This window comes from Echiichthys vipera, assembly GCF_963691815.1.
Source record: "Echiichthys vipera genome assembly, chromosome: 23".
Lineage (NCBI taxonomy): Eukaryota > Metazoa > Chordata > Actinopteri > Perciformes > Trachinidae > Echiichthys > Echiichthys vipera.
In genome coordinates, this window is record NC_139848.1 from 10,043,194 (window position 1) to 10,115,282 (window position 72,089).

At 41.5% G+C, this 72,089-nt stretch overlaps 6 protein-coding genes across 6 annotated transcripts; 3 read left to right on the plus strand and 3 right to left on the minus strand.

The window, feature by feature from the left end:
* Positions 1-2,278: 2,278 nt before the first annotated feature.
* Positions 2,279-19,822, minus strand: cfap221 (cilia and flagella associated protein 221; the record flags this gene model as incomplete). Its single annotated transcript, XM_083938015.1, has 24 exons — positions 2,279-2,405; positions 3,762-3,869; positions 3,971-4,066; positions 7,382-7,458; positions 7,839-7,857; positions 8,812-8,897; positions 9,012-9,137; positions 9,255-9,362; positions 10,037-10,117; positions 10,546-10,637; positions 10,889-10,976; positions 11,390-11,485; positions 11,911-12,000; positions 13,560-13,647; positions 14,120-14,231; positions 14,368-14,479; positions 15,005-15,128; positions 16,760-16,919; positions 17,696-17,799; positions 18,179-18,279; positions 18,570-18,665; positions 18,792-18,878; positions 19,389-19,489; positions 19,693-19,822. 24 exons carry the CDS (start codon positions 19,820-19,822, stop codon positions 2,279-2,281), a joined length of 2,409 nt encoding a protein of 802 aa, XP_083794141.1.
* A 2,197-nt stretch (positions 19,823-22,019) lies between these two features.
* Positions 22,020-28,166, plus strand: sctr (secretin receptor; the record flags this gene model as incomplete). Its single annotated transcript, XM_083937788.1, has 13 exons — positions 22,020-22,061; positions 22,148-22,244; positions 22,679-22,792; positions 23,234-23,340; positions 24,675-24,784; positions 24,895-25,027; positions 25,584-25,737; positions 25,851-25,911; positions 26,019-26,088; positions 27,042-27,133; positions 27,397-27,535; positions 27,850-27,891; positions 27,981-28,166. The coding sequence occupies 13 exons, from the start codon at positions 22,020-22,022 to the stop codon at positions 28,164-28,166; spliced, it is 1,347 nt and encodes a 448-aa protein (XP_083793914.1).
* Positions 28,167-28,839: 673 nt separating this feature from the next.
* LOC310964555 (acyl-CoA-binding protein-like) lies at positions 28,840-31,374 on the minus strand. Its single transcript, XM_083937732.1, has 4 exons — positions 31,323-31,374; positions 30,919-31,036; positions 29,099-29,161; positions 28,840-28,987 (listed from the first exon to the last, which is right to left on the minus strand). Exons 1-4 carry the CDS (start codon positions 31,326-31,328, stop codon positions 28,914-28,916), a joined length of 261 nt encoding a protein of 86 aa, XP_083793858.1. The 5' UTR covers positions 31,329-31,374; the 3' UTR covers positions 28,840-28,913.
* A 2,233-nt stretch (positions 31,375-33,607) lies between these two features.
* Positions 33,608-41,499, minus strand: steap3 (STEAP family member 3, metalloreductase). Its single transcript, XM_083938044.1, has 6 exons — positions 41,446-41,499; positions 39,696-39,938; positions 37,963-38,229; positions 37,360-37,884; positions 37,006-37,173; positions 33,608-34,192 (listed from the first exon to the last, which is right to left on the minus strand). Exons 2-6 carry the CDS (start codon positions 39,921-39,923, stop codon positions 33,905-33,907), a joined length of 1,476 nt encoding a protein of 491 aa, XP_083794170.1. The 5' UTR covers positions 39,924-39,938; positions 41,446-41,499; the 3' UTR covers positions 33,608-33,904.
* A 7,465-nt stretch (positions 41,500-48,964) lies between these two features.
* Positions 48,965-50,294, plus strand: LOC310964862 (complement C1q-like protein 2; the record flags this gene model as incomplete). The annotated part of the gene is made up of 2 exons (XM_083938157.1): positions 48,965-49,561; positions 50,115-50,294. 2 exons carry the CDS (start codon positions 48,965-48,967, stop codon positions 50,292-50,294), a joined length of 777 nt encoding a protein of 258 aa, XP_083794283.1.
* Positions 50,295-64,652: 14,358 nt separating this feature from the next.
* Positions 64,653-68,946, plus strand: LOC310964919 (homeobox protein engrailed-1-B-like). The gene is made up of 2 exons (XM_083938239.1): positions 64,653-65,386; positions 68,352-68,946. The coding sequence occupies exons 1-2, from the start codon at positions 64,861-64,863 to the stop codon at positions 68,672-68,674; spliced, it is 849 nt and encodes a 282-aa protein (XP_083794365.1). The 5' UTR covers positions 64,653-64,860; the 3' UTR covers positions 68,675-68,946.
* The last annotated feature ends 3,143 nt before the right edge of the window (positions 68,947-72,089 follow it).

The following is a 72,089-nucleotide window of genomic DNA, read 5'->3' on the forward strand; positions in this document are numbered from 1 at the left end:
TCTCAGCATTCTGATACACAGTGACCTGACCATCCTCCACATTTTAATAAACACTCACGCCTTCCTTCTCTTTTTCCTTCTTTGGTTGAACACAAATTTTGTAAAAAATTAAGAAATGGGGCTTCATATTCAAGGCTAAACAAATTATGTATTAAAGCCATTCAAAGCTCTACTTGAAGCCATTCCAAACATGGACTACGCCAAAGACTTTGTTCAAAGTCAAACCAAATGTATTTCAGCTTTTGACAGAAGTTGCTGGGTTGCAAGTCAAAGAATTTGAGGGAGAATGTAGTATCTCTGAGGAACCATTACTCAGGCAAAACCTACCAAAACTGCGACACAATTTTCTCTCCCAGGAAGTTTTAGGGAGTAATTGAGTGAAATGTGTGAAGCGAAACGCTGTTGTGAGGAAGAGGGAGGACTGCAAGTGTGAGCCAGGGATGGAGTGTTTTTTCCATTGAGAGAGGGGGAGAGAAAAAAGGATGCTGTTAAAAGTTGCAATCACATCTGTTGCTGTAGGTTATTGTTGGGTCGAGCTGTAAATAGTGGCCGAAGGGGTTCAGAGACGGGAATAGAGGCAGATTCTGTCTCAAAAATGACCTCTTGTTTTCGTTCAGTCCAATTTGTAAGGTTGATGATCAGGTCACTGTTGTGCAACGTGTCATCTGGGCGAGGCTGTTTTCTTGCCCTGGGGTAAACAATAAATGAGCTGGGTGAAGCAAAACGGTTCCTGTTTTAACTGTTGTTGTGACTGTTACTGTTTTGCCTTATTTTCCAATCAGAATGGAGAAAAAAGTACAGTCATGGGGTGAGAGCTTAAAAGTAGAATTAACTGTGAAAGGAACCACAGTAGGTTTTTTTTTTTACTGGAAATGAAGCTGACTACTGGGTGGATGAATTATACAAACATACAGTATAGGCTGATGTACAATATCCCCTTATTCTCTCTCTGTCACTTGACACACATTAAACATACACTTTCTCACACATTACTGTTACTATTACTAAATCAATGCATACCATTGGTCTGGCTTTAATTAAATATGCAGTACTGATTCCCTTGAAGCATATATATCAGGTCATATTCAGGTCTAAACGTGTATTAATCCACAAAAATATGACTTGATCATGAATAAAACAATTAGTTTCTTAATAGAATTGTTTTTAAGCTGAAGTGAAAGCAAGAGGTCCGTCCTTTACAACCCATCCTATGTAGTTTATAGGTTTTACCCTATGATTAAAAATTCTCAAAATATGTGCCATGTGAGTGTTCTGTCTGTACATGGGTGTTCAAACAAGTACTCCTTTAACTGTATGTGCAGTAAGAACACTGCCATTAAGTGAGTACACACACCCATTGAAGGAAAAATAAATGTAGAAATGGAGAAAGTGTAAACCTCAGAGCTGGAGCTCCCTCTAGGGGTGAGAGTAGACACAATGTACTGGACTCCATCCCAGTGAGTTCACAGGATATCGGCTCTTTTGATAATTCAATTCTGACCTAAGCAGCTTTCTTTTTTACAACCACATAAATATCAACTACTAAATGTTGAACCGATGTCTTAAATAAATGTAGAAATAATACACAGTCCTTGGCTGGCTACAGTTAAGAAACTCAATATTAGGACCTCATGTCACATTTTTTTTTTACCTGGACGACACTACTTACAATTAAAACCCCATGAAAAAGCACAATCACCGCATCATGTCAAAGTGATGGAAAGCATGGGAGTGACTTTTTAATGCATTTGATTCAAAAAAGGCCATATTTAACTATCACTAAAGATTCATTATGACCCTGTTGTTTGCAATATAATACAGTTTACAGTAATAAGCAGACATCTCAGTATCACTTTTCTTCTCTGACACTAAATACACTATAAAAATGCAGATTTTTTTATCTGAGTGTTGTTGTCAGTAAGGTAATGTAGCTGGTTAGAATATACTGTAGCTATTTTATATATGGGTCTATGTGGGTGGAGGGATAACGAATTTTCAGGCTTTGTAAAAACACAGGAGGAAAGCTTACTGGTAATTTTGAGTAGGTGTGTGTGTGTGTGTGTGTGTGTGTGGGGGGGGGGGGGGTTAATACGTGGGCGAGGAAGTAACCAGGTTTTATTTTACAGAAGTGGCAGAGCAAACAATGTAGAGTCTCATAAAGGTATAAAGGTGAGGAGGACGGGCATGTTATTTGTAGTCCTGCGATCGTTGTTATTCATGTGTGAGTATATGTGTGCACAGAGCCTGTTTGGAGGTGTTTCTGGAAGTGTGTGTTTGTCTATTCACAGTCTCCTGGCAAAGTTCTGTCAGTGACTCCAAGTTGCTTCAGCCTGGTCATCACACTTTTTCCCATCTGGTTGAACTCAGAGCTGTAGGTTGCCTCCATCTCAAGCTCCCTCGGGTGCCTGGGACAGAGCAATTTAACATTACAGGAAGGAGGAACTGAGGACGATTAAAACTGGTTAAAAGGATTGAATGGTAAAACTGCAGCCTGATTCAGCATTAACCACGATGCATAAATTAAAACAAAATCACTTGTAGTTTCAACTCTAATAGGCAGTATTGATGATTTTGGTATTAACTAAAATGCAGCATTAAAATTTAAGAAAATCTAAATTTTCGACATTTCAGTTCAGATTTAAAGTCATCTTTGCCACATCATGCAATACTCGGACATTAGACAAAAAAATACAACCGTAGTAAATTCCTCGAAAATTGTACGAAAACAAATTATAGGTCCCATATTATGCATTTATAAACAAAAAAAAAAACAACCATCCATTACACATATCGTGCCCTAGATTACAAAAGTTGTTAGGTTGTGTGCATATGGGATTCTCCAGTCCTTTTCCCCTAACAGAGGCTTTTAACACTTTCGCTTTCAAAATAATATTTGTTGATTTCAGATCTCTGGATGGGAGAAAATGTTCTTCTCACGAACGCTAAAATACAGAGAACATTGTAAATCTCCCCCTTTCTTCTCCCCAACGTGCAAAAACAAACTGAACCCAGAACTGAATGGAAACTGTGGGCTTGTTGAACTTGTATTCACCCTCTATCTAAAATGCTCCATATCAGCATCTGTCTCTTTAAGACCCCATCCAGCAGAAGCCCAGTCTTCGCTGCACTCAAGTGAAATCTCCATTTTATAATGTAGGACCTTTAACAACAAAGGATGTCATAAAAAAGTGTCATTAAATATTTACCACTTTTCAGGGACTTTTTCTTCCCATATTGAGTAGCTGTTAAGAGTATCCAGCAGTTACATCGAACCAATAAAACAGCAACATATATTAGTATGAAAACAGAATGACATACATGATTAACTTTATGTGATAAGGATGCATGCGAGCTTACTTTAAAGTTGAGTTAACTGAGTTCATACACAGCTCATCCTCAATTATGAGTCTTTTCTAGAATTATGCAGGCGTGAACCCCAACCAACATCACAAGCCTGATCCTGATTAATGTTCAAATATAAATGATAAAATCAAGTTTAAAAAAAAATCTACTTCATTGCTATGATAAAGTAGCATTCTGCAGAGTGTTCCTGCTCCCAGGAAGCTTTTGTTGAAAAGAACTTCAGGTACAGGAATACAAATTCATCTAAAAGTACAACATGTTCTGGAAGAAATGGGTCTGTAAGTTGATATGCTTGAACATTTATTTTATTTAGGACGTGCTTCCTTCCTTAAACTGTAATCGTGAATGCATGAGTTATCTCTGTCTTAGTAACATACACATCATGCCAGTCGACTAACCTGACTGCCATTCCTCTGGTGAGGTTGCTATTGGAGACCAGCGCTTCCCCAGACAGAAACTCTGCTCTGGTGATCTCTGGTGTAAGTTGGACTCCTGAGTCTTCACACCTGAACACAAACACAGAATTTGAGCATGAAAGCAGCCATCTTAGTAGAAAAAACAGCTTTCAACAAGAAGATCAATAGATGTCGATGTTGCATGTAGTTACGGTTTGTCCATTAGTGGTGGCAGATCATCAGGAGGGCCGCTGAGAGGAGGCGGATTGGCTGTGAGTAGAAGTATATCTTCGCTGTAGTCGACAGACCTAAAGAGGACAAACACACATGTAAGGCTTTTTCCCCTGAAGAGCCAGACCACACATTACGGAACCGAGATAATGGTCACATATCTACTCCATCTTACTCAGATGAAAGGACTGCTTTGGGTTGTTTGAAATCGCAGTTTGAACAGGAATGATAAAAAGATCTCCTGAGTGAAAGTTGATACCACTTACGGGCACAAAACAGAATCAAAAGACTGACAAGCCGCAGGTTTGCTTTAGGAGGTACCCCTGGGCTCTCGACAGAAACTTTAGGATGGCCAGGGGATTGGAGCACAGTTTGTAATTTGAGGTATACAGAGTCATTTTGAGACATCATTATTATTCAAATTATGTAGCAAGGCGTGCAGTTTCTGGATTTACTCAACCACCTCAAAATGCAGTGCAGCTCTTCAGACTGTCCAATAGCAGATGGATTCAATAATAAAGCACTTGTGTAAAATTATTCCAAATAGCATACTATATTGTTAATTCAGTAGTAAGTATGCAGTCCAAACTGAGAGTGCAGTAGTTAATATGGGATATGGATTTCACCTTTTGAGTTGACATGGCAAACTTGAAGGGCAAATGTTGCTTGCTCGATCCAACAGTTACCTAGCAACAATAACATCCATTTAGAGTCATGTTTGTGTTCAGCTGATGAATGTGGCCAATATTCACCGCCTTTTAGCTCTGTCTGTAGTCTCTACCAACTCCTGAGGGAAATAACTCTTTAGCCGCTAAATGCTCTACTTTGTTCACCAGCTAGTTGCTAACTGTGTCTGTCTGCCACTTAGTACTGAGCAGGAAGAATACAGAGACTTCATCAGAGGTATTGTAAACAACCACCTGCTGTGGCTGATTATGACAATATGAGAGCAGTGAACCAAAAGAGTAAAGTTGTGCACTGGGCAGCTAAACGATGAACTGAAATGCACTGCAATGCTCTGTGAAACTGAGAGGAGCTGCAGATTCAGGAGCGACCTCTTTCACACTGTCACATTGTTTTCACCTGTGAAAATATTCAGGGGACCTCAAATAGTCTGTTCTATAAAAGGGTGCAGTCTCCTGTGATAACCAACATAATACTAAGTCACACAATCAAAAATAAGCATTTTGGGGTATCGGTTGCAGTATGGCTGTTCTATAAGTAGACTCTGTACCCAGAGAGATACTGTTTTAAAGTTAGTTGGCAGCTGAGATACAACAGAATACTTTTAAGCATTCACACATACTGTATAAGGGAAACACAGACTTCTCCCCTTCTCCTGCTGTCAAGCTGCTGTCAAGTTCATTTTCATCTTTTATTACAGCCACCTGACATCAATCGTATTGTTTGTGTTTGTAAGATAACCGAAGAGGCTGTGAATGTAACCGCCGAGGCAGAGATAGAAAATTAATAAGACAGAGCAGGGAGGCTGGGGGGGGAGAGTCATCTCCTGAATGATAAAAGAATATATCTACAGTTATCCTGCAGATCACTGCTGACAGGCATAAAGAGAATACTTTGCCTTGCCAGGCATCTGATTATGTAACACAGGGAAGGTGAGGAGAAATGGGAAGTGGAGGAAAGAGTCATATTTAAACCCACGCATTCACAAGTACTGTACATCATGTGAACAGTTGCTGCTCAAATTACTCGGGCATCTTGTCAAATGAAGACTTGAAATAGTTTCAGGTCTCACTGGGAACATCGCTTCATTAACTCTGCAACTTTGAACTGCCATTGTGCAAGACAAATTACAATGTACATGACAGTATTTTCTTGAAAAAGGTCAAAGATGAAGTGTTTTGCAAACCTGAGTGGTATGCGTTGTGACAGGGTGCTCAGAGAACTGCACCGCATGGGACAGCCCCATGCTGTGTTCACTAATACATGACATCAAAATATCATAATTTATTCACTGTCCATTTAGGCAAAAGAGTGAATAAATCATTATTGCACTGTGTGCGGGGCTCTCCCGCCATGTGACCTAGATTCTGCATACACAGAAATTTCAAGGAGGTATACAATAGAACTACAGGCACAAATTGTTTTATGAGAATACATTTTCATCCAAATTATATATTTAGTACTTTAAAACTAGATTTAAAACTCGTATTTGAAACTAAGTGAAACTAAGGTAGATCAGAACCTCAACCCAAAACTACTGAAACGAAGAGCTTTGATTCTCCGCCGAAACCGGAGTGGGATTATAATTTCTCATAATTGAATCAGCAGATATTATAGTCTGTGTAATGTCAATCATGTATGGTATGTGTGTAACTGAAAATTATGGATATTATCTACTACAAGTATGTTAATGTTTTTTTAATCTCAGGCCAAACTGCTGCCGTGTTTTAAGCCTTGACAGAAACTACGCTGGTTCATGTAGGGTCACTAAGGAAAAGTGAAAATGTGTGTGCGTTTTGATATCAGAGGCTCTAGACACACATGAGGGAGAAAACTAATCCCAACACTCAAGATTGATTTAGAAAGATATGAAACTTCAGGGGCTAGTTTAAAATTAGAACTGATGAATACGGGATGAAAAAAAACCTACTATACAGTATTAATTCCTAATAGGATATAAATTAAAACACAAAAACCTAAAATCTAAAACGATAACGACTGTTGGAGCAAAATACTAGAAGACTGCAAGAAGTCGTGTTTCTGTAATACTGCATGTGAGATGACGAATGGAGTGCCAAGATTTTAAATATTCAAGCTTTGACTTGGCAATCTGACAGGATAAATATTTACACCAAAAAGATAAATGTCTGCTCCAAGTGGTCACTTTAAAGCAGCAATAGGAGCCTGCGTCTTACAAATCTGTCAGCATTCAACTGACATGATCTCAGTATGGATCAACAGCTTCCGATCAAGAGGCACAAGGTCAATCATTGAATGACTGGATGTGTTTGGAAAAGAAATTACTACTAACACAATGTCTTGGTACACATCAGTGAGATGCACCCTACCCACTTGTCATTATAGACTGTTATGAAAATACTACTAGTGACAAGCTGGAGTAGCTGTAATGAAGTGATTGTGGCCGCTCGGTCAAATTCCTCCACAAGCTGGAAAGGATATGGAGAGTGGAAGTGAACAGCCACTTTCCACTCTGTAAACAAACAGTGTAAACATGTACTAGTACTTTTTCATCCCATAATAGTCCAGTTGGAGCTTCTCTGTGGTTTTACGTGGGAACGTCTTGGTGAACATTACCCTGTCTTTCAACTTCTGGGGGGCTGCTGTTAGTACCGTACAGAGGCACTCGTATTGCCAGGTTCAGTAAATAAGAGGAGAAACAGGAACAGCTGAGTTCTGACCTACAGTACCTGCGCACGGCACAGTCACTGGTGAGAGCCGGTTGTTTGGACGGACACTTTGAGATAGTCAAATCCGGGATCACTTCCTGTTGTTGGTAAAGATAAAAGAGGCCACAGCCCATTAGATATAGCAGATGGTTTCACATTAACTTTCAACAAGGTACAACAAAATGCCTCCATGTATAAACCCAAAATGATCCAAGTATGTAATGATGTACTGGTCCAGATTGCACCAAACATCCTTAAGTCTTCTCTTTTAAGGCTTCTTTAAATTTGTAGCTTAAGTATTGAAGGTATTCTCCTTATCTTGGTCTTATACTCAAGGATCCCCTTGAACCCTTTTACAAAAGACCTCAGCAACCAAAGTAAGAAAAGAGAAAGTTCAAGGTGTTTTGTGCAACATGGCCAGGATACTTTTAGTTGCTTCAGGCACACCAAAGAAACTCACAAAGTGCAGAGAAATTACCTTGCAGTCCAGAAGCGACCTGTAGACAGAAAGCACTTTCTTTCTTAGTATCTTGGTTAGGTGAAGGAATATCAGCGCAGAGAATACTTTTGTTACTTTTATTTTCTAACACAAATATTTACAGTATATTAGCGTGCAATACATTCAAAGCCTTAAATGAGCTTTGAATGTTTCTCGTCATATTTTATGCAAACAAACCAAACAAACTCCTCAATAAGAAAAGAGTCATTCATCAAATTAAATGTTTTTTTTTTAAGATCAACCTTCTTTAATTCCTAAAACATGTTGGTTTCGTCAACATAAGTACGTGTAGGCAGCAGGCTAATCCACAAAGGGCATAAAATAACAATGAAATCATAATTACAACCATAGGCTTATAGCAACATTATGATGACAGAAACGCCAATAAAGTCAATCAGAGCATCTCAAATTAAAGTCTTTGCATTTGTTTTAATTCACAATCTGTACAGTCCAGTGCAGAAGTTCATTGACCGACACCATGTCACAACCCTTTTCTAACATACACAATAACACATTTACACATTATATATTTAAACCAGCATCTAGACACAGATTGATAATGGTCTTGCATCTGTCTACAGTATACAAAAATAATACACCGGAAAAATAGAAGTCTGTCTGCAAAGGATGATGCTTCTCACAAGCTAGGATCAATAGAAAATACATTTCTAATGAGTTCATCTGTTTGTTTGGGGGGGGGGGGGGGGGGGGGGGGGGGGGGTTCGATATTTTTATACTTTTGGACTTTACAACGCTCTGAAGTTATTGGAAATGTTTGTTCCAGGTGATCACACGCGTCGGAAACAATCCTACAGTCGAAGCCTAATTCTACAAATAGTGCAGCACTAATAGTATTAGTATAGTCTAATCTTTACGTGAACCTGCAGAAATATTGCATTTAAAACATAAAAAAGAGAACATGTTACTACTACTACAAACATGTTGTTGTTACCTGGGCAGAGGGGAGAGGTGGAACTCCGGGTCACTCTCCAGGTATTTAGGGGTTGGTTTGTATGTCTGTAGGCCTAGATCTGGGTTCTAAAACACATGATGAGATAAACACAGTAGTTTAAATATACATGCATCATGTACAGGAACTCACATAATGCTCTAGTTCAGTCGTTGGATTAATAATGATAAATGCAACCATACAAAGATTCTTAGTGGGTTTGCTGGAAAAGGTCTGAGCAGAGCCTCAGGGGCGCTGAAAGAGAGACAGGTTTCGGGCTCCACCAATGTTTCAGATCGAGCTCCGACCTCAATGGGCACCAGCTCTTCCTAAAAAGTGACAACACAGACATTTTAAAGGTATTGGATAGGAGGAGTGAAAAATAAATGAATGAATGTATTTTTATTGTTATATTGGCAATATCTGAATGTTTTAGTCCAGGTTACCAGAGCTCCAGTGCGAAGTGGTCTGGCCAAAGTAGAGGGAATATAAGAGTTGAAAGCCTCCCAGGCTGACACAGGCCGGTAGCCCATAAGCTTATAGTGCTGGGGAACCTAGAGTTACAAAACAACACCGACAAATGATCACATTCTGGACTGTGTTTCTGTGTTTTCCTGATAAATCAAGATTTGGAGACCAGACAGTTCTCTTTAAACATTCATGATTCTGTCTGACGTTCCTTCCTGTAATAGAAAAGGTTTTCGTTGCCACCGTACTCTACGGGGGAATTGTCGGGTCTATGTAAATCATAAATAAGTCATAGATACCTACTCTGTAAAGTGTCCTGAGATAACTTTTGTTATGATTTGGCATCATAAATATAATTGAATTGAATTCAATTCCTCCTGGTGAAGGACCCTGTAGTGTTGGTCAGTCATGCCGATTGAAAACAACAGTGACTTCAAGAAAGCAAGTTGTGTGAATGTGAATAGTACAGCTTGTAGTGTCATATACAGTATTATCATATGTGACATTATTCCGTTGTTAATACTGATGCAGCTATGTTTAAGTAGCATTTCACTGCTGATCAAGATTAAGCCACCTATAACTACTTTAAGTAGTGCATTTCATTAGTTTTGTGGTCTGTAATAATTTCCCTCTCAAGTGTAGTGGACTGGAGGTGTACGGTGGCATGAAAAGGATGCACTTGTAGAATAAAAGTGCCTTGAAAATTGAACTAAGTGGAGTACTTGAGTAAATGTACTCAATTGCTGCAGTAAATACCTACTTGAAGCTTGAAGAAAGGAATACGTGTTGTCACCGTCACATTAACAGGATCCACAGGCACTGTGACCAAATCACTGTGAGCCTAGAAATATCAAGAAGACAAATGGCATTATTTGTTCGATTGAATCCAGAGGCCTTTTCTCTGTGCTGCATCGGGAAAATGAGAGATATAATCAAAAGTGCAGGAAAACTGAGCTGCTTCTTTGAATCCGCGGCTCGATCAAAGACATCTTTCAAAGGAAATAATGATAGAAAATTGTTTCATGTGCGGAACAATAGTCAGCACTCACTTTGCAGTGGTTTCCCCTCTTCCATGGGTCAGAACACATTTAGGTACTTTAGGAGTTCATTTCAATAGGCTTTAACAAGACAAACCAATTTGTAAAGAAGTGGTTAAGCTGTTTTGTTGACAGGCTGCTTGACGTTGATGGGTATGCATATTTCAAACAGTAATAGTGACTTGTAATCTGCAGTAAAGCTGTCCTTTTGTCAGTTATGTAATGTACTCACCAGAGGGTCATCTTCATCAGAGAAAACGGGGAAAGCAAATGGAAAGACTTTGTCTGGCGAGATCTCCAGGTCACAAGTGGTGTCCTCTTCAACTAATAATGTAAAAAAAGTGAATTTCTACAGATCCTTATTAGTAAGGGTCAGTGACAAATGTTACAATAGTCAATGCAAGCAGCTCCATGAATAGCCCTGTCCCTGAGGCATCCATGTATGTTCGAAGAAGCTCATAATAACCAGAGGGGAGTCCAATTTTACCTCTCGGAATATATTCAATTAAGCATGCTCTAATGACATGGCGTAATGAGATTAGTTCTGAATGAGGAGATTATGAGATCATCGAAACCTTTCTTTGCCAAGGGCAGGTCCTTCATACTGTCTGCCACTTTCTTCAAACAGGTCAGTCTTCGGTTCATGCGACATCGGATCACCATCTGGATGGGAGAGAAGAATACACAATGTTAGCGCTTAACCAAACATACTTGTCATTTACATCCACCTCTTTCAATCTCAGTAGGAGGCATATGGACATAGTTACACATGGAGAACCAATACCTTCATTTTACTTGCCAGTGGAAAAAGACAAGCATGATCTCCCTGTGGCTTTAAGTGGCCATGTCAGATTATTCTGGAATGCACTCGGGGTAACCCAGGAATTAGAGAATATTATACATTTAGTGTGAGGACTTCACACATGGCTGAACTAAAGGGACAAGACCGCAGGGACACCAGCCCCTTCCTGAGGGAAGAGGAAAGTGTGTGCATGTGTGTGATGTATCTGTGCATCAAAGCAAATGTGTGTATGCATTCGCACCTCGGTGACTGTACAGTACATGGATGTGTGTACCTTGCGTGCTGCCTGCTGGAACAGTCTGAGGGCTCTTTGTCTCAGCTCCCACTGAAAACTAGGGTAAAACTGGAAGGATGGGGCTCCCTCGCGGGCCTGGAAGAGGTTAGAAAGACTTTTACGGCTGACTTTCATATGCTCATGTGGCATCATTACATTGAGTGCATATGAAAAGGACCATAAAGTGAAATTTCACAAGGTCTCAGCTCAGAGTATTTCAAGGAATAAAAGACAGTACAACGGTTAAAGTGATTGGTAAATTAAATGAAATTGCAGGAGGGGCTTTAAGCAACACCTAATTCAGGACCATTGAGAGGCAGGTGTTTTATACAGATATGATTCATCTTGATTGAGATTTAGCGATACATTTACCAAGACAAAATATGGATGCACATTAATTGAACATTGTGCGTACTGTAGATTTGGTACATGAGCTTCAGATTTTGATAAGGAGAGATATTGAGTAGGACACATAATGAAAGATGGGTTGGATTAGTAAACACACCACAGCAGAGGTTTACCTGTCCCGCTTCACAAAGCACTCTCCCCGAGGACAGTGTAGGTTGTCCGGCTGCAAACGCTTCCTCGTGCCTTAAATCTCCCCTTTTGACCTACAGTATATCAAAGCAGTTAGCACGATGAAGGCCTGTAAAGGAATTGTCAGGGAATCTGCTAAAAATGCGTTACAGCACAAAGGAAGATTGGTAAGGCAAAAAAAAGCAGATGCTGTTCTTTCTATTTTTGCTAAACCCTTAAGAGTTCTGGCAGAGACAGACGGTGTTAGACCAACGGAAAAAAATATTCCAACATGTTTATCATCTATAGTAAAGACGCTTTGAAATCCTTTGGCTGAAGAGGCAACAGTCTTTTTGCAACAGGAAGAAATAAGCTTGATGGGGTATGTCTTAATTCTATAACAATAGCAACCATGACAACTAATCCTGGAGCAAGGTCTCATTTGTTTATAGGAATGATACATAAAGGGGGCACAAAATAATTTGACAATGACAAAAAAGACTAACCTAACGTCACTGTCTCCATTCTTGTATGAGCAACTACATCACACTTAAGCAACATACAGTAGGGTGATGAAATGACAGTGTCACACAGCTGTAAACCATCACTGCGATACAAACAGAGGACGACGGCTTCTCTGTTGTGTTATTTAACTTCTGGCGTGCAGTCAAGATTCCAAAGAGGACATAAAGAAGAAGATACTAGCTCTTCCTATCATAAGAACTGTCCCATAAAATACCAAAGTGAGGTGATACGAGGCTGTAAACGAAGAGTGTATGGTATTTGTGTGCTATAAACAGTGCAGGTGGAGAGGAGATGGGGGAGGAAGTGCTGTTTAGTGTCCGTGAGAGTTCTGTCAACTGCCCGAAACTCTTTTCTCAGGGAACACACACACACACACACACACACACACACACACACACACACACACACACACACACACACACACACACACACACGCACACACACACGCACGCACGCACGCACGCACGCACGCACGCACGCACGCACGCACGCACGCACGCACGCACGCACGCACGCACGCACGCACGCACGCACGCACGCACGCGCACACGATTGCAGACAGTCTGCACATCCTCTGTGACTCACTATAAAATCAGTCACAGTGTGAAAGGTGGATGTAATGACGCTGCAGCTGAATCAGGTTAGGACATTGGTATGGATATGGTGTCTGCCAAAAGTGATTATCTAGTACCAACACATCCAGTAAATGTCATGTCGAATGAAATAGGAAAACAAACACATGACATGAAAAAGGTCTACTGCACCGAGGCCAGACAAATCTGTTCAATAACTATAATGATGGTGATCAGGATTTGACCTGTGGAGAATATATTCTGTAAGATTATACTTTCCAATCTACACTCAGTTCTGGTCTTTGAGGGTCAGTGTCCTGCAGGGTTATGGTTCCTCCCAACTGTACTGTATAGTAGTATTATCAATCCAAGTCCGAATTTACGCTCAGGATACAGCCTTTTTCCAACTCTGCCTTCATTTTGATCTCATTTACACACCTGTATCTCGCACGGTTGCGATGCTATCGCGGCACTTTGCCTCTGATTGTTGTGTATGAGCTTAAGAATATTAATGGACGGACTGTTTCTCTTTGTCCACATTAAGTGAATAATCTTACCATGTATTCATGTAGTGCGACCTCTCTCTCGTCTGCTATCTGCCTCCTGATGTGCTCCGACACGGGGTCCTTACCAAGATGAACTTGCCTATATGAAATATATGTGTATATATTTTATTTATTTTATATTAGGTGTTGAAAAAACAAATAATATAGTGAAATAAAAAATATATACGTGACAATATTAGCAAGCTATACAAACGAAATTTAAAAAAATCGTGTATGTGTAAACTTCCTCTTAACTGATATATAATTTGCTCCCTGGTTATTTATTTCCAGTTGTGCCATAAACATCAACATGATTTCTGTTTCAGTGTAGGTAACCGGAACATTTTAGGTAAATATACAAATCAAGAAGCTTTTTTTCCCCAGAATGTCTCCAAAATTGGGCAAAACCAGATATTGCAATCTGCCCCTCATTTGATATCACTGATAGAACATAGTTAGCTTGTGATAAATGTGATGCTCTATATACTTTAACTAGAACATTTGTGCACAATGCGACCATCCAAACAATCGCAGGGATTTTAATCGAAATGTCATATTTTAGTTTGACCTACCATCTGAGGTGGTTGGCTTGCTCCTCCTTCACATTTTCTTGAACTTTCTTTATGAAGAGGGCCTCCTTCATCTGCCTGTTTTGCAGACCAACCGTGCTGCCGCAGGACATGGCTGAAGGGAGGGGATACAGACACAAGACAATACAACATTTTATACATGCAGCATATATGTTTGATGAGCTTACACACACACGTCACAAAGATACAACAGCAACTGAAAGTAAGTAAAATCACTGGGTGGCATCTACCTTCCCTCAGGTCTTTAGAGCTGAGTTTATCGGTGTCTTTGATCAGCATCTTTGCCACCCCTGCAGGGGTACACACATCTATCGGAGGCTTCGGTCCGGGGTTAACACTAGCCTGACCTCAGGACAAGTAAGGAAATAACAGTGAGAAAATAAGGATAACACATACAACTGAAAGAAATGATCAGCCTTACAAAAGAAAGTGAGACAGCATGGTAGCAATTATTTGATAGCTGATACCAAATCAAAGAATGTGGACCCGAAACTAAAAATGGTCCCAAATGAAACAGCTTTCAGACGCACACGCACAAACACAAACACACACACACACACACACACACACACACACACACACACACACACACACACACACACACACACACACACACACACACAAATGTCCTCGTTAAAAACTGCCATTAAACGATACATTGATATTTTCCAGTTTAACTTAGTTACATTTTAAACCATTAGTCCTGATCATTTTACCCCTTAAATGCTGTTTGTTTACACCATGCCACTGGGTTTTTTATGAAAAAATAAATGCAAAAATGTAATTATTTTATGTCTACTAAATGCTAGATTCACTCAATGATCAGTAGCAACATTGATTGATTGATAACCCTCTTACATACACTACCTTCGATCTGCCGGCCTCTTTGGTTGACTTGTATTTTGTTTTGCTTCGAGGGGGCACTTGGGTGGCAGGTGATGTTCTTCTGTACTGAAAAGAATCTCCGTGACCCGGCTTTCTTCCCGACTCACTATCATGCAGAAAAGGAAGCACATAAAAGTACATCTTGTGGAGTAAAACTTGTTTTTATGACAGACACAGACACATTTGTTAGGGCCAAAATAGATTAATCAGTATAAAACACTAATTTGACTGCAAGTGTCATTTTCTGCGACTGATCTCTGGATGCTGGAAGGAAAAACTGAAGGAATAAACACAGCGGATGGGAAAAAATGAACCAGTAGGGAGGCAGTGGCAGGCACAGTAATTGCTTCTTTTCTGTTTTGAGGTTGCTGATCAGATCCCGTAGCAGAGTGAGAATGGCTCCAAATGAAGTATTTATACAGGGATATATGGACAGTGGGGGACTTAAAGGGTTTGAGGGTGACAGGCAGGCTGAGCACTGAGGTCAGAAGCCAGATCATTAATAGTCATAACATTTATATTTCTCCAGCTGTCAGATTTTGTCAGTGTCCCCTTCATGTATTTAAATGAAGGTGGACAATAATTAGAAACACAGGGACACTACCCGTGACATTTAATGACCACAGGGTTGACACAACACTTCTCTGGTACAGTGTCAACAAGAGCTTAACGTTATACGCATCACAAACATGTACTAGGTTTTTTAAGAAATTATTGCAAGGTATTGGATTGATTAGATTGATAGAAAATCTAACATCGAAGCAAAGTCATTCAAGATATTAAAATGATCTGTTTATTTTCAGAATAGCCTCTCTCTTGGTCATATAAGTCAAACAGGGGACACATTGGCTCTAGCTGGGAAAACCTTGGCTCTTGCATGTATTTCTTAATCTTTAAATTGTGCATATCTCATATTTTATTTGGTTCCAGAACAACAAACAGAGGGAGAATGTTTTATATGCTAAACATCCATCAGGGGACATATCCATCTTGATATCACTGCACCAGCTACCAAGCTATTTTCATGAATTATTAACTTTGGGCCGAGATAACACCAAGACAGTGCAGTGGATTGAGCTGCCGCTGTGTGATGGATAGCACCCTTTTTCTCATGGGAACAGAGTTAAACATTAGGTTTTATACCGGCTGAAAAAATGGGGATTTCTAATCACCACACAAGTCTATTTTCTCTGAGTCTAGTAAGGTGCATAACCTTAACCCACTATGGACCACCTAGTTTGGTAATTAGCTTGTACATACAACCTGAGGGCTGTCATGATTACTGGATAGTAAGAAGAGAAGGCTCCATCAGAAGCAGTGAAGTGCAGCACCATGAGGCAGAACTAACTTACATACAGCAGACTGATTATCTTTTGTATGTCACATACATCAAATATCTTCACCTCTCATATATAACAACTATATGTGGTATAGCTTTGTCATAATGTACTGCCAAAAAGGCTTGTCTGATTCGACTTTAGCTGCAGATGTCAATAGATCCCAGGGAATGGGTGTGAACTTTGTGGGGAAACCAACACAGCTAGAGTGTGAGATAGCACAGTAAGTGTATAGTATGAGTGCGCCATTAATGCTAGTAGTGAAACTAGAAAGAAGACCAACAATTGTGCTATTCTACATGACTCTTACATTATCTTTTTGGCTATTCCGTGTTTAGTATTGAACAGTAGATACTTCAAATAAAAAAAATAAATTTTAAAAATCAAGCACTCTAATTACCTGAAGGCTAGGTAGGGGGCGGAGCTCCCAGTGATGGTACAGAGGTAGGGTCTGGTGTTGAACTGCGAGATGATCAGCTGGATGGTGACCTGACATGTCTCATACTGAAAAGGACTAAAGGTCACCATGATCTTCTCTTCACCATTGGCTGGAATCACACCTTGAAGAGGGAGGAAAAGACAGTCAGGATGAATGGGTGTTTGTGGTTGGATTTGATCTGGGTCAACCACAGTTCACTTCTGCACTATGATACCAGCAACAATTGACTAAATGCACAAAAGACAATGCCCCCAGACTAAGTTAATTGTAACACCTCAACATCATGTTGCCATTGAGAGTGTGTGTGGAGACTACTGTGGTAACTGTAGCAAGGCGAGCAAAACTTGTAAAAGTTTGCTAAAAGTAATGGATAAACAGTTAAAAATGTTAGCTAAAAGTAATGAAAAGTTTATTGTTTATATATTGTAAGCTGAAAGTGCCGTAACGTGACCATGGTTTATTATGTGTGTAGTGAGAGGAGAGAGAAAAACACTTCCAAAATAAGAAACTCATTTGTATCTCTTCTTCTCATTCCAGGTTTGAGTTTAAACTGCAGCTGTATTTCACATCCTAAGTGCTGGTTCCGTCATGTGTTAGGATGCTTCCCAGACGACGAAAACTGCTTTGTGTCAGTGTGTGGAAAATGGAGGCATTCTTCAAATTCTGTGTTGACTTGTTCAATAAACAACTAGTCCAAGATTTTGAGAAAACACAGTGCACCTGCTCTCCCGATGGGTTATTACAGGAACTATCAATGGAAAAACAATTGTATTTATTATATATTTTACATTAAAAAAAAAAAAAGGGGGGAAAGAAAATGCAAAAATACCAACATATCGGTTCCACAAGAATATTCTGGGGAAATGATGAATTATGAATTATTCCAATAGTCCTTACCTGTAAGGGGATGGATGGAGAAGGCCTCATGGGGCTGAATAATATACACCTGGAACTCAAAGTCAATGGGGCAGCTGCATCTCAGAGGAATAGCATGGCAAACACTAGAGGCAGGTGGAGTAAAAAAAAAAAAAAAAAAAAAAAAAGAGATGAGATTATTTTTTTTATGATTTGACACCATCGGGTGAATGGAAGCGTGCCTGGTTGTATGGAAAAATACAAAGAGACAGGAAAGCCCTCGGGCAGATGGGGGGTCAATAAACAGAACATCCAAGAGCCTAAGGAACACACACACACACACACACACACACACACACACACACACACACACACACACACACACACACACACACACACACACACACACACACACACACACACACACACACACACACACACACACACACACACACACACACACACACACACACACACACACACACACACACACACACACACACACACACACACACACACACACACCTTTGTCCAAGTGGTACGGCTGATAGGTCGATATGAGGAGGGATGTGCAGGTCATCGATAACAGGGTATGCATGAACTGGAACTAACAGGTTCTCTTCTCCCTTAGAGAGGGTGTAGGTGGGGTCAATGGACAAGACAGAGAGAAATATACAGTTAACACAGATAAGAGAAGAAAACACGGAAACGTATCACAAAAGAGAAAATGTAGAGCAACCAGGAATTGTTTCTTGTGCTTGTTAAAGTGTGTGCTTCACAGTAATTGTTGAGTCTGATGTAACGTCCTTTGAGAAACATTTGTGATGAACAGCTTCCACTAAAGGCCTAAAGATTAAAGTTTAAAACAAACAGCAGCACAGCGTCCACAGTGGTGTACAAACTGTCGGATCCTAACCTTGCAGTGAACCCGAATGCAGTCATAGAAGTAGCGCCACTCATCGGGACAGAACCTGACCTTAAGTGTGTAGGCGAGGCCTGGGATGAGTCGATACTTGAAGGAAAACAGATTGGAAGAGGCTGAATCATTAGAAACAACGCTGATTGCACTAATGGACGAGTGGAGTCATAATATTACACTAGAGTCAGCGATTTGTAATGGGGGAAAAAAACAACATACCTTTTTGGTGTAAGTTGTTTGGAAGTGCTTGGTTTGGGTGGGGAGGATATGAATATTCATGACTTCAGATGAGATGTTGACGAGTTTCTGATGGAGGGGAAGAGAAAAGAAGAGTCCATTTCCATCCAATCATGTGCACTTGAGAGAAACCCATTTCCATATTCTTGGTGTTTACATCCAGTCTACAGCGCTCCATCACACAGCTATGAGGGGAAATCAGTGCCCATTCATTAAATCAAATTCAGCTTCCGTGGAAACCAAATTAGATGAATTTGTGATGGTATTGGTTTTGATACAGTTATTTCAGTACTTTGCTGTAATGTCTTCATCATTTCACCAAACATTGACGGTAAAAGAGACAATATTGCTACCACACAACCCAAACGGACACCGTGGCACAGCACCAAGGTCCACGTCCTGCTTAGAGCCCTGCATGGAAAGAACTCCAGCTTGGAAAAACCTTAGCACAACCTAATAATATATTTAAATCGGCTCACAATCAGAAAATTAGCTGTCCGCTCCCATTTAGCCTCCGAATTGGAGGGTGAAAAATAAACGGTAAAGAACTCAGAAGGATATTAAAAGTATTTTCCTCACCAGGATCTTTATGTAATCCTTTCCCAGCTCAAAGCCACTGAAGTGAAGCACCGGGGGCTCTGCTTGGATCAGGCTGTTGCTTTTCAGTTTGGCGTAGATTTCTATAAAAGGGTAAAAAACACAAAAAGTGAAACATAATTAGCTTTTTGCATAAAAAGGAAAATGAAGGCTTTTCACATCTGCAAAGATAAAAGCGTTAAGTTACTGTAAGGCTGAATACTTGGTAGCATTGCTGGCAGTACATTAACAGTTTTAATGCAGCCTATAAGAGGGTTTCATGTTTTTGAGTTCATGCTTATTATACTTGATTCCAGTAGATGATTGGAAATGTTGGCTCTGCTCCGGCTCTTTTCCACCAACGTGTTCATAGGTAGAGGGGTCCCCCTCCTGAGGGGCTCTGACAGTATCTGCGGGGCTGAGAGGGCCACCTCCATCCTGGCACAAAGGTCAGCTCGGGCTCCTCATGAGAGAAATGACAGAAGGCTGGAGGACAGACAAGGAGAAAGCAGTGTGGAGGGGAATCTTATGTTGGGAAACCTATGAATTTATAATGTGAATACAAGAGGGAAGACATGGAAGAACATCAGGTTATTATGTGTGCACTTTGTTCCTTCACATGGATGATTAATAGGAAGATGCAGTTGGTATGCACTAGGGCAGTGGTTCATTTTTGTCACAACATTTATCAAAACAAGTATTTCCAAGGCACACCTTTGCGTACACATGATTCTTTGTGCATCATTATAAAAAAGACTAATTTCAAGGCACGAACCACTGCTCTGGAAGCATACATATCCTTCCACCTCTGCACTGCAGAACATTCACAAAGTAATCAGACCCCTTCACTTTATCACATTTTATTATATTGTTGCAGCCTTTTGCTCGAACTTACTTTAAAATAGTTTTCCTCTCATCAGTCTACACTCAATATCTCATAATGATGGAGATGAAACAGGATATTTTGCAAGATTGTAATATCACATTAACAAAAGTACTTAGATGCTTAAATCAGTACTTAGTTGGAAAGCTTGGGCACTGATTAATAACACGTATCAGTCCGAGATTTTGTTGGAGGGTGAACCTTTGGCCCGATCTGAGGTCCTAGCCGCTCTGGACAAGGTTTTATTATTGTTATTATAGATATCATATTACATTGCTCTGTACAACTTTCCCTCAACACTGCCCAGTCCCTGCTGCTCAAAAACATCCCCACGGCACGACACTGCCACCACCGTGCTGCACAGGTGATGGGCGGGGCCGGGGATGCATCGTCAGTTATGACACAGGTGTGTGCCTTTTCCACATCATGTCCAATCAAGTCAACTGATCCCAGGTGGTCTCAAATCGAGTCGTACAAACATCTCAAAGATGCTCAATAAAAAATGTACGTTTCTAATATCCCGTTTTTTGACTGTAGCGTAGATAGATGAGGGGGGGGGGGGTGTATACAACATATTTGCCATAAGGCGACATTATAAAACGTGACAATACATGAGTTTGCTGTACGTTTGACACACTTAAAGCGCAGCATTAGCAAGACGGCTAACAATGTAGCTACAACTCCGGTTTAGTTGCCGTTAAAGTCACATTAGACGCTTCATAGTTGTGTCGGTTTCTCGTGATAACCCCGTCGAACAAGGGAACGTAACAGAACTTACGTAAGTGTAAGATAATGAGTTGTTAGTCAGGTAAAAACAGCCATGCTCCGTTTATTTTCGCACCGGGGAAACACTTCATCAGTACACCTGTGCTCACTCTCAAACACTACCGTTGTCATGGTGACGCCGGTGTTCCGGAGGGGGGCGGGACCAAGGTTCTGTGGGCCAATGCGATTTGTTGAATTCAAGCGACCAAAATAAGTCCAGAAACGTGCCACTTCACTTTCAAAATAAAAGCACGGACTACATACGTACTATTATGCGTTTGAATATCCTTTAGCTGATGCAGCGCTGGCCTGTGACGTCATCCACTCCGCTGTTTGCCCAGATACAGACGCTGCATCCTAACATTCCCTCTCTCTACTGTTTTTTTGTTGTTGTTTTGTTTTGTATATATTATTATTGTTATAGTATATTTTGCATATTTTGTTGTATATATTATCATTGTTTATTGTTTATAGCACACTGTGCACTGTATATATACACTATGTATATATTGGATTCTATTTTTGTTATGTACAAAGTTTTTATTTGCTGACCCACTGCTGCTGTTACAAAATAATTTCCCAGTCTGGGATCATTAAAGTAATTCTGTTCTATTCTATTCTATTCTATTCTATTCTATATACACTGAAAACAAATTTAGTGAATTCACATTTCCATAAATTAAAGCTCTGTTGCTGCATATACTTAAGTTTTCACATGCTTCATATAGGTGTTCCATGAATAAGGACTTTATTTTGAAAGCTACGACACGGATGTTGTGATTTTATTATAGCTGCCTTGACAGGGATTGAGCAGATTGCCCTGAGGGAAAGTGTGTATAATAATCGACACTAAGTAGGCCTATGTTTGATTTCCAGACCTCATATATTAGCTGCATGGCAGGATGCTTGCTTCCCATTCTAATCAGATATGTGGCCGGAGGTTATAGGTGTCTATCTTGATGGAAAAAAGGAACCTGTCAGACACAATGAAAAAAGTTGGACTTATTGGAGTGCTACTGTTACCCCAGGTGAGAAATGAGATTCTTGTTTATTTTGAATCCATATACATATGTAAATAAATAGAACAAGTGCATAAGTGTCTCCTTATTTACAGGTAAAATGGTCATCAGGGTGTCATCCTCATGTAAATCTTGTTAAAGAGGAGGAACTGTGCGTTACAGATCTACTTTTTAACTCACACAAGGCAAAAGGTGAGTTAATGCAGTTTCTAAATTGTGTACTTTACATAAATTGTGTATATTAAACTTTAAAAATATATTATATGTATATAATATATACTGAATTAAACTGGATTCGTGCATTTCATTGAAAAAGATGTTGATTTCTGAAATGAATGTGATCTGAAGTAAACCTATTAAAACCTACAAGAATGTGACGCAGTGTTCCAGCGACACCCAGTGTTCACATAACATAACGCACCCTGCAATTCAACACTTGCATTACACAGAAGGGATTTTTTACTGAAGGATCCAGACTACTCCATAGATGGTGTCTTTGCAGTGTTTGATCCTACAACTAGAATCAGAACAATAGTTCAGTTGCCATATTATTGGCTTCTTTTGTATAAAATGCTTGCGAATAAAATTAATAGAAATAAAAGGTAATTTCTGTGTCATCCCTAAAGAAAACAATAACAGTGTACACTGTAATGGGATGTGGGATGACCTGAATTGCTGGCCACCTGCATCTCTGGGGGATACGGTCTCTCAGCCGTGTCCAGAGTTTTTCAGTTCGGAAGGTGAGATACTACAGTACACACAGACACACAGACACCCATTGTCTATACCACATTGCACTGGTTAATTATTTGCCAGGAAGCTCATTTGTTTTCATAAAGAACTGTGACAGATCCTCTCTCAAAGTGTCTCTTTACAAACATTGAGCCATAAAATGCCGGTGTACATACAAACGATGGAGTGCTACGCTCATGTTGAGAGGTGAGGCTGATAGATTTCATGATAACGTATATTTGAAGAACCGGACATTTACTGAAGCATCCGGAGCAGAGAAATGATAGCTTTGCAGCATTTGATGGTCTAATAGATTCAAGTTTGTGAACACAGATCTACATACTATACCAGTAGAGCAGGAAATACACAATTTTCAAGGACATATTCATTTTTCTGTCTTTCTCAAATGCACTCAGTGACAGACGTAGGGTGGTATTGCTGTTTTGCAGGTAGAGTGCATCGCAACTGCACAGTCAGTGGCTGGACAGACCTGCTCGTCCCACATGAAGATGCGTGTGGCTACACTTTCAACGAGACGCTCAACTTTCTTGGAGAGGTTGGTGGTAACAATATGCGCATAGTTTATTCAATATAAAGCTTAACTATGTGGCACAAAAGCACCCAATTTTGCATTATCAAAATACTATCCGAGTGCAGATAATTGAAAGAATTATATAGGACTATACTGTAGCTATTATTCCTATGTATTCTTAGGTCTGTGAGCCAATGGGAAGAGAGTAGGGCCCCTGTACCTGAGATTCCTCACTTCCTTTTCTGCCACAAAAGTATAAAAGCAAATAAGCTACGACTCTATTGGTTTAAAGGTCCCAAAAAAATTTTTTTTTTTTCCATGTCCTTTATTATAAAGCAGCTGAAGGTGCTATATAAATACTGTGAAAGTATCAAAACTCAATCCACAGAGAAATACACAGCCAATAGTGTTGGGCATTGTTGGTTGCCAGGGGTTGTCTGTTGTTGGGTGCAGCTACTGTAGGCTGGCACTGTTGAAATGGAGTTTGCCAATCCTGTAACTGCTTATTTGTCCCAGCAGTTGAGTGACCGGAGACAGCCAAAAACAAGTCAATAAAGACCAAGCATTCACTGCATGGATGCCCAAATGGCTTCATTTCTCCTTGATAGGCAACATCACTTTTCATGTGGCAACCTGAGTGGTGGAATTATTTTCTGTTATGCAACTACAATGTTGAGACACTAGATGGCTGCTCATTCTCCATATTCAACCTTTAAGCTCCTTTTTCACCTTACAAAAACATTACACTTACTCTACTTAAAGGAGTATGTAGCATTTAAGGGGATCTATTGGCAGAAATGGAATATCATATTCATAACTAGGTTTTTGAGTCTTCTTCTATTGAGCCTGCCATGTAGCACCGCCCGGAACAGACCAACCAAAAAATGGCTGTACAGAGTGCCTTTGACAAATTCTTTATGTCACCTGAAGGCCACAGTAGGTTCTCTAGTCTACACGCTTGTAAAGGGAGGGGTATTCAGCTGGTTGCAATCTGCAACCTCACCACGAGTTGCCACCTAATCCCACACACTGCTCCTTTAAAGTCTTGAGTAGAGAAACATAAAAAAAGACATCTTTGGCAGATTACCAAACTATTGAAAGACCCACAGCACCTATCTCTGTATCCTAAGGACCTCACTTCAGGCTACATTTCTGTTTTCAGTGCTTGAGTTTGAGCCATAATCCAGGCTGAACTATAGTCAGAAAGTCCTCTCAGCAACACGTAGAAAACCTTCCCTTTGCCTTCTCATGTCCAAGCACAGTGACTGTTCCTGTACTCATTGTTGGTAGGGTCAGACATATTGTCAGGTCATGCTGTTTTAGAGGTGTTGACATTATGCTCTCTTTCCCTTGCTCAGCCCTCGGATGCCCATTTGTATTTCTCTTACGTGAAGACCATGTACACGGCCGGATACACACTCTCTCTCATCTCCCTCACCATTGCCGTCGCCATATTCTGTGTGTTTAGGTGAGAAACATTATCACTTTCTCTCTCTTCAAATAGAAAGAGTTCTGTGAACGTACTGGTTGAACCTGCCCTGAGTTATACTTGAACTGTGAATGGTAATATTTCTTCAGAAAGCTGCACTGTACCAGGAACCACATTCACATCCAGCTGTTTATCTCCTTCATCCTGAGAGCCATCTTCATCTTCATCAGAGACTCTCTGCTATTCACAAATGAAGACCTCTACCACTGTGACTACTACCCCGTAAGGACGGATGGACACGACTTTTACACGACCAGCTGATCACTTTAAAGGTCCCATATTGTTAAAAGTGATATTTGTATGTCTTTTTGATTATAAAGCAGGTTGAAGTGCTATACAAATACTATGAATCAATCAAAAAGCTCAGTCCACAGCGAAATACACACAGCCCGTGTTCAGAAACTGTGCCTTTAGACGAGCCGTCAGGACTTCTGTACAGTTGTGATGTCACAAATACACTATATATAGGTAGGACGTGCTGCTACAGTCATTCCCGGGGTGCAGTGATGATGCAGAGTGAGAGAGGGGGGTCTTAAAGAGACAGGCGCTAAAACGGAGCGTTTCAGACAGATTGAATACACAGGTTTATTCAGACTGTATGAGAAGAAAGTGTTTTTTCGACATTGAAGCATGTAAACATGTTCTAGTAGAATCCTGAAATACAGGTATGAACCTGACAATGAGCAGAATATGGGACCTTTAAACTAATGCATTATACAGATGTGTGTGATTTTAACCTCAGCACTTACATTGGAGTGTCTTCTTCTCTGTGTGGCAGGTGGCATGTAAGGTCGTGCTCATGTTATCCAACTACTCCATCCTGGCAAACTACAGCTGGCTGCTGGCGGAGGGTCACTTCCTCTTCACCCTTGTGAGCCGCTCCTTCTTCTCCCTGAAGAAACACCTGGCCTGGTACATCGTCCTGAGCTGGGGTAGGGACAAAACCCCACGCTTCTCACCGCTTCACACTCATGCACATATTAATAGCTCAGCAGAGCAAATGTTGACTCTTTAGATTGAATTCATGGTGGATTTCACCACACAGGCTTACCTTCGATTGTCATTGTCTCCTGGGGATGTGCCAAGTATTTTTATGAAGACGAAGGGTAAGTAGGTTAAAAATCTGTTTCACTCATTCAATTGCACTTACAAGTTTATCAACACTAAATATTAACTCTATGATTTAAGATGATTTCTTATTTTATCGCCCTAGCTGTTGGGAAACCAGGAGACACGAATGGATTTGGTGGATCCTTCGAGTGCCAGTTCTCCTCACTATATTTGTAAAAACTTTGCTTTTATCCTTTACTTAAATGTCATTCTTTTTTTTAAACGTTATTAAAAAGTATTTCAGTATTATGGGGAATACATTTATTCATATTCTTGTTGAGAGTTAGATGAGAAGTTCAATACCACGGTCATACACGTACTGTATGTTAAATTTGAAGTGACAGTTAGCAGCTGGTTAGCTTAGCTGAGGATAAAAACTGGACACAGGGGGGGGGACAGCTAGCCTAGTTCTGTCCAAAGGTGAACTAATTCTGCTTTCTAGCAATTTCAAAGTCCCACAATGGACTCTTTCTGGGACGGACCAAGTCACAAGTCTTTGAACTCAAGTCCCATGTCAAGGCAGGAGTCTGAAACAATTCATCAAGCACCCTTCGCCAAATGTAATGTCTTTGTAACATTTAAACATTTTGCATACTCCAATTAGTTAGTTTGTTTTGTTTTGACCATTTTTTGGACACAAACGAATTTAGCTTTGGTGTAATTTTTTCCTACTGCCGTTCCCTCAGGCAACCCGATTGGTGCAAACAAAGTGGATCTGGGGTATGAATAGCGTTCACGTTAGTTGATTTAGGGAAATTAACTGATTTGTGGCACATTTTCAATAAATAACTTTTTTAAATCTTTTGGCTCGGTGGAGGGCGTCAGGTATCTTCACATATAAAGGCTCAAGTCCAAAGTTAGGTTGTCGTTAAATTCAAAGTCAATTTGCAAGTCCATTTGATTTTGTCAAGTCTAACGCCATCAAATGTGTGACTTGAGCACAAATCATGTGACTCCAGTTCACCTTCCCTGTTTTTTAATGCTAAGCTAACTGACTGCCGGCCCTAGCTTCACAGTCAGCAAACACTGTTATCACTCTTATCCGGCTCACGGCAAGAAAGCGAATAATTACATTTCCCAAAAGGTCACACAATCATCACAAACAGTTGTGTTTCAATCCTTTCAGGTGAATCTCGTCTTTTTCTTGGGCATTCTGAGGATACTGGTGAACAAACTCCGAATGCCAGACGCACACTTGAATGAAATCAGCCAGTACAAGTGAGTAGTGCTCCCACTGTGGTACTGTTGCACAGTTAAACAGTACAGTATGTCTGTTATGTAAAGTGGAAGCCAGTAGTGCTTTACATAATAACAGTGTATTTGAGAAATGGTACTATGTTTTTCATAGGATAAGGGGATACAGATTTGCTTTGCAAAATCCATTAGCTAAACGGGGACAGACCCAAATACACAGATGTTAACCATTAGGTGAATGCCTTGAAAACTTTTTATTGTTAAAATACTTCTTTTTCTTTTACCAGGAGGCTGATCAAGTCCACCTTTTTTTTGGTGGCTCTGTTTGGTCTGCACTACATTCTGTTTGTTTTCTTGCCTGTTGAAGTCAGCAGCTCAGTGTTTAAGATATGGACCTTTGCTGAGCTGGCTCTGTCATCCACACAGGTAAAGTAGGTTGATGCACAAGATGGAGCACAGAATCAAGTTAGAGGAATGACATAATGGGGGCGGCTGTGGCTCAGAATTGCTCCCCGTGCTGCGCATGGGTGTGTAAATGTGGTGTAAATGGTTAGATTAGATGGTATGTAGATGTCCACTGCCATCAGTGAGAATGTCTGTGTGAATGGATGAATGTGACAAGTAGTGTGAAAGCGCCTTGAGTAGTCAGAAGACTAGAAAGCTGCTATATAAGTACAAGTCCATTTACCATTTACCATAAAAACTATGTTCACTGACCTCTCTCTCCTCACTTCTCTCAGGGCTTTGTGGTCGCCGTCCTCTACTGCTTCATGAACGGAGAGGTAAAAACCGGTTAGCCAATTAGAGCAACAACATTTAAGCATCCAAGTCGAATTGTGAAGCAAACTTTTGGATGAATGCACATTCACAGGTGCAGCAGGAGTTTCAGAGGCGTTGGAGGAGGTGGAGACTGACTCAACACCTCCCCAGTCAGCGCAGGAGGCATCACGGTTCCATCAGCCACAGTGGGTCTCCCCACACACAGGTCTCCCTGCTGCCCTGCTCTCCAGGCAGCCTGACAACCAGTGGACTCCCCGTGGATACTGTGGAGATGTGAGTCAAGTTAGGATCGGCTCATTTTCTCCATCTTCTCACCGATACATAATGGATCCTGGCTTAGCTTCGACGCCCACTTAGTACACAACTGCAGCTTGAGTGTTTAATACTGTGGTACTCTCAAACAGATATTTGTCTAAGCCATGGTTTGTTTTGCTGTACATGCCAGGTCAGTAAGCTGGCAAGCTTACTTGTTTGTAGTACTTACGCTGATGTCTCAAAATGAATGTGGAAAATATTTGTTAAAGGTCCCATATTGGAAAAAGTGAGATTTGCACATCTTTTTTATTATGCTAAGCTAGTCCAGGTGTTATAAACGGTAAATACTGTGAAAGTATCACAGCGAAATGCACAACCAAAAGGATTCTTTAGTTTAGCTTGAATTTTACTTTGTATTTGTACATAAAGGGAATTTAGAAAATGCACCTTTGCTAAATATGAAGCTAGAGCCAGCAGGCGATTAATCAAGCAAAGCTAATAACCTGCTGGCTTTGCTTTATTTCATAAAGCATAAAGACATACGATGATGCTTTTGGTAAAAAAAAGCAAATGCTATTCCTGTAAACATTGTTTTTTCTGTTTTAGCCAATGCAGTGTACCAGCAAGTACTCCAGACTTATGTCACAGTAATAAAGTACCAAACGTGCAGCAGCATGTAACAGCAAATGGTGTCCAATTGTTTTTTTTATTGACAATAAAATGAGAAATGTGACATTAAAAATGATGCAGAATTTGTGAGTAAACGACTCTAGAATCCATATATTTTCTTCAGCTCCTCCACAGTTTCAATGTAGGCGGCCATTGCTTCCTCTTTGGATAGACCTGAAACAAGCACACCAGAAAAATCTGTTTATCAATATATATGTAAGATACATGTTGGTTTTATGTTCTGTATGCACTCTTGCATGTTAAAAAAAGGTTTGTAAATCTGACCTTTCCTTTGTTCCCATGCATCCCATTTCCCTTTTCCTGCCAGATCTAAAAACCCTGGACGACCTGCGGACGTAAAAGCAACCATGAATAACTTAAACAAATGTATTATTAAGTATGAAAAGTAAAAGTATGATATTCAAAACCAAAACATAATGGATTTTTTGAGTGTCAGTATATTTAAATCAGTTTAAGTGAATAATTAAATAAATGATTCAGCATTTCTGCCGCCAATTTTAAGTTTGAAATAGTAATTTAGACCTTAAACCAAATAATTCAATTGATGATTAATATGTAAGCAACATTTTACTGTTAAACTAATTCACCTACTTTGTATCTCTACTTTTAATCTGTAACGTAGAAGAGTAATTAGGCAATTAGTCATTCACTGTTCGTACATATACATACAAACAGTAATGCAATGTAGTTTAATAATCCACTTATTTATTACGTCCAGAGCCAAGAAGGAAATCAGTGACTTACTGCACTGTAGAAGTACAAAATCCACAGGGGCCGATGTTTGTTACCAATAGTCACAAACTTTTTTCTAATGTTAACCAAGTAGTTACGTTGCCTTAACACAATGGGTCACGTAACGGTAGCTTTGGTGCTTACTTTTGTAAGATATCTTAGGAAACCGTTCTCATGTTTTCCTAAAATATCGTATGAGCCTGTTAAAGGGGAATAAGTGAAATAAAAAGTACAAAATTTAGTGCAGTATAAGTGGAAATACTCAAGTAAAAGTCCCTCCAGTGTGTAGTTTAGTACAGTAGTCATGTGGGACATATGACATGGCAGATTCCTGCATTTTTGTTTTTGTCTGACCTCACTGGTTTGAAGTGGGCGGGGCCAGGATGGAAAAAGATGACATCACAAACTACTATTTTTTAGTGTTTTAAACTCCAAATCTAAGGTTTTCTTCCTCATTTACCCATGAAATTTTAATGTTACACTACTACTATAATAAGACTTACACTCACCGGCCACTTTATTAGGTGCACCTATTGCTTAATAAAGTGTCAGTGTGGTCTTCTGCTGCTGTTCCCTATCTGCTAGAAAGTAGGTGGTGTTGTGTGTTCACAGATGCTCTCCTGCATTCCTCTGTTGGAACCAGTGGTTATTTGAGTTACCGTTTCCTTTCTATCAGCTCCAACCAGTCTGGACATTCTCCTTTGACCACTGGCATCAACGAGGCATTTGCGCCCACAGAACTGCCGCTCACTGGATCTTTTCTCTTTTTGGGACCATTCTCTGTAAACCCTAGAGATGGTTGTGCGTGAAATCCCAGTGGATCGGCAGTTTCTGAAATACTCAGAGCAGCCCCTCTGGCACCAACAACCACGCCACATTCAAAGTCACTTCAATCAACTATCTTCCCTGCTCTGATGCTGGTTTGAACTGCAGCAGATCGCCTTCACCATGTCTACATGCCTAAATGCATTGAGGGTGCTGCCATGTGATTGGCTAATTAGACATTTGCGTTAACAAGCAGTTGGACAGGTGTACCTAATAAAGTGGCCGGTGAGTGTAGAATCTAGAATCTAGTTTTCAGGCGCTTTAAATCCTCATTTTGAACAGTCATGTTTTTTAGTTGGTTTTTTTATCATATGCAGTCAAAAAAAATGTTCCTTCCATTTCTGCTCTCTGGACATGTAAATCTATCAGTTTGGTGAATCTTTCACACATAGGCACCAAACTTGTTAGACCTCATTCTTTCACACCGCGCCCTGCTGGTAGTCATCCTTTGGGTAACACAGAGCACATGTGAACAGTCTTACTGAGTGTTTCCACATGGACAAAAAGGTAATTCTACAGACACATACCTATGTTAACGTCACCAACCGTGGCTTGCTTATATAAACCATACAGATCGCCCAGGTGTTTGTAGCTCGGTCTCTGTTTGAGCACCTTCGACTCCTCTACTGCCTTTTCAAAAGACCCCTGGAGGGATGAGAGAAAACACAACCTGAAACAGACAGCTCCTTAAAATATCTCAAAAGCTTACTTCTATTTAGCAAAATGTGGTTTGATTTTTAGTGTTCAATGACCAAGCTTCCTGAACGTACCACCTGTTACACTAGAATAAGCCTTAAGGAGGGGGATTCCTGCTCTAACAACACCTGTGGATCTGGATAAGTAAATATACCTGAGCCTTGACTTAATAACACCAAGAGACTTCTATGTAACACTGTATTTAAGGCTAACATGTAGAAGAGGTAGTACTTACTGTCATGGCTGCTGGGTGGAACTGGCTCCTAGCTGCTGCCGCACCTTGCTCATCCAGCTCGCCCTGTAATAATGCCGTTTTGTCTTTTGAAATAAAATGGGAGGTGGTTTCTTAAGGTCTCACGGTCAGTGAAGGCAGCAGGAGACTAGCTGCTAATCTGTTTTTTTTTTTAAGTGAATAATAAGTGAACAGTGTAGTTTAATATCAGTTTGTTTCATACTTTTTTATATTGAATCTTGAGCTCTTAATACATCATATATTTATATATATATATATATATATATATATATATATATACCTGCCAGGACTTATATTCCACAATAATTATTATTCAATTCAATTCAATTTTAAAAGTTGTCTCAAGACACTTTAGAGAGTAAGTATAGACCACACTCTATGACTTATTTATGATAAACATAGACCCAACAATTCCTCTGTAGAGTACGGTGGCAACGAAAACCTTCCCTATAACAGACAGGAACGTCAGACAGATCCAGTTCTGTGGAGGACGGACGTCTGTCTGCACCGGTTGGGGAGGAAGAAAAGGAGAGAGAAAGAGAGAAAGACAAAGACAGTCAAAAGACAGAGAGAGAGACACACTTCGAGAGATGCAAGCAACCTGTTGATGTGCACTGCAAATAAGTGCATTCAAAAACCATTCAAAACCATGCACAGCCTCCTATAGAGCATCCCTCAGCTCTGTGGAGGACGGACATCTGTCTTTACTGGGGAGGAAGAAAGGGAGAGAGAAACAGAGAAAAGACGGACAGAGAGAAACAAAGACAGACACAAAGACAGAGACAGACACATTTCCAGTAACTATAAAAATATCTAGAGTAATATACTTATACTTATGTAACCTCTTACACACACTAGCAAAGGATACGCAGTGACCAGAGAACACCAGGGGGTTTCCAGCTTCACCTGCACATCTGCAAAACTTTACTTATTGGACAGAAAATGAACAGATTTTTTACTCATGAAAAACTGTTTCTCTGCCACAAGATGGCAGCATGCTCATATTTAACGACGTGGTGGGTTCATTGCTGTTGCACTCTGGGTCAGCTTCAGATAACATTTACCTTTAGCGTACAGTCTAATCTTCACAGTCTGCCTGACATTGAAACTCTTGCATGAAGCATCTACAAATGAATATATTTCACATTATTAGACAGACAAAAAGATGATTTATTCCTTGTTGTAGAAATGTCAATTTGAATTCATTACATTCATGCCTTTGTGGTTAGTGCTTACGTTTCCTTACACTATGACATTTTCATTAAGATCCAGAAAACATGTAACAGAAGGAAGAGTCGTCTTTGGCAAGAACACAAAACAGAAAATACAAACTTATATCATAGCATTTTTTAAAATGCTGAAATCACAGCGGCAGAAAACTTGTCTTCATGCTCATAATAAAACAGTAAAAAAGTTCTCCAACATCTTTTTGACATTTGAAGTCAAATGTGTACTGGTGGATTCTTATCAGCAGGTCAGTTTCGTACACTGAAACAATTGTAACGTTTCTAAAATGAACAAAGGAAATACGTTATTGGTAGATTGCGGAACACCTGTCGGTACTAGACAATGGAAACCAACACAAAGCAGCCGAGTGTGGCCGCTACAGCAGGAGTTTTGCTTCAGACTTTGGGTTTCCAGTTGGCACGGAAAATATTTTTTTTATACACCACCCGAGCAAGGGACTGTACAAAAATCATCCGGGGCAGGGGGTGGTCAGGAACAAGGGGGAGGGGGGGTATTGGCTTTTTTCTGCAGTCCATGAATTCACACACTATGTACATCATCATATGTTCTTCCAAAATGAACAAACTGTAACCAAGACACTTGCAGCTTTCTTTGTATATTTAACCAAATCCCTTATGTATAAAACCACAGCTTAGCGTTCAGCAGCCCTTGGTTCAAACACAGAAAAGTTCAAACCCAGACAATTTCCACACAGTCCCTGACAGTTTGGATGAATATGACAGCACATCAAAATGTGAAAGTGTTGCAAAAGAGGATGTCAAAACAAAATGAAACACTGATGTCACAGTCACCAGTGGAAAACCTCAAAACAATGTTTGGCTCTGTTGACTGGAATGCACGACCCAAGAGGAAGGCCGAATCTATTTATGATGGTCGGTGAAGAAATCTTATTTCTTATTAATTGTGAATGTATACAACATGGTGTAAAGTCTTCAGCAGGTTCATCAGAAGTGTAACACTGACCGTTTGCATAAATTAAACCAGAGAGTCATATTGTTCTTCTTCAGTTATGGGTTGTAACTTCAAATAGAATACCAATACATTACAATAACTTAAAGTACAAAGCATAAGGACCAACTAAATACTTGTTAGTGATGATGTATAGTGCAATAAGGTTGATGACCACAACTGAACTGGTCAACTATCTCTAGAAGGAACTGCCAGATGATTTGTTCAAGAGAAGTTCATCTCTGAAATCTCCCAGCAGGCTTTACAGAGGAGCTTTAACTACATTCAGGTGTATAAATCAATTATCTCCTGTGTAAGTGCAGTTTATATTCATGAGTGCACTCATGAGAAGCTTTTTCACCTGTTTCTCACACACTACTGACATCATCCGACCCGTTGCAGCAGCCGTCGTCCGGCAGGGTGAAGCGGATGTGCCGGCTCTTTTCCCAGCCGCGGCGGATCTGTCCGAGTCGGCGGGCCACGCAGGGCACGAAGAGAGCCAGGCGGCCCAGCAGGACAGTGAGGGGAAGGATCAGGACCAGTATGAAGGTGGGCGGTAGGTAGAAGTGGTACCGGGCCGGATCGAAGGCACGGTCCCACCCAAAGAGGAGTGTGTGTAGGGTGGCCATGCACAAGGCGCAGTAACCTAGTGTGGACTGCAGGAGGCGAAAGGAGGATGTCAAAGATCAAAAGTGAATTTGGGAGTGAAGACAATGCACCATAACAATCTTTCTGTCCTCCACATATGACGAACATGGATAAAAAAAGGGACTCCTCTTCAGTTCATAAGAGTCCAGCTAGTCCCCTACTTTAGCTCTTTGTGACAGAGGCTACAGCAGGCCCCGAGGAAACACACTAGCCTACCACCCATGACCTGAATGAACCCCACTAGTGTATGAATCTGTGTCGTATACTGTACCTACAGGGCCCACTAATTAAAAATCAACGTCCCAAGGTTGAATCGGGAGGGCACCAAGGGTTAAAAATACCCTCATTTTTTTCTCGTTCCCACACTGACTGGGCAGAGTGGATCGTGATTATTTCCACTCGACAAAGTAATGACTTTTTATGACGGTGCTTTCAAATCACTGAAGGGAACTACAGGTGATTTCAAAAAAGGGAAAAGAAGCAAAAATAATCATCTTGGATTGAGCGGAAGAGCAAAAGCACTCTCAAGGTATCTAGAGAGCTGCAATGGACATTTGTTGGATTGGGGGAATTCAACAATCGACCTTTTTCAATGACTGACACGTTGACCTGTCACAGCAGGAAGGTGGAAGGACTAACATTAACAGTTCCATTAAACATCCACAGACGCTTCTTCAGAAAGCCGGACACCGAACCACATAGAGGAATGTCTACACTACACATACAATTTTTGTAGTTCCGTGGGCTGACATTTTTCTTAAATCTATGTCGAGTGAATAAAAATTTAGGTAGCTTGGCCAATTAAAAATTGTGAGCTTGTGGAGGAAGTCTCGTGACGATATTCTCTCCTTAGTTTCGGCTCAACCACTTGGAACCACCAAAGAAAGGAACAGGTGCCATTCACAACTTTTGCAAATGGAAAACCAAAATAGAGCAGTGGTGTCGAGCCGTACCATGCAGTGTCAAACTTGCAAAAATGTCTGACGTGAAAAAAAGCGTAATATCGGTATGAGCGCAGAATGTCTCCGTCTGTGCAGAAAAATAAGTCTTGTGGTTTTTAAAAGTGGATGGATCTGTGAGCCTGTATTAATCCACTGTTGAAAATAGTTCCCCACAAATGCACTGCATCCTCCTGTTTGAGTAATAAACCTAAAGCACTGTTTCAGGAAATATAAAGCCTTTTAAAAGAGATGAATCTTTATTATTTGTGACCTCTTGTCAACATTTATGTCGTCACTAGGACCATGGACTCGGGGCTGAGAGCACCAATAATACTGACAATCCCAAAAATTTAGCAAATGGCCATCTTTCTCTCATATTCCTGTGATTTGCTCTGCAGGATCTGAGATAAGGGGTTTCCTACTCCACCGCACATCTTTGCCATTTCTGTTCATTAAAACCCGTCATATGACAGCAATAAATGGTATTTAATGCAATGTAGAGAACAATGTTTGGGTTAAACTAATAATTTTGACCTCTAAATTTCGCAGAGCAGACAAAATAAAAATACTGCATCTGTAGTTCAGCTTTCATTCACTCACACAGAAACGATCAAATGTTGATAAACCCATTAATTGGTAAAGTTGCCCTCTGGGCCGTCCTGAACCACAAGCAAACAACTTTATACTTTATAGTCAGTGAAGAAAGGACAGAGATGGACTAAATGCAGCTGCACTGATACATTTGTCTGTCAGAGAGAAAGAGAAGGTGGACTGTTGCACGCAGGGAATAATAAAGGTGCAACAGCCTCGCAAAAAAAACAGGCTGTGTGAAAGGGGCTTTATAGACTGACAGGTTAGTCACTCATTAGACAGTTTGGTGAGTGACCGACAGCACATCACGCTGGACTTAATGACGATCAGTTGACGGGACAAAACGAGGCGTCTTGTACTGTTATATTACAAAGTGGACATTTACACTACGTTTTACTTTTTAATGAGGAACTTTTAAAATACGCACAAGCTCAACACACAGCTGATTTACAGTTTTTTTTAATTTGTGTGGCATACTTTTTTTAAATTCAGAACATATAGGTTAAAGTGGACCACTCTCTGCCTTTAAGGACTAAACCTAATGAACCTTAGTGTGTAATTGGTAAATCATGTATGAGACTGATGCTCAAACACACAAAAACAGTACATCTCTCTCACACGTATACACACACGAACACACTACCTCATCGACACACAGGAACACACGTAACACACGTAACACACACATGAACACACACATGAACACACTGCCCGGCGGCTGCAGGCAGCGAGTCTAGATGTGCTGGGCGCAGAAAGTTGCTTTTCATCGTGCTGGCTGTCGGCACATGACTAATCTGGCGACCACTGGATTAGCTGTTCTGGAAGATGAAAGGGAAGCACCAACGGAGCGCGAGTCCTGGATAAATGCAGGGCCGTGGTGGGGGAAGTTAAGGAGGAGAGGAGGAAGTGTGTCTGTGTGTGTGTTTGTGTGTGTACTGAGTCACAACACATCTGATGTTTTTGTCACTGCCCGAGTTTAACGCCGAATCTGGGGCAGCTGTGTTTTATGTGACGTGTAAGCACTTAGGAGACATACAGTCGTGTGAGTCTGTCTACGTGTCAGCGTGACGCCTGAGTCTGTCTGCATGTTTTTGTGTCAAGTGTCATAACTGTCAATCTTTGGCCATCATTCTGGATTAATCCCATCTGCATTTGACCCTGTATCCAAGAAGACTAGAATCCGTCCTTGTGGCCGGATATACTCATAAGGGAAAAGGGCACTTGGATGGGAATCATTCAGTGATTCTTTTCTTTACATCTAGCTTGTATGTATGTGCGTTTGTGTTTACCTGTATGAAGCTGAACTCCCTCCAGTTGACAGTGTTGGCCACTGAGGGCAGCGAGGCGACAGCCAGCAGAGAGAGCAGCCCGAGGGCCATGATGCCCACTGAGATGTACAGCTCCATCCTCCACACCTCCTCGTCAATCCACAAGTCCTTCTCTGTCCCCTCCTTCAACTGGACGGCAATCACACATTATTTGTATTTATTAAAGGAGTGAGGGATCTCAGCTGTTTTGCTTCAGAAGACATTTAACTATGGCGGTGTTTACAATGTTAACCAAATCTTCATCAAAACAAAAGACAGGACTGGGTAGGGTATTTAGCCTAGTATAGTATAGTATATGTAGGTTCTTTCTCCTACCTGTTTAAAAGCCAAGAGCAGTTTGAAGCGGGCAGACTTCCTCATGGGAAGACACAGACTGTAGATGGCGTGTAGAGCTGCACACAGGAAGCTGCACAATCCCAACTGCTTCCTGCTCGTTAGCCACCGGTCCAGCCAGTTAGGGAAGCGGCTGTACTTGGTGCCCCGCCACAGTTGGAGGAAAGCAGCGCACACACCAGGCAGGTAGACCAGCGCTAACATCACCAAGGCCACGGAGGGTAGAGTGACATTAACGGTCTCAATGGGCATTTTGTAGAAAGCGCTCTTCCCTGCTGTGATGTAGGGCTGCAGCACGTCATGGACGAAGTTGTACAGGTAGAAGAAGAGGAACAGGAACAGGGTGCAGAGGACTGGGACGCGCCAAGAGGGGAATAGATAGAGGGGGAGGTTTTCGATCTCCAGAGAAGAGGAGAGGAGGCCCATGTCGATGGGGACGAAGCCCATTCTGCGACAGAGCTGCATCACAGAGCTCTTGGCCCTGCCACTGTTACTGCACAGGAAAATCTGGAGAAAGAAGATGAAGTTGAGTTTCTCTCGGACTTCCGCGAATCTACACCACAGGGGGCAGGTGATGTATCCTACCTGCCTGCTTCCATCTCGAGGTCCCATCTGGAGCGACCAGGCTGATATGGTGTTGAACCCTTTGACTACAGAACTCTCTGGAAACAGGTCGGCCAGCTGCTCGGCATTCGAAGGCCCGTCCCGGTTGATTCTCAAGCCATTGCTTACATCCACCAGTGTCTTTCCCGCTAGTGTCGGTTTCAGTTCCACCAGCGTGGAGTGGTGCTCAGGGAACACAGCGATAAAGACCAGGTCCGCCTGGCTGGCTGCCTCCATCTGGGATGTCACCTAGAAAAGAAAAATAGAAAGGGTTATCTATGTGCCCTGTGATAGACTGGCGTTCTGTCCAGGGTGTACCCCGCCTCACGCCCGATGTCAGCTGGGATCGGCTCCCGCGCCCCCGACATAAGCGGTTGAAGATGAATGAATGAATGAATGCTCCACATACTCCTTAGAATGCGTTATAATGGTCACAGGACAACAATACGACAGACACTGTATGTTGTAGTTTAGCACCATATGATCAACTAACTAACTAGCCTGCCAAACAGTTATTAAGCTGATCATTTTTGGCAACTTCTGTACATTCTGTCAAACTCTCTCTGCAGTATCCCAAAACATATGAATCCCTTTTGATTTATTACATGAATTAATTTCTCATGGCACGGGTTACACTGCAGTCAGTCAGTAGCCGGTTCGTACAGAGTCTCTTGCCGTTCCCTGAACTTGTCTAATGATTTGGGCCTCATCGCTCACACGACAGACTCTCCTGACTCTCTCGTCGTCTCTAGGGTTAGACATTTTCATTGCCGTCTTTCTGTAAATCAACCTTCTTCTCCAAAGTTTTGTTTTCTCCCGGTGAAGGATAGGTACATCATCAACACGCTCGCTCGATGTAAATACCCCAGGGAATGAGCTGCTCTACTCAAACGTGGGTTCACTCTGAGATTAAATGGTCAGGAGGGTGAACTCCTTTTGATGTCCGGACATTTGCGTTCTCACATTCAGCCCTGCGGGTCAATGTATAGATAATTTCAGGTTTGCAGTGCATGTGTGAAAGGGGCTACAGTAAAGTTAAGAAACAGAACCAGACTTGCTGCTTCCAGTCTGAATGCTAAGCTAAAGTAAGCGTCTCCCTTGGCTCTAGCTTCATATTTAGCAGAGACGTATCAATCTTCTCTCAGCATGAAGACACATTTCCCAAAATATCTGACTACTCCATTAATAAGAACATGTATTAACAACTGCATTTATTAGCTATTATTACACTAATTAATAAGAGAATTGAAAGCATTATAATGTCTGTTACAAGAACACTGGAAACATGGAGCTCTGAGTTTTAGTACATGAACTGGAATATATTTTGTCACATTTTCTTTTAAATGGCTAGAAATGCATTGATAAATATATTTTGGAGATGTCAATATCACATATCATTTGATGCTGATACTGGTTTAACAAAAAAACTATTTATATTATTAAGGATTTCAAATTGGAAAGACTGTAGAAAGAGGAAACTTTACACGTGCCGATTACCTGCTTTATTCTGTTCCCATACCACAACTGACTGTCATCTTTAACTCAGATTATCTTACAGCTATCCATTCAGGATGATAACAACAGTCATTATACCTTGTGGGTAAAGTCAGAGTAAGTGTATAATTATCACCATAGGGAGACAAACAAAAACACCACTTACATGGTGAGTGTGGTGAGTGTGAACGACAGTGTCAGTGTCAGTGTGTGTGTGTCACCTCGGCCTCTTCAGGGAACAAAGCCACAGAGCGTTTGGGGTTTCGACTCCCCACCACAACTTGGTAGCCAGAGGCCACCAGCCTTCTGGCCAGGGAGCGGGAGAAGTCGCCTGTACCCAGAATGCCAATAACCGGAGCATCAGCTTCAGACAGGGAGGCCTCAAGATGTCTGGAGCCTCCTCCTTCACCTCTGCCTCGGATTAAAGGCCTCGACATGTCATCAGGCATGATGCACGGAAAAATCTGTAGAGGACATGCTCATTAATTTGGGTTAAGTTGATCTGAAATCACGTTACCGCAACTGGCTCCTAAAATGCAAAAATTAGAAAGGAGAATGAAAAGCAAAGAACTTTTAATTAGACATTAAAATGCTGATCATTTCTTGCAGACTCTGACGGTTCGGTCTAGACCTCGGAGGCTTGCCTTCTCATCCAGCATGAGACCTAAAATAAAAGTAATTCATGGTGATAAAATATGCAAAAGAAGCTGATAAAAATATGTATATATCTATAATTCCCCTTATATTTGTGTCTCAATTGACATGTCCTGAACCCATACGGTCAATATTAAAGGTTGAATATGGAGAATGAGCAGAACACCGTTATCTAGTGTCCCGACATCGTAGTCGCAACCACAGAAAATAATTCCAGCAGTCGGGTTGCCAGGTTTGTCAGTAGCCTACAGGAGTCTGTTTGAGCCTGTTTGAACCCGTCCCCTCCAGCAAATCGCACCATGAAAACAAGGATTAGTGGAGTTTGACTGACAGTTAGCGTTAGCCGTTACAGCTAAGTAAACATGAAAGTTTACCGATCAAGGAGAACCGTAGCCATTTGGGCGCGCATTTTAATGCCATTGAACTCCTTTAACTCGGTGAATTCTTGGTCTATACTGACTCTGGTTTTTGCCCGTCTCCTGTCACTCAGCTGCTGGGACAAAAAAGCAGCTGCAGGATTGGCAAACACCATTTCACCATTGCCAGCCTACGGTAGCTGCACCCAACAACAGACAACCCTAGCAACCCGCAACTCCCAACCTATTGGCTGCCTGCTACCATGGAAACAGAACGTGACAGAAAGTCATTGTGGAACTGTCAAAAAAAATGTAAATATTAAAATCAGACTAAATTTATTTTTTATGGAAAAGCAACACTTTCATTCTGTCCCCCTCAAACGCACCTTGGGTGTATTATTCTTCTTTTTTAATAAAGATTCTACATATTCAACCTATAACAATATTATAACCATTAAATAAATAAACTTTCAGAATAAAAGACATTACGCCCAACTCTGTAACTACTACAAATAACTATATCCATAGAATAACCACGCAGGTTTTAACAAACAAGCCTACCATTCATGCACAATGTCTTTCCTAAACCCCCTGTTAAGTCCGATACAGCCTTAACGTGCGGTCCTTACATTAGCAACGGCAACCGGCGAGTAAACAAGGTCCTTTTTTTAGGAGTGCTGCTTTGGAAATCACCCAGCTATATGCCGAATTTATCCCAAACCCGCCACTCTTCATAAACCCTTTCAAGTACTGTTGTATCACTTTTCTAAGCGATAAAACATACAATTGAAAGAAGAATACAGACGCCACCTTGCTTCTTGTCCTTGACTCACTCGTGGAAAACTTTACCTCCGAATAAAGTTCCTCTCCTCGACACACAGGACGACGCGGGCAAGCTCGCGCGTACATTTGGATAAAATAATGCATTACACAACACAATGTAGCTCCTGTTTCTACTTACAGCGTTATTTTGACCCACTTCCAGGTACTTCTTCGCCCGCTTCTCCCCTCTCTGTAAACCGGTGCGTTTCTTCCTGATAAGATGATGACGCAGAAGCCAAAGCCCCGCCCCGCCCCGGCCACGCCTCCACGTGTGCGCGCAAGATAAACAGAGACAAGAAATCAACTCCAAAAATGTACCAGTGCAATTCATATGATGCAGGAATCTATCCAGAGGCCACATAATAGACTTTTTACACTACAATATGAATACAAAAATACTTTATTTAAAGGTTGAATATGTAGAATTTTTATTAAAGCTATTTTCTTTGTAAAATAATACACCCACAAGGCATTTTAAGGGTACAGAATGAAAGTATTCTTTTTTTTTACGGGTCTGAAAATGACTTTCTGTCACATTATGTTTATATTTTACCAGCCAATAGTGGTGCCAGGGTTGTCTGTTGTTGGGTGCAGCTACCGTAGGCTGGCACTGGTGAAATGGAGTTTGCCAATCCTGCAGCTGCTTATTTGTCCCAGCAGCCGAGTTGGCGGAGACGGGCAAACACCAGAGTCAGTATAAGCCAAGCATTCACTCCATGGACTGAGATAAAGGGGTTCAACAGCATTAAAATGCACGCCCAAATGTCTACGTTTCTCTTTGATCGCTAAACTTTCATGTTTACTTTGCTGTAACGGTAGCGGCTAACGCTAACTGTCAGTCAAACTCCACTAATACTTGTTTTTATGGTGCGATTTGCCGGAGGGGATGGGTTCAAACAGGCTCAAACAGACTCTCGTCTCCCGTAGGCTACTGCTACATCGTTAGCTTTGTCCAACCAACCTGGCAACCCAACTGCTTTTAATAATTTTTTGTTGTTGCGACTACGATCTTGAGACACTAGAGAGCGTTGTTCTGCTCATTCTCCATAATCAACACTGAAATAGCACGTTTTTAAAACAGGTGGTTTTCTACAAAGGTGTTGCTACAACACCCCACAAAATAGACATAAATAAATAAAAAATGTGTCCAATACAAACCAAATACATGTAAAATTAATGAAGTTCTCACCACCGTTAGCTGTACTATGTGTTTAGTGATAATTCCCTATTGTAAGCATGCTAACACGCTAATGTAAGGTGTTGAATATGGTAAACATTGTTAGCATTGTGAGGGAGCATAGCTATGTTCCCCAGGTCATATGTTCCCCTCTTTGCATGTGACTGGGGAACTGTTCCCCACTTTTTTTTCCACAATCACTGTCCAATTCCACAGCAAATAGGCCTATGTAGACTCTAAGACTCCCCCCTAACCCTGACAGAACGCTGAATTTAATCAACAAAGGACCCTTTTCGGGAAAAAGAACATAGCGATGACCCCCTTCAGGCTTGTGAGCATGCTGACTGGATAGATTTGTCACACTACATTGTATTGTGTTGGAAATAAAAGTGTCATCCTGTTCATATTGTTTGATTAGAGGCATACTATTAATTGCCTAGTGGTTTCTTCCTTTACACCATCTGCTGATCTCGGTGTATTTGATAAAGTGGCCTTGGGATTATACAAAAAAGCAAAAGCAAAATTGTGTTAAAAAAGATGTCTGACCGCGGGTTACACACTGTCAACATGACTTCATCATCTCTGCCTTTGCCACTTGCGAAAGGTTGAATCCCCCTGGCTTGCAGCGCTGCACCACTGTCACCACACACACACACAAACACACACACACGTCATGTCGGAGGGTTCACAGCCAGGCTCTATCAAACCTGAACCCGAGGTCACTTGCATGCATGCCACCCTCTTTTCACTCAGCCATGGCCTCATGTTTGTTTACAACGCTTAAGGTCACAGTCCTTGACATACATGTCTGATTTTGAGATTTTTCATTCATAGTTATTGATTTTGTGTGTTTCCAGGTGTAGTAACCCATTCATTTTACAAGGCAAATTAAGTTCATCTGACCTTGTGCGGACATATTTCAGTTTACTACTCTCCCTAAAACAAGCCTGGTTTATGTAGCAGTAGCACACAGCTGGGTCTCTTAACCTTTCCTGACCATTGATGCTGTTTCCAGATTAATAGATTGTCATTAGCCCAGCCATGAGAGTAAGTAAGATGGGAAATATCCTATCAGAGTCATAAACGGTTAGCCTGAGGAGGAGAGGTACAGCCATGTTAACATCGGACAGGGATTCACTGTCAGCATGTTACATGGAGGAAGACATTTGTTTCTGTGCTTTCCAGGGTGGAGGTGTCTCCTGTGCCCTTCATCAGGGGTGAGGGGCACATGTTGAGACAGGAGCTGATGTTGCAAAGTTCTTGCCTCTGTATTGTTGTGGCTCAGTGTAGGTTTCCCCCGGGGATTCATAGAAACACCCAGTGACATTTTGCACTGCCTTATTACAGTACGTGACACTGTTTCTACAAAAGTTCACCCTGTAATTACAACATGGTCCTTTAAGTCCTTCCTTTGGTCACGATCAGTTAAAAGTTGACGGAACAAAACAGAACTGACGACGACTCTAACAACTGATCAACACACCAAGACACTTTTTGCAATTGATGTGCTCATTGACTTACGTATATAATTAGTGAATGTGAGATACAGCTGGCTAGTTCATTTTCCCTATATTTCTTTAGTTGATTGGAAACACACTTACTGAATGGTAGTCAACTTCAGCAACACCATTAGTTTATGAAGTTAGTTATGTTGTCCAGGAGTGGAGCGTAACCAAGTTAATTTATCAAGAGCTGTGTTAAGGGCAATTTTGATCTACTATACTTTACTCGAGTATTTCCATTTTCTACCGTCTACTCTCTATATCCACTATATCAAGTTATGGAAATATAATGCCATCCAGTGGCGCGCACAGACTTTTTGAAGGACAGGGGCTTTTTGGACTTTTTGCCCCCATGGCACATTAGGGCCACGAGGGGGGCGACCACACCCCCTGCCCCCCTGTGCAGGCTAGTGATGCCACCCTTTTAAATATCTGTTCAAAAATACTAAACAGTATTTGCTTAATTAACGGCGAGTTACTTTTGCCGTTGGCAGTTAGCCACCATGGTTAGCCACTGGGACTAACTAGCTTACTGCCACTTCCTCTATATCACCGCAAGTTCACCCATAAAAATTGCAACAGTAGCAACCCCAAGATTAAGGTTGATAAGCAATCTGATACCAGCGCGGGAATGGCGACTACCAATAAAAACAACTATGAAGAGATAAGTACTGAATCTAAATACATTAAATGGCTATTGTAGTAAAAGAAATGCTGTAAATAGTATAGAATGGGGTTTCATTTCCTTTTGAAAGCTAGACTTTTACATCCATCCATCCATCTTATACCACTTGTCCCTATCTGGGTCGCGGGGGGCAGGATCCCAGCTGACATTGGGCATGAGGCAGGGTCCACCCTGGACAGGACGCCAGTCTATCACAGGACACATAGAAACAGACAGAGACAGACAACCATTCACACTCTCACCTACAGACAATACCTAGAGTCACCGATGTACCTAACACGTGCATGTCTTTGGACTGTGGGAGGAAGCCGGAGAACCCAGAGAAAACCCACGCAGACACGGGGAGAACATGCAAACTCCACACAGAAGGGCCCAGGGATTCGAACCAGGAACCCTCTTGCTGTGAGACAACACAGCTAACCACCACATCACCGTGCCGCACCATGGACTTTCACGTGCCGCAGAATATATTTTGACATTTTGGTAACACTTAATTAACTTGAGTAAAGGATCTCAGTACTCCTCCCACCTGGTGTTCACACTCTCTCAGGGCCACCGTACTTCTTGTCCCCTTGCTAATTCCCCCTCCGTGTTATTATACACAAAAGCATTCAGCTAATGATGGACTGATTCGTCTCACGGTATAGTTTGTGCTTATGTCACAGAAGTCCACAGTAACATGTAGTGTGATAGAAGCGTGGCAGCGCTGCAGGGCAGGATAATCTCAGTAGCTGCAGTGCATAATGTGGACAGTGTGTCGTGCTCGGCTCACCATCGCCTAAAGGTACTGTTCACTGTACTAATCCTGAGTAAAGGTCATTTCTGCAGTCATGGAGCAGAGTCACGGAGCGTAATGTTCCCTGTATGCCTTTCCCCATAATTATTTTTCATGGGTTTGTTTTGCAGATGATTATTGCGATGTCATTTGGTTTCCATTTTTGCAAGGACTGTCCTCACATTTAAACCTCAATTTTCATTTTTTATTTATTTTTTTCCTCCAGCCTGCACGTTGTGCTCTTTCTCACCTTCAGACATGAGCAGCCTGGCTGGAGCCATGTTCTGGGGGGGTTAAAGCTGAGCTGAGTATGAGTTGAAATTGCTTAGGGGTGGGAGGTTGGGGGGTGGGCTCCTGCTGTGTGACTGTAAGGCTTCAGCTAAGCCTTGTCTCCGGCCTCTGAAGATTTCTCAACATCGCCTTGAGCTCTAAAAGCCTCTGTTGTGGACGTGCGGCCTGTGCTCCAATTCCAGGTGCTTAGTTCCCAACCTGTACATTTGAAGTAATTCAGGTCCTTCTGAGGATGAAATCAATAGACGCTTGTGTTTTCAATTAGCAAAGCCTGTCTTTATTGAGTGTCTCAAAGACTTTCACTCCTTGGAAATAACCAATGATAGCTGTTAAGAGTGAGCTTATTCAGCCCAAATGCTCATAAACCACACAATTAGAACAAGTGGCCTCACTGGGGAGGGGTGGGTATTTAAGATCTGTATGCAATAGAGTAATGAATTTCTGCGCACAGCAAGAATTTTAATTTGTTGGATAATTTAAATTCGAGGCCTGTGGCTCTCCACATCGTGTAACAAGACATCAAATACGTCCCTGCAGCTGGGGAGCTCCGAGCTGAAGATGTCGACAGTCGCCTGGTCCATTTCTTGCATATTTTATCCGTGTCCCCCCCCAGTCTGCTTTTCGAGAACCCCCTCCGTCTGCATGTGCGCAGTCAGTCATTTGATGTCACCATTGAAACTGCCCTCAGTCATTGGTTGTGACTTTGAAAAGACCCTCATACAGTAGTCTGAGTCAAATATTTGGATGCTGCCGTCCTTACCATTTTAAACCTGACTTCACCTTTATATGTGTCAAATTGGATTTATTTAAATTAGCAGGAATTCTGAAAATAAAAGTATAATGTTTTCATTACTTTCTCTTTATTTGTGGAGATAATGGATACTGAAAAAGACTGCCACATGCTCGATGGGTTAGACACAAATCCAAATCCTCAATCGTGTAACTGAAAATGTTAGGATCTGTTTCTGAAAGCACTATGGGCAACAGGTGAATACATACATACATAAACGACTCTACACCGTTGGGATTTATGAAAATAAATATGCAATCACTTCCCATTTAAGGCTATGTATATATGCATGAAGCGATACATTAAAGATATTTTCCCACATGCAAATAGTGAGTGTTCTTTGCTGAATCATAATTCATGTTTAGTGCCCTCTTGAATAACAATTGCACAGACTTTAAGTTTACACATCAGCTGTACCACTTGTCAAGTCGGTCAAACCCAAACCGAGGACTTCCTGTTGCACATTTAAAAATAAAACCTTTTCAAATGTCTCTTGGTATTTGTATTAGACTTAGACTTCTCTTTATTGATTCCTTTGGGATGAACTACCGCAAGGGAATTGGGTTTCCAGCAGCTTAAAAAACCCGAGGGAGGTATATAGGATAACCAATAAACTTTGGCTAAATAAATACAGAAGGTATACAGTATATACTGTTAGCTATAAACTCTTAGTCAAATATATATGAGGTAGATGTAAGAATACAGGTCAAATCAAATTCACAGCGAATTAAATCAGATAAGTTAAATGTAGAGGAAATGTAAAGGGTTAGCAGTGCATTATTTTGGACTTGTTTTAACGTGCATGGTCTCATGGGAGGGCGTATAAATAGCACGCTACTTGATTATGATTATACGCGAGATGGCTTGAGAAATAGCGTGTCATTCACACGCCTTTTGGTGATACCAGGCTGGTTTTAATGATGTTCACTGTCTGACTTGAATGTTGCACTTGGTGGGGGTGCAGCTCCTTTTAATTGGTTCATGTTGGGTAGTTTAATCTCACAGTGCATCATATGTCATAAGCTGATGTTTTGTGTGTCAAGTCTTATTCCGCAAGTTCCTATTTCATCTGTATTGTAATGCAAATTATGTCAGATATGAGAAATATGGAGCCTCAGATCATACTGCTTATTCTAATTGAACTGTAGTTTTTGGTTCTGAGCCACAAAGCCAACAGTGCGCATTTAACATGGTAGTGTCATTAAACGGTACATGTTAAAGCCCATGAAGAGTGTTTTCAGGTATTCTGGCTGATGAGACCTCTGCTTGGGTTGAAGGTGGGCGGGGCTTTGATGAGAATTTGATGGGGATTTATGAGGTCATAAATGTCAATTTTTTGTTGGCATGCTGATGAAACTTTACACCACCTGTTTTTTGAATGTAATGTCACAATGCCATTTTGGTCGGACTTGTGTTCTTATATCTTCCCCCATGTCAACATATCATACTGTTTTTCCCTTACAGAAAAGCACTATGATATAAATCAGAATGAGTGTCTTTTTTCATTTTTCATTTTATCTGGTATTTTCACGCTCCAAACCAACCGTTTCTCATTTTCTAATTAAGTTGAATTTACTTTATAAATCCCTGGTCTTAGTCAAAAACAAAAAGAATACAACATCTTTAGACCACAATGAAAAGATATTTGATATCTCCCCTGGCATTTGATGAAACGTACGATAACAGAGATCATTATATACATCTACTGGTTGTATTCAGATGACAATGTTTATTTATTTAATTATTGATTGATTCTTTACTGTATTTATTGTTTGAATGTGAAAAAGCTCTCATGTGTTGTGTCATATGTTAGTGTTGGACACTTTCTGTATAAATTGAATATTTAAACAAATAAAAAAAGTCAGCATCAAAGTCAGCCCCCCCCCCCCCCCCCCCCAAAAAAAAAGAAAGATAAAGGTGTACCTTGTCCCGCCTTAACAGATGAAACAAAGCTAACAGGAGACTCGATCACAGTATGTGTGTGTGTGTGTGTGTGTGTGTGTGTGTGTGTGTGTGTGTGTGTGTGTGTGTGTGTGTGTGTGTGTTCCAGGGGCTTTAAACTACTCTGTTTTTGGCTTGTATAATCCTGTTTTAATTTGAAGGCCGTGGCCCCTTTCTTCCGGTCTTATCCTCGCTGACTTTGACAGCTGGCTGCAGCTGGACTCCGCTGTCCGCGCGCACCTCTCCATTCAGACAGGACGCGCACCCGCTCCCCGGTCACAGCCGCTGCCCAGAGGCTTGAAGCGCCAACAGGAACAGCTGGGCCGAGGGATGCGCACTTAAGAGAACTTCATCTCTTTCCTTTTTGTCACACTGAAAGTCCCTCATCCTCCTCCACAATTCCCCTCCCGAGCGGCTCCGCGGGTCTCCCGTCGTCCATTCGTCCCCGAGCCGCGCGGAGGAAGTGGACGGTGGTCTCCCTGGTGACCGCTGTCGCCATGGTTCTGCTGGCTCTGGCCGTGGCTGTCCCGTTACTGCTGCTGCGCACCTCTGAGACCTCCGCTCATTACTACGAGATGATGGGCACCTGTCGGATGGTGTGCGACCCATACACCCCGAAACCCGGAGGCGCCACCGCCATGGAGGTGATCCAGAACGTGAACAGTGTCGCTCCGCAGCCGCCCATGGCGCAAGGGAGCCGCGGGGAGCCGGGGCGACCGGGTAAACCGGGATCTAGAGGCCCGCCGGGACAGCCAGGACCCCCGGGTCCGAGGGGGCCCCCGGGGGGGCGCATTGACGGTAAACTCGCCTTCCCCGCGGTAACCGGACCCGCTGTGGCTGACGGCGAAACGGACGCTGTGAACTCCACATCCAGCAGCTTCAGGATCGCTTTTTACGTCGGTCTGAAGAACCCACATGAGGGATATGAGGTGTTGAAGTTTGACGACGTGATTACAAACTTGGGGAACCACTACGACGCGAGCACCGGGAAGTTCACCTGCCATGTGTCCGGGATCTATTTCTTCACCTACCATGTGTTGATGCGCGGGGGGGACGGGACCAGCATGTGGGCAGACCTGTGCAAAAACGGACAGGTAAGATTTTAGATGAGCAGGAAGCACAACGACGAGCATGGATGTAGTTTTGCAGATAATAATATAACAAAGCAGGCTAACAGTCATCCAAATGCGCATTTTACGCACAAAAGGCGCAGAACATCGTCTTATATAACAGCATAATCTTATTATTCATGTGGAAGGGTTTCAGGGTAACATCTGTGATATCTTTGGTCAGACTCATGCGTGTGTGTGTGTGTGTGTGTGTGTTCTGATTGTATATGAGCCCTGCTCCAGCTGGATGAGGGGAGAGATATGAGTTAACAGCTCATTGTTCATTATAGATGCTGCAAAAGGGATTCACTATCTTCACATTTTATTTGACACTATTATTCATACTGTTCTATAATGGTTAGCAGTGTTTTAACCTCTAATACCCAACATTCCTTTGTCTATTTGTGTTGCACCACTGCTGCTCCCCTTTGCCTCCCAGGCATACATGAACTTTTCTCCTCAGTCTCTATTTCTAGTATTCTCTTATCAAGGATTGTTTATTACAGGAAGTCTCGTCCCCCCCCCTTCCCCCCTCCAGGTACGGGCCAGTGCCATAGCTCAAGATGCAGACCAGAACTATGACTACGCCAGCAACAGCGCCGTGCTGCACTTGGACTCTGGAGACGAGATCTATGTCAAACTGGACGGCGGCAAAGCTCACGGAGGCAACAACAACAAGTACAGCACCTTCTCCGGCTTCATCTTGTACCCCGACTAAACGCCCCGCAGCAGGATCCACGGATGGTTCCGTAGCACTGAAAACTGTTTCCATTAAAGTCTATATGGTCCAATGCGTTTCTCCTCGTTTCAACACAAAGGCTTATGTTCTGTTTATTCTGTGAGAGACCTTTTGTTTGTGATTTCACTCAAGTTTGCTGTCATCAGAGCCACGGTTTATCACGTTTCTTAACTCTGAACGAAGCTGGACACATTTCTAATAGCCCGGTCGCACCACAGTTTATTCATCCCAGTAGAATTATCCGGATCAGTGAATTCTCTTGCGAGGAAAACATATTAAAACTCATCTGAAATTTGATTTAGTCAATTGTGAATTTACTGTCCCGTTGGCGACCAAAGCTCAGTTCACACTACGGGGCATTTAAAGTCGTTGGATCGCTGTTCTGGTCACCGCACATCTTGTCTCGTAATTTGGAGTCTTTGGAGCTTTTACACTACACGACTGACCAGCGACAGGGGGGATGTACCGGGCGGTTAAAAAGCTGAAATCTAGACTGGTCTTTATTGTTAGTTCAGTCTTATAGTTGTTTTGCTGCTAGACATTTCAAACAATTGTCAACAGAACAACAAAGAAGCTCAAAAAGCTGACTGACTAATGCTAACATGTTCCCAGCTAGCTAGCTTATTAGTGTTTCGCCTGCTAGCTAGTCGGTTCACCGAGTTGTCACCGCGTCACGAAGCTTCTACAGCGAAATATCGTTTGTGCGACCAGAACCTCGAACTGTGGCGACTAAAATTGTCCCTGACACAAGAAAAAAACAACCCACAGAATATGAATTTTTAGCCCCGGTGCAGCGGTTCAGAAGCGTTGAGATTCGGCGCCATAAACGCACAACGCCAACATTTTATTCTGATGACTGGGTTGCTAAAATACTGACACATGAAATACTTTCTTTCTCCCCTTTTATTCTTAAATAAAGCACGTGTAGTGATGAGAAATAAAAATGGGAGCAACTCGTGGTGCTTTGATCAGCGTTCAGTGTTTCACTAAATAACCCAATAACCACACATGAAAGATACAAACGGATATCTTGCATCGATATTGAATCTGTTATATTTTGTTGTCACATATGCAAATAAATATTGTTTGACAAAAAGCTTGCTTTGTGTGAAAATCTCTGACCGGGCGAAGTGGTGTTCCTTGTTTAACCTAATGCCAGAGTCACTTGTTTCTGCCTTGAAATTTTCTGTCTGTTGGGATTTTGCTCCACAGGCTGCCTGTCTGAATGTGTCGCATCGCACCGTAGCCTCCAGTGTGTCCAGCACCGCGGCTCACAGGTCCCAGGTGCCTCCCCGGATGTCCTTTTCTCTGCAGACATTTTTAGTCATTGAGCCTTGATATCATTCTGCTCTCAGATGGGGCTGCTTTGTACTAAAAATCACATTTTTTATCATTTAGTTCGTCATGTAGTGTTCAAAAAAATCTGAGGTAAATTCTACCTTTTGCAAATGCCAATAATGAGCAAGTTACTACACAGTAAACGGAATATCTTTGTGTTTTGGGCTAGTGGTCGAACAAAACCAGAAACTTAGAGATAGATAATCTTCAATTTCTTAGGCCAAATAATAAATAGATTAATCAAGAAAATAATCAGCAGATTTAATGCTAAGTAAAACAGTTGCAGGCCTGCTGTTATGACACGGAGCTGCTGAAAATCTGTAATATTTTAAAATGTTAGGAACATTTTTTGACATTTCCCTCAGCTGTTGCCATCACTTCTGTAACTATGCTTTTCTGTACAAAGACAGGAAGATGGCTAAGAACTAGACTGCTCTGGGTGAGTCCTCATATTCTCAGATATGTAACTAGAAACTGGTGGCTGCCGGCTCCCCTGTTTCACTTCTGATTAACTTGTATTAAGATTTGCAAATACTTTACCAGACTCAAATATGCCTGTAAGCCTTCATTTAGATGATTGCTGTTTTTTTTGTGTGTGTGTGTGTGTGTGTGTGTGTGTTTGTGCGTGTGCGTGTGCGTGTGCGTGTGCGTGTGTGTGTTTATCATCGCCTCAGGAACAAGAACAAAACAGCTGTTTACACACCACTCCTGTCAATTTAAATGGAAATCATGGAAAACAAAAACAAATATTAGCCCGTCTGCTTAGATAAACCTCTATTAAGGCCTCGGCTTATCTTCCTGCATTCTCCAAACTAAGTGTCCCCCTCGGAGGGCACTGCGTTATATTTGAGCTGCTGGAAGAAAACAAAAACAGGTTGTCTCGCAGTTTTTGGACGAAATTGTACCGTTGATGTGCATTTACGGAAAAAGATGGGCATGTGTAAGCCCTGAAAAAATTTGGGATTAGTAGGGTTTTGGTTTGTTTTCTCGAATTTCTACAACAAAAGTGGCGCTTTCAAAGTTAGCATGACCGGGAAAGCCACATTGATGGGCTATACGTTAGCCGAAGGAATTTGTGTATACTGCCCTACAAAGGCTAAGTGCAGTAACTACAAAATCACTAATAACAGGATTTCTGCACAATTTTGGGCCTGAAAGTATGGAGGTTAGGATTCATTTGAATAAAAAATATTAACTATATCGCAAACTAGTGAACGATAATCCATCATCAATGTGCCAAATATTAATTTGTTGGGAAAGTAAACACACTTTAAAGCCATTTATTTTTGCTTAACTTATATCATAGTTACTGCACTTAGGCTTTATAGGGCGGTATAGTATAGGGACGTTTTAGCCTGTTAGCATTTGATTTGGACATGATACGATGTAAAACCACTTTTCCTTTTTTGTGCATTTACCAGGAGTGCAAAAGCAAAAATAAAGCTTGCACTGACTTTCAATGTCCTTTCATGCGTCCTGATTATCTGCACGTGTCAATGAGGTACAAAATAGTTTTTCTCCTTCCAAGGTAGATGGAACTTATCTATCTTATGTGGTTTGATTTTCCTTTTTGTATATACACACACACACACACACACACACACACACACACACACACACACACACACACACACACACACACACACACACACACACACACACACACACACACACACACACACACACACACACACACACACACACACACACACGTATATATGTATCTATATCAATTGTGGTTCATAAAAAATGTTCCCAAATGTCATTGCAGAATATAGTGGCTACTACGTCTGGTCTCCTCGCTCTGAAACAGCTGAGCCAATCACAGAGGCGCATGATGCCAACAGCTGAACAAATGGAAAGACGCTTCTTGACTGGATGGCGCACAATCTCGCAGCCAGAGGCAGGTGGAGTGGGGCTTTAGTTAGTTTGTTCACTGAAGTTGGAAATAAATTAAAATGTAGATGAAGCCATTTTAAAATGACCACGTCAATCTGAGCTATTTCAGTTTCAATTGTACCGTGTCTGTGTCTCGTGCCATAAACGCTCACTTCATTTGCAAGATCTAACTTTCAGTAAGTATTTTATGTTATAACACTGTACCCTGGCTTGACTCCCTTCCTGTTTGAGATGATCGCTGTTCAGGGAGCTTTAAAAATGTGAGACAGGATGATGATGTCACCATGCAGAGGCCATTTAAACAGTTTAAATGTAAAGGCTCTCAGCCCCCCGCTGCACACACATATATGATGAAAAGTGGAGCTGCTGACACCAACTGAGACATCAACAGCAGTGTCCCCAGCTGCCCGACGCATGCTCACACACACACACACACACACACACACACACACACACACACACACACACACACACATATATAACAACAACAACATAGATGATCATCCATCCTCAAGTTAGGATGACAGTGAGGGATTTCTGACTAACAGATGGAGTAGTAACATTCTCTGATGGATGAGATAAGTGGGACAAGACCTCACACACACAAACACACACACACAGACACACACACACGTACATTGTGTTCAGGGGAATGCATCTTGACAGGCAACTGAGTAGCAGGCATCATACTGAAGTAACAGTAGCATGTGTTGCCAGGTTTTATGTGTGTTTTGTACACCGTCATTATAGTAAACTATGATTTTTTTACCTAAATATAGCAGCCTGCTGGCCAAACGTGTGTCCTCAGCATTAAAGAGCAGCCTGCCTCAGCTGATTTCAGAAAGTGCCTGATTGCCAAATCAACATGAGAAATCGCAGCCGACAAGCTGTCTGCACAGGCAGCCAATCATCAGGACATTTATAAAACCTCTCCTCATTCTTTCACTCTGCTGATTTTCTCCCCGGGATGATTGATCCATGAGTAACTCTAATGCCTGAGATGCAAATGCCAGAGTGGCATAAGCAAAATATAAAGAGGGGCATCTGAAGGGGCCTGCACACAGTGTGAAAGCCGAATCTGACACCGGAAAACCTTCTGCTTATCTTCCTCTTTTGTTTGTTGTGTAAGTCTGATTCAAGATGGTGAGCTCGCAAAGCACACAGCTGGGAGAGAACATCCTCAGAGGAAAATAAAAGAAAAGGAGGTTAAACCGGAGAGTCTGTGCATTAAAGATGTGACTGTGTACAGTGGAACTGACTCACTGCCTGGTAGATTCAACTAGATTTGATCATTTGGATAAAAAACACAAAAATACATATATGTTTTTCCCCGGCTGCAATGATGGTGCAGAGACGCCGAGAGCGCAGATGCAGTTGACCACAAACACTGACCAATCAGAGCAGACTGGGGTTTTTCAGTTTATGCACCTGTCTTAAAGAGACAGGTGCAAAAACTGAGCATTTCAGACAGAGGGTGAATATATATTCAGACAGACACAATAAAGTATGGAAACATGTTCTCTCAGAAACCCAAAATACAAGTATAAACATGAAAATTAGCATGATATGGGACCTTTAAGTACCTCTAGCTGAAACAGTCTACCAGTGAAGACTGTTTGAATGCGGGACTTTTATTTGTAATGCAGTACATTTCAATTGTAATCATGTTACTTTTACTTAAGTAAAGACTCCTCTTCCACCACTGTCATTTACCTATAATTTATTATCTAAAATTCTTATGGTACATTTATGAAAACTATACTTTTTACTGTATATGGAAAATGGCAATAATATGTTATATAATATATTACACACATTTTATACAATATATAATATATTGCTACTTTTTTTTAATGTGTGTGATAAGTATGTATCCATGCAGCATATAGCAGATAACAAGATCAGTCGCTCTGACCCTAGACAATACACAGAAACGTAGACTGAGACGCTCACATATTTTTGCTTCGTTGTAATATATTCTCAGTATCAGGATTCATACGCTGGGTAATGATTCAGCCAAATGCTGACTCACTTCATCTGTCAGTCTGCACTTTGGAAATAACATCTCTTTTGTGGTTTAATCGGCCAAACGAGGGAAAGATTTGGGGAACAGAATGAAAGAAAACAGGGAGGGGATAAAAAAGCAGAGTGAACATCTGTTTTCCCCCTCTTAGATATAAGTCAAAGAATACAAAAGAGACACGTGACTCGGTGGAGGTTTTAACTAAGGGTTAAGCTTATTTGGCGAATTATATAATGCTGTGGTTGCTTTTGCAAAGATGATAAGCTTCCAGGCTCGCGAACATATCTTCTCCCAAAGGCGGTATCTCTAGTGCCACAGTTTATTGTTGTTGCTGAAAGGACATAAACCTTAAAGGCTGCAGTGGCAGTTAGGAAGGTGGTTTTTATTGATTTAAAGCTGCAATTTGAGTCTTTACCATCATTGACAGAGCTATGCTGCAAATGCAAGGTATTTAATGATCAATCCATCATTAAAGTCATTTTCCATACCAAGAAAAATGCCCCAAATTCTCTTGTTTTGGCTCCGAAAGTGGATATTTGTTTGTTTTCTTTGTCCTCTATGATAATAAACGAAATATATGTGGCTTTTTGACTGTTGGTAAGACAAAACAAGACATTACAGTAAGGCAATTTGGGCTTTGAAAAAATCGTGATGGGGCATTATTTTCTTGTTTTTCGTAGAGCATCTAAAAAAATATCATAAAAGAATATAAGCTGCAGCCCTAATATGCCTATCCAGGCCGACAGAAGACAAGGAGAAGGAGAAACCCATAACTATGATGAAAAATCATTGTTTTATGTCATTTCATCCTGAAGAAAAAATATCTTTAGATAACATTAAGGACCTGAACTTTGCACTCATTGTTTGTGGTCACTTATCATTTTTAAAGAATGTTTCACTGTAATGTGCAAAATACAACAAATGTACCATACAGTTATGAAAGTGGTTAAATAATACTAACTCATTAAACCCGTATTACAGCTCTATTACAGATTATTTATTAACTTACAGCACTTTATCCAGCTGTTTTTCAAGCTGTTGCTGAATATTTTAGTTTCAGTGCAAAATGATCTAAACCATCATTGTACCTACTGTGCATTACTGTGCTTATGAAAATGAATGACTCTAGTTTTAAAGGAATAGTTTGACATTTTGAGAAATACTCTTAATCGCTTTCTTGCTGAGTATTACCACTCTCACATTTATACGGTAAAATGAAGCTAACGAGAGGTTAGCTTAGCCTTGTGTAAAAACCTGAAGCAGGGAGGAACAGGCTTAGCTGGCTTAGCAGCACCTCTGAAACTCACTAACATATGGGATCGTGTTTGTTTAATCATAAACAGAAATGTAAACAACAAAAAAGCCAGGCTAGCTGTTTCCCCCTGCTTCCAATCTTGATGCTAAGCTACGCTAATCATCTCATGGTGATAGGCTTGAGTGGGGTATCAATCTTCTCATCCAACTCTCAGCAAGAAAGCAAAAAGCATATTTATTCATTTAAGCCTTACTGTTAAACAATTTAAACCTGAACCTGATTCTAATCTTAAAACAACAAACCCTAACTCGAACGTTTTCATCTGTCTAAAAATATCATCGTTAATGTTTTTTGAATTAGGCATCTCTATTTTTGTGAGGACATTTGATTGTGTAACAGCCAGAAATACAAGAACTTGGACAGGTGATTTGCAGGCGGGCTGGAAAATGGCATAACTGTCAGAAACACATCCCCTGTCTTGTTCTCAGGGGCCGGGCCATAATGAGAGGCTAAAAGAGCCTACGCACAGATCAATCACACACACACACACACACACACACACTCCCCTTATCCCATCAACCATCATCCACCTCTCCCTTCCTGTCTCCTCATCCCCTCTTTCTCACACATTTATATCGTCATTATTTATGTCCTGCCTCCTCCCTCAGCTTCTCATGAGGCAGGAGCTTCAGAGCCTTTAAAATATCTTCACAATCCCCCCACAGAGGCTAATTTGTAGCTTATTTTAACTTATTTATAAAGCTCTTCTTGCGGTCTTTCTCTTACACTCACGGTAAAAAAGTGGTTGGGCTCTAATATGAAATGTAGTCAGAGATTACATATCTGGTCTGCTCATTCATTCAGATTGCTTTATTTCCCTTAGATTACTCAAACTGTGTAAAACGCCTGTCACCTGTCTGCTTCCGTATCGGATAACGACTTCTCTGAGATATCATTAATTTATCACCGTGTCTCTTAGGAGGTTTCCTCATCCCTGTGTCATGCAATCTGTCAGAATATAGGGGAGGAAAGGTTAAGGAAATAAGTCATTGGAGCAGGAGGGTTTTTATTGTAACAAAGCCAATGAGGACTATATCTTTCATCTTTCCTCTGGCTGATGACAGTGACAGGCTGAGGATGCCAGACGAGAGGGACGATCCTCAGAGAGTCGAGTGAAAGGTTAGAGTGGCCCCAGGCAGCATGGCTGATGAGGAGACGCACACGAATGCTGAGACCCCTTCAGTCACACATATATGCCGTGCTGTGCATACTCCTCAGTGTGTCCTGTTCAATAGGCATTAAAACACGCATGCTAATGTGATGAAAACGAAAATTTTAAAATGGAGAAGCGAGTCCAGTTCTGCTGACCACATGCATGCAAGAATTCCTGATGGACAACTTTGTAACATCAACGCCATATTTCTACTTTTTTACCTCGTAATTGTTATAAATAAAGATCAAATGATTGCAATCCTCATAATATTGCACTGTTGTGAAATAATTATGTGTGTGAGATCTACAGCAGGGGTCCATGGCCCCTGGGGCGTCCTCGGAGTTACTGCAGGGGGGGCGCCAAGTTATGGTTTGATCATTTTGAGCCCCCCCTAAATATGTCTGAAAATATACATTTACACAAATAAAACATATTGGATGAATCAGCCTATTCAGGAAGAAAATAAATAATAATTGAATTCGAAAACATTGATGCTCCCCTTAGTCAAGCTTAAGGATTCACTTCGCTTTCCACATGTACTGTATTTATAACATTAAAAAATGTTTTAAACATTTTCAGGTATTACTTTAACACTTGTGTAGGCTTTAGGCCGCCCTACACATTGTTGTTGGCCCAATCTGAACAGCGTACAACACCCTCTTTCCCTAGACCCTCAATTCAGATAGTTGTGTGTGCAGAATACACCAACAGCATGAAATGACAGTACTGACCCTCAGTTTGACCAAACATACAACAGCAAAAATGTTCATGCTCATGCTAACTGATTACCAAACCCACTGGAACCCTAAGTGTTTGACGATCCACCCAATAGCTGTTAAGCTAACCATTAGGCCTACACTGCCGTCCCTAGAGTCATGTCGCTAACATGGCAAAAAACACATCATCCACACCTCTGCTTTACAGCAACACCGTGGAGCAAGATGGGTAATTGTGTTAACACAGGCCCAGCAAAGTGTCCGCATCGATTTGAATTGCCAATTACTAAATGGTGCTCATTTATCATCAGCTTAAGCTTTCACAAACTTCTCAGCGAGATGTAATAAGACAAAGGAGCAATCTGTCCCCCTCTTCTCATTAGGACCCTAAAGAGATCCCCCGAAGCTTAATTATTTATCTGCATTAATATCCCTTCAAATTTTAATGATGTGTGAGTGTGTGTGTGTGTGTGTGTGTGTGTGTGTGTGTGTGTGTGTGTGTGTGTGTGTGTGTGTGTGTGTGTGGGAAGGCCAAAGATCAGCCCTCCTTTACCTTGGCCTCCCTCTCCTGATTAATAGATGAGGGAGAGGAGCCCTTCATGTATTATTACTGGAGAGAGCCTGGACCTTGGAGAAAGAGAGGGAGAAGAGAGAGAGAGAGAGAGAGAGAGAGAGAGAGAGAGAGAGAGAGGGAGAAAGAGAGAGGAGAGAGAGAGAGAGAGAGAGAGAGAGAGAGAGAGAGAGAGAGAGAGAGAGAGAGAGAGAGAGAGAGAGAGAGAGAGAGAGAGGTGAAGTGAATTATAATCATCGTTTAGTATGCAAACGTGCTCCGTACATAAATACTGTGGCAGGGAGCGACGGGTGGTGTCTCTCAATTGGAAATCCATCCCAGTTTTTGGTATCTCTTTAACATTTCTCTCGCATCGCCGCTAATCTGATAACATTTGACACTTGTGGCACAAAGTTGTGAAATGTCAAACGGTGAAAAAGCAGGAAACAGTGACGTAATTCATCATATGGGAGTCGACGGTTACCACTTATCGAATGTTCTGTAACTGCTGTAGTAAAGACGGCTTGGACAAAGTTGAGATATTTGACATGATTATAACAATTATCACATTTTTAAGCTAACATGACTTATTTTTCAGCCTTTTAGGATGAAAATGCTTTTGCAGGTGGTTCCATTGGCTTTGTTGGCTTTTATGGAGAAGGGAAGAATATTTCTTCATCCTGTTTGCATCCCTGCTGATTAAAGGGGAACACCCAAGTCCTTATGTTGTTCCTATGGTCGAAGATATAGTCCAAAGATATTAGTTAGTGAGTTTTCAGATAAGTGCTTCATAAAAACAATGTATTGTTATTAGTAACAGTAAACATAACTCTCTCTCCCAAATCCAAAAACTTGCGTGCTAAGACTAAGAAGATTTGTGATGTCACTAAGACTCATGCACTGGTAATGATGTTGCAGATGACACTGAGAGTACCCAGGGGAATGTGCTCAGTATATGGGTCGGTTTACGGTTTCAGAACGGAAAAAAACGTAACAAGGGACTAAAGCTCAGGGGGGCGGCAGTAGCTCAGTCCATAGGTGACTCGCCGGAGGGTCGCCGGTTCGAGTCCAAGTGTGAACTGTGAATGGAGCGTGGACTGGTGGATGGAGAGGTGCCAGTTTATCTCCTGGGCACTGCCGAGGTGCTGTTGAGCAAGGCACTGAAACCCCAACTGCTCGGGGCGCTGAGCCACTGGCAGCCCCCTCGCTCTGACATCTCTCCATTAATGCATGTATATAGGTCCTGTTTGTGCATGTGTGTGTTTTCTCGGGCCTGTGTGTGTGTGTAACATGTGTAATAATAACAGAATGAAAAATCTCCTCAGTGAGTGAAATGGTGGGAACAGTTTAGTGTCTTTCTTCGGCTGTTTTACTCTGACATCTGGTGGACAAAGCACAGCATCGCAGGGAAGAATTCACACATACATAACTCAAGCAAAAGTGCTCTTTTAAATCTAAATTTAGACTATATTTAGGTATACTGACGTTTCAATACTAAAAAATAGCCTAAATGATTATAATGTAAGAGAAATGTATTGAATGTATGTAGAATTTCTTTATCTTTTCTTCCTGTTTGCTCTCTCTATGTGTGTGAAAAGGCAAAGGGGGAGTCTTTCTGGATACACAGACCTTATTTTCATTGAGATTGCAGACTGGTTGGTTCTATGGCATGTTGTGTCTTTCATATTTCATGTCCAAAGTGAAACGCCACTTGCACATCAAAGTCACTAGATGTCGCCACAGTTCTATACTTGCTGCTGACTTTCTGGGGTTTCCAGATGTGCACACTTGAGCCCAAAGGTTCACACGCTGTTTCACGCCAAGAACATCCCATACATTTACTTTATCTGCATTTAGCACGAGTTAAACCGAGTTCTGTCCAATTTAATAAGGTGTTTCTCGTCTTTATACTGAGGACAGGTGAGAATCAAACCTCCGCTCACTTTGTTAGATTCTATGCTCAATTCAATTCGTTCATTCATCTTCAACCGCTTGTCCCTGTCGGGGTGGCGGGGGGGCTGGAGCCGATCCCAGCTGACATCCGGCGTGAGGCCGGGTACACCCTGGACAGGACGCCAGTCTATCACAGGGCACATAGAGACAAACAGGGACTGACAACCACTCACACCTACGGGCAATTTTAGAGTCATCACTTAACCTATTCAATTCAATTTTATTCATAGTGCTAAATCATAACAAAAGTTATCTCAGGTCACTTTACAGCGTAGGTAAAGACCACACTCTATGACTTAATTAAGATTAACTTAGACCCAACAATTCTTCCGTAGAATACGGGGGCAACGAAAACCTTCCCTAACGTGGGACAGACCCAGCTCTGTGGAGGACGGACATCTGTCTGCACCGTTTGGGGAGGAAGAAAAGGAGAGAGAAAGAGAGAGAAAGACAAAGACAGTCAAAAGACAGAGAGAGAGACACACTTCCAGAGATGCAAGCAACCTGTTGATGTGCACTGCAAATAAGTGCATTCAAAAACCATTTAAAACCATGCACAGCCTCCTATAAAGCAACCCTCAGTACTGTTACAGTCATTACAGACAACTGTTTCCCATCCACCTCCACTAGATGGCAGCACAAAGACACAGCTGCAGCTCTTTGAGACAGAACCCACCCAGAGCGTCACAACTTCCCTCACACCATCACACCTTATTTTGTCCACTGAAACAATTTTTTTATCCACTTGGCAATATCAGGAGGGTTTTTTTCCGCAGTTGCAGAACACCTTTACCTTTTTGTTTGTTTTGTCTTTAAATAAAAAAGTCATTATTGGAGTGGATATGAGCTATAGATTTTGTGGACACAAGAGAAGTTACAGAGTTTAATATTTACAGCCTTGCAGATCGGGATATTGTTGGTTATAAATGCATCTTTTTTGCTCGTGTATCTTCCAAATATTTGATTAAATACATATTTTATTAGGATGAAGCTGCTTTTTCAGTTTCAAAATGTTTAAGCGGGCCTGGACTAAAATTAGAGCAAACTATTCTGGGTAACAAAAAGGACATCCCCCGTTTGCCCCCAGCTTGTGTTCATTTGTACCCCTGGTTACTGGCTTGTGTAAGTATAAGCCTCATCTGTCTTATCAGACTCAATGCTTTTTTTTGTTTGTTTTCATGAAGAAGAAAAAAAACAGTAACTTCCATAAAGTAGAAATGCCAAACACTCTTTATCTGTGGTCATGGGTAAACAAAGTATAGTGAGATAATTAAATGAATTAAACATTATTGCAAGCAACTGCCGCAGGGTGTTGTAAGAGTTATCTGAGCACTTTAAATGCACGTCAGGCCATTCTTTTACAACAAGAGGAATGGAAGCAAAAAAAAATGAAGATGATAAATCAAAAATAAATATAATAGGGCCGTTGTTTAAGGACATTTTTACTTCATTTTTGGCGTAAGGGCTTCATTGTTACATCTGATCCTTTACACAATCCAAGCGCGTAAAAATGTGGAAACATGTTTTTTTTTTCTTTCCCTGTTTTATCGAAGCACTTCTGGTGCTCACTGTCATGCCTTTACTTCAGACAGCTCCTCGACGAGAGAGAGAGAGGGAGAGAGAGAGAGAGAGAGAGAGAGAGAGAGAGAGAGAGAGAGAGAGAGAGAGAGAGAGAGAGAGAGAGAGAATATAGGCTACTCAATAAAAGCGGCTCTGGGATCCGTCAGTGCATTTATCATCCTATTACGGCGACAAATCCGGCTCCCAATACATGAAAGGTAAAATGAATTACCAACGTTAAGCCGTCAATAAAGTCATTTCTGTAAATGGTGTCTCCGAGGGCCCCCGCTATTATTCAGCGAGCTTTATCAGCACCTTGGAAATTACGCGGCTTGTAGCGCGGGCCCCTGCTCCACTTTGATTAAGGGCCCTGCCAGGGACCGGTGACAGCGCTCTGGACTCGGCTTTTATTCAGCCCCGCTCCCCGTGATGAACACCGGGCTGATCGGGCGGAATGAAGACTAATTAAAAGCTATAAATTATCTTTTGCAGCCCCTCTCAAGGAGCCTCTCGTTGCGGCGTCAGATAAGAGCAGACTGAGTGCTCATTTACGCACAATGGCCGTGCGGCTAAACAGCGCATTGATACTGTCCTAATTGGAATTTAATTAAGTAGCCATGGCTCCGCACTCCGGCCTGTTGGATAAAGATTTCACCGCGGCGTTAAACATCAACACGTCCCCACTCCCGCGCTGTTGCTATTATGACTATTAATATTATTATTTCAAATCACCAATTAGGCCCACAGAGCCCGGTGGCCATTTTTATTCTCACTCTGGAGATTTCACAAAACACCATTATCTGGGCACCGTGCTTTCTACGCATCATTGTGTTTCTTAAAACTTCTTTTTCACCCATATTTTTATAGTAGTGGATATGAAAAAAGTGTAGTTGTGTCCTGCTGCCAAAACCTGGAGGGTTAGATTATAAATGTGCTCTAAAGGCGTCAAATAGAGACGACAAAAGACCAATGGAGGAACAGAAAATGAGAGTGGCGTGAATATAAACAAATAGAACTTCGATTATTATAGAAATGTGTAAAAAGGCACACCTCTTATTCTCTTTCTCCAACAAAGCGACATTGTGTGTAAATAGTACCTTTAGTTTAGGAATATTTGATGCTCTGTGGTTAACAATAATACAGGGACATGTGTCATCATCAGTCATTAGATTATTAGGTCTTTTTTGTTTTTATTATTATTATTTTATTGTGTGATTCTTAATCCTTTTGTACTGTGTGTCTTGCGTTTACTTTTTGTGTGGACCTTGAGTCTGAAATAAAGCTTATCCATCTATCTATATGCGCCAAATCCTGTGGACACCGTCTAATGAGCCTGCAGATGGTAAATTAGATCACATTAAAGTCATTTTAATAAAATGATATCTTGTAAATTAATCTAATCCAGCATATAAGCACATAAAAGTGTCTAAAACACAAAATGTGACTGAAGAATGCGTGTGTAACTGGTCTCTGTGTGTCCCGTGCAGCCGTTAGAAAGGCGTCTGCACCGCGCTCTTGTTTTGGTTTGCTTGTGTATATGTGTACGCACGTGCGCCTCACCTAAAAAAAAAATCGATCGAATTACGCGCGGGCTGCGTGCGCGCGTGCTTGTCCGCGAGCCCCGATTGGACGGCGTCAAGTGTGACAGGGACGGTCGGCGCGTCTGATTGGTCCGCCGCGCCGCGTTTACGCGCACGCGTGCTTCCGGCCGGGTGTAAGAGAAGGGGAGAGAAAGCAGCCGGGGGGAGAGATAACGGGTTTTTAGGGGAGTTCGGGAGGGAGAGCGCGTCCACAGATATTATTATGCTGCACCGGGGAGAGGCAGGGACACGGGTTAGAACGCGGAGCCGGTCGCTGTGCCAGGAGGGTTTGAGGAGACGACATGTCGCCGCTGTAGGTGATGCTCAGAATTAGCACAGGTATTCGTTGAATTCTCGGCTTGTTTGTGCATGCTGTCCGGCTAAATTGGATACCTAAGGGGGGCGGGAGCAACAAGTGGAGTTCGGCGTGGAGAGGTTTGCGCATTTCTCCAGCAGCTATGGAAGAGCAAAAGGAGCCCAACAGCGGCCGGGACTCCACCGAGGAGGAGAGCATGTCCCTGTCGCCGAACCTCCCATCCCCACCTGTGATTTTACCGCACCAAGCCGCCCAGCAGGCCCACAGAACCACGAACTTTTTCATAGACAACATCCTCCGGCCGGACTTCGGCTGCAGAAAGGAGCCCAGTTACCGCGAGCGGACGCCGGGCAGGGAAAACGTCAACCCGCTCGGGGGGAGGCCGCACACCGGCAGCCTCTGCCTAGACTCCAACTGCAGCAGCGACAGCGCGTCTTCGTCGCCCTCCTCTTCGTCGTCGTCCACGTCCTCGTCGCCTTCGTCCAAGCAGAACTCGTCGAAACAGGGCGAGCCGGGGAGCAACGGGAGCGGCAGATACGCGGACAGCCCCTCGTCGATTGTGGTTGTGAGCGGCAGCAATGGAGGGTCCGCTCCGACGAAAGAAAGTCAGCCGATGCTGTGGCCCGCTTGGGTTTACTGCACACGGTACTCGGACCGGCCCTCATCTGGTAAGGCGCTAAGAATTAATTATTATTATCATGTGGATTTATTAGCTTTGCTCCCACGTTATAGGCTGTTATAAAGTTATTATGAGAACAAACTTAATTTTAATTCTCTGCAGTGATTTAGTAAATCTGAGAAATTGGGAGGAAATGTTGAAATTAAATAAAAAAACAGGCCTTAAATAAAAAATTAAAAAAATGATTATGCATATGTTAGTGTAGCATACGGTCACTAAAGCAAACAGGCACTTTATTCCCATTTCTCTCACACAGACACATTTGCAGATATAAAAATTATAATTATTATATTATTAATGAGTGAATATTTGTTACAGGTGATTTATTAAAGCTACAATAGGCACGTGTCAGCTTCAGTTTAATTTAATGTAATGTTATTTAATATAATTTGTATTACATGTGCGTAAAAGTGTTCCGTGTGTTGTGCAAATTCACTTTATTTGGGTGAGAAGGGGAAATGTTTATTATGACCTTCTCTCTGTCAGCAAAGACAGCATACTGTATGTTCACTAAAGCTATACTGAACTATGATTATTACGATTATTATGGTTTATATTATAGCCAAACCGGCACGAGGCTTCTCCCTTGTTAGTGTAGGTATTCACACTGATTTGGCATGTATGGAGAAAAGCATCAGTCCACAGGGCTGAAACACCGCACTTCTGCAGGCCACTATTAAAGAGACCTTGTAGTAATATCGAAAAAATATATATCTGTAATTCACGGTAATATAAAACAATTAGTTTAATAAACAAATATTATATTGAACCGACTTGTAAAAGACTAAAACAGCATTAAACTCACAGTCATTTCAAAATAAAAGAGAAAACCGGATATTATTCCAGAGATTTATTTTTTTACCCTACGTTGGTTGAATAAATGATTGTAGACAAAGTTTATTTTCACATGCTGTGTTTAAAATTGTAAATGTATATTGTGTATTTTTAAATGGTGGTTTTAAAGTGATATTAAATAAAGGTGATGCCTGTTAGATAGTAGCTCACACTCTCCGCCATTATGGTGCGTTTCTTTTAGAGAAATACTGCAAATATAACCAAACAATGAGGCAAATATTAGAGGATATGTTTTTATTAATTCCAAAGCATGGTTCAACTTTAATGTCTTTATGTGTGTCGGCTGAGATTGGTCTAAATCATGTATTTTGGAGGCTGTTAAAATGAAACTTTACAGCTGAAATTAGGATTCTTAAATAATAATTTCGTCCGAATTCGAGGCTTCCCGTTAGTATCATTTAACGTAATATTATGAGGGCGAAGATGGTCGTTTAAACTCAATTATGAGTGTGTGTTTAATGTTTTTGGATTGTACTTTTCGTGGTCCTGATGGTTTTAAAGTGATGAGGGGTGAAGGTCAAAGGGCCCCCCGTGACTACTTCTTTATTTATTATATTCTTTATTTATTATATTTCGGCTCTTTATTTATTCAGCTTTCCTTTGGAGGATATTAACGTCTATAAAACTTACTTTTAACTTTTGTGTGGTGGCTCTTATATTCAATAAACAACCGTCTGAAGTCATCGGGTGCACGAGCTGCAGCGCCCCAAAACGAGCGCTCGCTCTCGGTCGGGTGACGCAGAGAGTCGGGACGGTGCGCGCTTCGGTGCCAATCCTGCCTTCAGCTGCGGGAGCATCTCACCGGCACACGTTCGCTCCTTGAGCCGCGTTCCGTGCATGCGTTTCGGCCAAATGTGTCCGTAAGTCTGCACAGTGCTCAGGCCGTGTTTATGTGGTTCAGTTACCCATGGGTCTGGGTGGATAGGGTTGGTTTGTGCAAAGAAACACGGGGGTGATGTTGATCTGTGCAGTCTGCAGCGGGACTCGTGTCGAAAACACCGTTTTCCATTTGAACCGTGGCCGCGGGTTGCTGCTTGCTCTGGCGAGGGAACAGGTCAGATGTCACGGGCCCGAATTAGACTCTACATCAAGGCCTGTGTGCGTGTCCTGTGCCACATCCAGACATTAACTATCCAAACATGTTTATTCCAACTGAGAATAACTTTTCTTTAACGTGCCTACGTTTGTTTTCTGCCGTTTTCTAGATCAATTCCCTCCACAACAAACCCAATAATTCAATTTAAAAAATAGAATGAATGCAGATAAATTGCTGACCTAATATTACAATTTGATATTTCTCCAGTGTCGCCTATTTTTATTATATTGTATATTGTATTTGTATTGTTTTTCTATTTGTCTTCTATTCATTATCTTTCACACTGGAGGAAGTAAAGGACCCACACCTGACCTGAAGAGGCCTCTCAGATTCAATTTTACTTCATATTAGTTTATTTGTAATCAATAATCATATTAATGTACGGCTGTGCAACATCAATGAAAACTCTACCACTGCACATTTTCTTTTGTGGGGGGAGTTAATATATTATAATACATTTAAAAATGAATGATATCATTTTAAAAAGTAGTTTCTATTGATCTGTGCTGTTTACACACTGATCCACTGCAGTGAGTGTGTTTCCATGCTGTGGTATTTATGTTTTAAAGGATCTAAGATGATGCACTTTGAATAGCTTTATGTTTTCATGAATGCTGATTAGAAGTTAATATGATTTTAGGAGAATGCCAAGCAAGTGAGCGAGCCAGTGGCACGCTGGTGCAAAGGCAATGAATCCAGATGAAATGTACATATTACAGTGAAGAGTGAGGGGATGGTGAAACGATCGAGACCAGAGAGCGTTCAGGACACCAGTGATTTATGCACCGGGCCAATCCTTCCTATCAGGGCACTTTGGTGACCTACATTTGATCACACGGAGCAGATAATAAGGCCTAATCATCACTCACCGGGGAGACAGCGGTTCAACCAGGGCGCTTTGATGGGAAATACTAGAGGAAGTCTGTGCGCTTGGTGTGTAACATTGTGCTCGCGGTCCAGCAGTAGAATAAATATGTTATTTCCATTGTTGTTTCCACACCAGGCCCAAGGACAAGAAAACTGAAAAAGAAGAAGAGCAGCACCAAGGAGGACAAGCGGCCCAGGACAGCGTTCACGGCCGAGCAGCTGCAGAGACTGAAAACCGAGTTCCAGGCCAACCGGTACATAACGGAGCAGCGGAGACAGTCCCTGGCCCAGGAACTCAACCTGAACGAGTCCCAAATTAAAATCTGGTTCCAGAATAAGAGGGCCAAGATTAAAAAGGCCACGGGCTACAAGAACGGCCTGGCCCTGCAGCTCATGGCTCAAGGACTGTACAACCATTCAACGACCACCGTGCAGGAGGACAAGGAGGACAGCGAATGAGCGGCCTGGACATTGCCCCGCGGAGGGCCGCCGCCGCCGCCTGACTCTTTCTGCTTTTGGAGATAATGAAACAAAAAGAACTGGAAGTGGGGGAGACGCTATTTAAAAACACAGATTTCTGTTTATGGTGACAGTATATGGACATAATTATATAAATGAACGGTCGTTATTAAAGTTTATATAGCCAAACAGTTATCATGTCGTATACGGTATATTTAATTTCACCTCTCATCCGGGTGGTTTCTGTCTGTTCTCATTGTTTCTAGGTTGTCCGGTTGGCTCTAGAGGTTCTTGTGGTCCCCCCCCCCCCCCCCCCCGTCCCGTCCCCCATATTTGCGCCACGTTTTTTCCCCTTCAATACATCGTCTGCAGACTCAGAACAAGCCAAAGATTTTAATATGTTCACATGTAGTCTGAAATAAAGAAAGAGAACGGTAGATATGGACTACACTTTTCCTTTCTTTCATTCGTTTACGCGGATAAAAGCCCTGAACAGCATTTTTAATGGTACATTTTTAGAAAACCTATTATTCAATATGTAGTTTTATATTGTTAGTTTAATTTATTTTGAATAATTAACATTAATAAGGAGAAAAATACCAAGGAGGTTGTTAAATCTGAATTATTATTGTTATTTTGTTACTTTAACCACACAACTAGCATCGCTTTACTCTTCCCAACATGCCTTTATGAGCAAAACATGTATTATTCAGTAATAACAGTGGTTATTATTTATTTCCCACTATGGTTACATTTAAAATGTGTTTTAAAATGTTTATTACTTTGATAGTTGAGATGATGGGGCAGAGAGAGAAATATCACACACACACACACACACACACACACACACACACACACACACACACACACACACACACACACACACAGGAGAACTCCTATACAGTTCATGTTTCACTATAATCAGACACTGCTTGTTTCTCCATCGTGGATAGCATTTCACCTCTGAATCTATTCTGGGCATTTACACCATTTTACCTCTCAGAGTCAGCTTTCACTCACTCACACAAAGAATCTTGGAGGAGCTTAAACGAAATGACACACATTCGTCGCAGAAACCTCTCTTTGTGCCTAATGGGAGAAACACGGACCACATGCGGCCTGTTTGGCCTGACGTGACCTCGGGTTCAGGTTGGATAGAGCCTGGCTGTGAACCCTCCGATGTGACGTGTGTGTGTGTGTGTGTGTGTGTGTGTGTGTGTGTGTGTGTGTGTGTGTATGTGTGTGTGTGTGTATGTGTGTATGTGTGTGTGTGTGTGTGTGTGTGTGTGTCTGTGTGTCTGTGTGTGTGTGTGTGTGTGTGTGTGTTGATTTAAAAGTTGTTTGCACTATTATGTTGATGATTATTTTAACAAGGCATGGGAGATTTTTATTTATTTAAATTCGATTTTTTTTTTTAAAGGGGGTGTCAGAGGAGGGAAATACACCACATTCACATACAAACACTCACATCATTTTAATTTTACTGGTGTGAAAAAAATAATCATAACCTCCAGGATGTGGTAAATAGAGACATACATTTATTTTATACTATAAATCAATTACAAGGGGGTGCTTTTGTAATTGTAACGTGCCCTCACTTCCACTTACAGTACATCATATATAGTTTACACTGATATCCTCCTAGTGTAAAAACGCCCCTACTAAAACGTTATTTCGCATAAAACAAACAGCCCATGAGGTCAGGATTTATTTTGAAAGCCTCTCATATCTGTTTTGAATTATTAACCACTGTAGTATCATGCATATTGTTTTTCTAAGTCGCGTAACCAGGCGTGCGGAGTCCCCTCACCGTGGTGTGGTTGTTTATGTGATCGGGAACAGTGAACGGTTCAAGGAGCGCGTCTGAGCAGCCGCGGCCGGGCAGCAACACACACCGACGCGCTCTGGACGGTTTCTGTTCGCCGCGTCGCTTCCAGACGACCGATCGCGGATGGGATTATTTAATTAAGAGCTAACGAGCCTGCACGCAGAGGTCTGCGGCGGAGGAGGTTCACGGCCTTACGCGTTTCAGGCGCTTTAATTGTTTCGAGCGCCCGCGTTTGTGTTCAGCTCTGCCCACGGAGCGGAGAGTTAATAAGCGCGCAGCACGGCGCGCTCATAATTGATTTCAATAATGAAGAGCAGGGGGCTCGCTGTTAGTTTATAGGCGGGTTATTACACATGTAATTAACGTCTCATCTTTTTTAAAAACCTATTTATTTATTTGGGCAATTTATGAGGCCTGCGAGAAAACGTGCACACCGTGGGCAGACGCCTCAGTGTAACATATATATATATATATATATAATTTACTGTAAGTGAAAGTGAGGGCCCATTACAATTCTAAAAGCACCCCCTAGTAATTGATTAACAGTATAAAATAAATGTATCTATTTACCACATCCTGGAGATTATGATTAAAATTGTCTATTTTTCCACACCAGTACAATTAAAATGTGAGTGTTTGTATCTGAATGTGGTGAATTCCCCTCCTCTGACACCCCCTTTTAAACAAAATCTAATTTAAATGAATAAAAATATCCCATGCCTTGTTAAAATAATCATCAATTGGACCAAGAAAAAGGCTTAAATTACTATAAAAATAGGCAGACCGTTTCTGATTTGTCCATAGCCTATCATAGATAGAAAATATAAATATATAATAGTTCATTCATGATGCATGGATTGGTCTTCTTAAAGGCAGACAGCAGCAGAGCCACGCTTTGGTGCAGGTTTAGAGGCTTTCCTGCAGCATCTCAAACCTCCAGAGGGTCCTGGAGCCTGTCCTAGGGGTGTACAGCAATATTAGGAATATTCTAATGTCACTATTCACACAAATGTATGAATGAATATTCATAGAGTTTTAGTTTGACACTATTGGTCCAAACATTATCAAATATTTATGCGTCTAATGTGTCTAATTGGTAACACCCCTAAAAAAAAAAAGGCCTAATCCCAACACCACAAACTAAAAAGACATTTTGAAGCAATTAGGATTCTCGTCTTGAGGAATTAAATAAAGAGTTGTCATTATGTTTAGAAAACACGCACAGGCCTGAGTCTTCTGGGCCATCTGGCCTGCACGTGTGAACAGAGGTGGAAGAGGCTGCCTGGCTCTTCACGGTCAGCTAACCCTATAGCTCCAATACTCTGCAGATAGTTCCATCGCCCCCGCTGCGAATGCGGAAGAGGAATCCTATAACAATGTATTTAAAATTCATACAATTATGAAACAGCGAGAGGATTCCTCTCTCCCCCTCCCACCTTGTCATTTAGGAAGCTGAGGGTTTATCTGTAAAACAAAGAAAAGGCAGGGATCGTTTGCATAGTTAGCATAGTCTGCCTCGCAGGCACAATATGGATTTAATTTATATGCAAATGAACGCAATAAAAGGAGAATACACACTGGAGATCT

Coding starts and splice junctions, on each gene's coding strand:
- LOC310964555 (XM_083937732.1), bottom strand. Junction 29,162..30,918: donor GGTTGGTGACGTTAACATAG/GTATGTGTCTGT, acceptor TTACGTCCGCAG/GTCGTCCAGGGTTTTTAGAT. Junction 28,988..29,098: donor TGCATGGGAACAAAGGAAAG/GTCAGATTTACA, acceptor TGCTTGTTTCAG/GTCTATCCAAAGAGGAAGCA.
- steap3 (XM_083938044.1), bottom strand. CDS start 39,923: ATGCCTGATGACATGTCGAGGCCTTTAATCCGAGGCAGAGGTGAAGGA. Junction 38,230..39,695: donor TGTTCCCTGAAGAGGCCGAG/GTGACACACACA, acceptor TTTCTTTTCTAG/GTGACATCCCAGATGGAGGC. Junction 37,885..37,962: donor CTCGAGATGGAAGCAGGCAG/GTAGGATACATC, acceptor TTCTTTCTCCAG/ATTTTCCTGTGCAGTAACAG.
- LOC310964919 (XM_083938239.1), top strand. CDS start 64,861: ATGGAAGAGCAAAAGGAGCCCAACAGCGGCCGGGACTCCACCGAGGAG. Junction 65,387..68,351: donor CTCGGACCGGCCCTCATCTG/GTAAGGCGCTAA, acceptor TTTCCACACCAG/GCCCAAGGACAAGAAAACTG.